We start from the raw sequence: 72,089 nt of genomic DNA on the forward strand, positions 1-72,089 counted from the left end.
GACACACATTGGCTATTACTGGAGGTTTATCATATTCTATGCGAATATTTCTAGGCCATTATATAAGCTTTTGATTGTTTTGAATGGACCAAAGAATGTCAATAGGCATATGATGAATTAAAGAGGGAATTAGCTAGTGCACCCATCTCCAATTGGGACCTCATGTTTCATGTGCATATCGACGCATTAAACTTTGTGATTGGGTGTGTTTTAGCCCAGCTAGGGGAGCATAAATTGGATTACCCAATTTGCTTTCCAAGTCAATAGCTCAATGATGCTGAGATGAATTATACCATGACTAAAGGGGAAGGAATAGCCATGGTGTATGTAGTGAAAAGGTATAGACATTACTTGTTGTGGTTAATAAGTTCATCTTCTTTGTGGATCATCAAGCTTTGTTGTATCTGGTCAACAAGCCTTGCATGACGGGCCGAATTACATGCTAGTTGTTACTACAAAAGGATCACAAAATGTACTAGCAAACCACATGTCGGCCTAACAGTGAAGCTGCCACTAGTGTTGATAATAAACTATTGGACGCTACTCTATTGAAAGTATATATGGTACCCGAATATCTTGCCTATCCACAGGACAAGCCATTAAACAAGGATAGGATGGGATCACTTATTAAGCTAGCCACACCTTATCAGTTAATCGTTTTGGCCAATAATTTAAGTTAGGCAAAGATCACTTGTTGAGACGTCTTAGGGAGGATGAATTTCTAACCATCTTGGAAGAGGTCCACATTGGAATCGTTCGGGAGGATGAATATTTTTTGTGAGAGGCATGATTATATAGGCATGAGAATCATGGCCATGATTCTCCCAAGATCACAGTATTAAGATAATAGTGTGTTGGCCAGTAGGGGATTTGATGTGGCATTGGTGGAGACATGGGGTAACTAATTGTGGCCCTCCATGATGATGATAGGAAGAAGTTAGTTGACATGATTCTACAGAAATATAGTCGTGATTCTATATTAAAGAGGGTATTGAGCTTGTTAGACCTCCGGGGCCGGTTGTGTTAAGTCATGGGGTGTTCATGGCTAGATGCTTCACGAAGGTAGGCCCAAGAATATATGAATAAAGTTTCTTGAAGTAGAGGGAGCCTACTGGTGTAATGTTTGTAGCTCCTCGCACGGTGAAACATATTAGCTCTTTCTCCATGCGGCATTGAATTAGCCAGTCCATTGAGTCTGTAGGTTCTAGTGGGAGCTTTCCCATGGAATTATGTTCTTCTTTGTTGACTAGAACAACTTTGCCCTTGAGGCAGGGAATCGGGCAATCCATTGGCATCTTTTGCAACATCGAGTTCGAAAGGTTTTTGTAACTTTTTGTGAGGTTCAAGTGTGGTTTTCCAGCTACATTTTTAGCATTTACTAACTTTCGTCTCCATTCCCATCGAGACTTGTTCTTGCTAATTAATTTAGTGAGGTTAGGTTTTAAATTGGATCTTAACTTGGGAACCCATACCTATTTGGTCAATTGATGTGGTAAAGTGGTATTCTCGGATAATACCCATTTTGGCCTTCCTTCCCCTTTTCATGGCTAGATTGATTTGTGGTGATTGGGGTGACTGGGGTCACTAACGAGGTTTGTGCGCCCAGAAGGCTTTGCCACATGATTTTGCGACTTAAGTAGCCATATTTGCATGCTTCCTTCATAATACCATTGTGCTTTCAATAGCCATAAACTACGCTAGAAGAGATCATCCTTGGAAGGGGATGGATTACCAAACATGACTGTAGCATAGATTCAACCATGAGGACAACCACTATCAAGCTAGCATAATGGATGATGAATCTTCATCTTTTCAAGGAGATCTAAGATAAATCTCTACTAAGATCTAAAAGTTACTGACACTAATACAAGCAGGTCCCATCGAGCCAATAAGTGCCATCATCTACAAACTCTCAAGGCCTCGTCTAATCAGCCTTCACCCTAACAAACCCCTTAAAACCAAAAGCCAAATAAGTTGCTGTGGGTGGTTGCTATGGTACTCCATAGTGGCAATGTGTATCTCCAGTTCCGTGCTATCAAGTGAGCAGTCCTTTACTCCCAATTAACTTCACAATTCATAACAGAGATCCAGCTTCACCCGAGTGCAACATCTCCTCTTCTAATGCATCTGCAAGAATGACAAAAGCCTTACATAGCCAAAGGATTATTTTTGGTGGAAATTCTAACTTTCAAAAAACCCAAAGCTCCTATGGTTCTTGCATGCACACGCTTAACTCTGGTTGATGTGGGTTTCAACTCTCATTTGTTTAGCTTTAACGAGGTCTCATACAAGAGCAACTTGTGACTTGCCCTTAAGTAAATCATTGCGAGGAGATTTGTAGTGGTTTCTCCCATAGAGATTCATACTTTAAGCCACATAGGCTCTATTTCAAGGTCCTTTTTCTCAATTAGGGTTAAAGTTGCCATGTTTATGTGGAGTGTCTGTCCACTTCGTTTAGCTATGGCATGGGTTGCTCTGGCCTTAGCCTCATCTTGTGCTTCTTTTTTAAGCCTTTCGTGTCTCAAAATTTCCTATTTCTTTTTGCATGCATGTTCCAACATATCTTGGGTTATGGGCCCAAAGTATTTCTTAAGTTTTCTACCATTTATATAGCCTTGCATCTCAATGCCATCAATTGTCTCAATGTGACTCGCACCTTGGAGGGTGAGTTTTACAACTTTAAACAGTCCTAACCCTTGGTATTTCAGTTTTTTTTTTTGCTTGGAAGAACCATAGAGATTCCTACTTTAAGCCACATAGGCTCTATTTCAAGGTCCTTTTCCTCAATTAGGGTTAAAGTTGCCACGTTTATGTGGAGTGTCTGTCCACTTTGTTTAGCTATGGCATGGGTTGCTCTGGCCTTAGCCTCATCTTGTGCTTCTTTTTTAAGCCTTTTGTGTCTCAGATTTTCCTATTTCTTTTTGCATGCATGTTCCAACATATCTTGGGTTAAGGGCCCAAAGTATTTCTTAATTTTTCTACCATTTATATAGCCTTGCATCTCAATGCCATCAATTGTCTCAATGTGACTCGCACCTTGGAGGGTGAGTTTTACAACTCTAAACAGCCCTAACCCTTGGTATTTCAATTTTTTTTTCTTGGAAGAACCAACCTCATACATAAGTACTAGGTAACCAACCTCATACATAAGTACTAGGTCGCCTTCCTGTAGCTCTAGATTTTAGGTTGTGGTCAAACCACTGTTACATTAGAGCTTTTCAAAATGATCATGCCATATAGAGAAATTACTCTATTCTGATCGAGCTTTTGTAATTCAAGCAATCTTTCTGCTAGAGAATTCTCCCTTAAGCATTCTTTAATAGCTATCCTTGAGCTGGGCACTAAATATTCCATAGATACCATTGCCTCAATTCCGTAGGCAAGCCCAAAAGGGGGTTTGTCCCATGGTGGCTACCTTATAGGAGGTCATATGGGATGAGATTGTAGATGTTAGCTTATTTTCCCAATCATTTCAAGTAGCTTCCACAGTCTTGGTGAGGATACCACAAAGCACTTTATTTGTACTTTCTAGGGAAGTAGGGTGAAGACTTATGGTGTATCACTATAAATCTTGTCAATAGGTGCTCAATGACCTCGTTGATGAAATGGGAGCCCTTATCATTAACTAGATCTGAGGGACACCCAAATCTAGATATGATGTGCTTGTATAAACATTTAGCAGTTACTTTTTGTCTAGCTTTTGCCTTTGTCCATTTCGTGAAATAGTATGTAGCCACAATTATGTACTGGCTTGCGTTTGTTGCGCGGCTGGGCTTATGGGTCCAATGAAATCTATTTCCCATTTCTCAAAGAGTTGTTGCACAATGATTGGAACTAATGGCATTGTATCATGTCTATGGGAAATGTGGAAGTGTTGACATTCATCACAATGTGTGACGATTTCCATGGCATCACCAAACATTGTTAGCCACCATAGCCCCACTTGGAAGATTTTCATGGCCATTGCTTTGCCTACAAGTTTTCTATTGTGCCATGGTAGGGGTATATGCCTAGATATCATTGAATCAAGTCCCTCTTGGCAATCTCACTTGGTGTGATTCTCTAATAATCACGGCCATGTATGATGTGATCACGCCAACCGTTTGCGTGATGACGTCGACCATTTTCGTGATCATGTCAAAAATCCCAAGACTAGTGAAATTATACCATGTGTCATCACCATAATTCACCCAGTGATCCTCTTGGCTTTAAATAGTCATTTTTTTCATTTTTGGCACACTTTCTTAATCTTTTTGCTTTTGTTTTCTTTGGAGCTCTCCATCACTTTTGTGTTGATCACCTATGTGTTTCTTGTCTGCACATATTCTCTACACTAGCAATACCATACTTAGGTAGGAATCATGGCCCTTGTGCTTTTGCATTTTCTTCTCTTGCTTAATGTTGTTTATAATGTTCATTGGTTCATACACGATAAACCAATAAGTTTTGCTATTTTCATGTGACTTAAATATTTGCCTTCTAGTTGTCACATACTATTTGTCCCTATAAGCTAGACAAAACCCTCATCCTAAAGTCTATTTCCATTTTGCACTCTCCTGCACCAAAACCCGACATGCCCTAGCTCTACCATGATTTTGTAGTCTACAAGATCACAGTATCCATTTCATATAGCTACAAAATCACACCCTCCAAACTATGAACAATTACCCACTCCCCTAACTCATTCAAGTTACCAATACCAAATTTTGAGGGTAAATTCCACCCCTTGGAAATTGTGATTTTGTAATCTGTAGAATTGTGGTATGTATTTGACACATCCCAGATCACAGTGACATGTCAAACAAATCATGCCGTGAATTCCATGTCATCAATCATGATGACATGTCAAACAAATCATGCTGTGAATTCCATGTCATCAATCATGACACATAAAAAAAGTCCACTCTAGCAATCATGCCCAATGAATCACGGTGTGATTGCCATGTCAGCAAACAATGACTTAATGCCATGTCAAAAATCAGGGATAAAAAATCATGCCATGATTATTGATCATGTCATGATTGCCATGTTATATCTGCATAATCATGTTATTGGATACTTGCATAATCACATAGAGTAGTGCTTCCAACCAGTGGTTCAATCTTCCTAATCACACATTATCCAATGTTTGGCACCTCTCTTCCATTTAAAAAAAATGGAGATTGCCTACCAGGTAGCATCTACGATCATGCAAGTAAAACCCATCGACCTCGGTACAACCGCATAGATGTGCACAAGGTTTACTGCATAGATATGTACAAGGTTTACTCGTATAGATATGTACAAGGTTTACTGCATAGATATGTACAACTGCATAGATATGTGCACAAGGTTTACTGCATAGATATGTACAAGGTTTACTCGTAGATCATTACAATCACATAGATATGCACAAGGTTTATCGCCTGTCTAGTCGAGGCAAAGGTGGTGGTGGGGCCGACACATGGAAACCAAAATTATGGACAACAATAGTCCAATGCTTTGGAGCAACAACAACAATCATATACATGTGGAAAAGGCCAGTCTAGAGGTAGGGGGGCCAGAGGGGTCAAGGTGGTTAGCAAAGAAATCAGAGTATAAATATCATAGTGTGTTATTATTATGGCAAACTAGGACACATGGCAAAAGACTACTTTAAAAAGTAAAATAACATTAAAAGTGGAAAGTTGTAGTAAGGCAACTATGCATCATCTAGTAAACAGGGTGGTGATGACAGAAGTGAGCAGTTATTTGTGATGTAGCACATGCTCAGTGCCACAACAGGAGATGTGTTGGGATCTAAAGATATATGGTATGTTGATTCTGGTAACTCTACCCACATGACCAATCATGGTGTGTGGTTTAAAGACATGCAAAAAATGGAAAAACCAAGTTATGATATTGCGCATCCCATTGCACATGTTGGTAAAGTTCCATTGCCTATACAAGCTAAAAAAATGAAGTACCTCTGGTAGATGTACTTTGTGTTCCAAATATTATAAAGAACCTAGTTTCTATTGGACAGATGGTTAAGCAGGGTCTGTAAATAATAAGTGAGGTTTAATCCTCAAGGATGTTTTGTGGAAGACTTTAATAATCAGTATCGCTTGGTTGCAAAAAAGGGTAATAGAAATGGTAGGATGTTTACTTTGGATGTGAAAATTCATAAGGTAAAGGCAAACATGTCTACACATAGAACAAGTGTCATTTGTAGATATTGACATATGGCACAAGTGCATTTGTCATGTGATTATATAACCAACTAAAGTCTATGCAGGCTCAAAATATTGTGTAGGTTTGCCAAAGTTTAAGGTTGATGATATGCATAAAAAAGTATGTGAAGCATGCCAGCTTGGTAAGCAGGCTAAAGATGCTTTCCCACATGAAAAGCATGTCAATGCAAGTTCATTAGATATTATACATTCAGATGATGTATGGGACTGACTACGACTACAACAATTGCAGGTTGCAGGTGTTATGTTACATTCATTGATGATCACACCAGGAAAGTGTGGGTTTATTTCATGAAGGAGAAAAGTGAGGTGTTTTCTCCCTTTCAGAGATTTGAAGCCTTGGTTTAAGAAGAAAAAAGGCATACAAATAAAATGCTTGAGATCAGATGGTGGGGGAGAATATATCTCCAATGAGTTCAGTGATTTCTTCAGAAAAAAGTAGGAAATCAAGAGATAGATTACATGTAGGTACACTCCACAACGGAATGGTGTTGTAGAAAGAAAAGATAGGCAGATGCCTTGATGTTTGAAAAGAATATTCCATAGTATTTTTGGGCAGAAGCAGTAGCAACTTCTATATACATTAGGAACAGAATCCCTTGCAATTGTTTATGGGGTAAGACACCTAAACAGAAGTTTACAAAGCATGAAACCGGATGTGTCTCACTTAAAAGTGTTTGGGTGTATTGCATATGTGCATGTTCCTGATGAAGTGAGAACAAAGTTGGATTCAAAGATAGAGAAATACATCTTCATTAATTATGCTTAAGAGCAAAAAGGTTATATATATTTATATCTCTACCACACTTGTGAGATGCAAGTAAGTAGAGATGTTGTCTTTTGATGAGATGAGTAGCTGGTATGCACCAACAATAAAGGTAATCAAAGATGCAAATGTAAGAAGTATTGATGTTGCACCACATATAGAGCAGGAATCCATAGGTGCTTTTAGTGGACTTGGAGAGCCCTTTAGTAGTGGATCCAGTGTTAGTCATGGTCGGGCGATAGGTTGAGGATAGATGTAGGTAAACATGTTTCATGTAAAGGGAAGAAAAAAGTAGATCAACCTTTTGTGCATGATCTATCAATAGGTCACTCATATGTGGATGGTGACTCTAGTGGTGGCTGTGAGTGATTAGAGCCTTGATGAGGAGCTTGGCATTCCATCTATTATTACTCCTAGTGTAAGGAAAACAAGGGCTATTTTGAAAATACCTGACAGTGATCCAGGTGTACGTAGGTCTACAAGGGTTAGTTGCCCTATTGAAAAGTTGAGATATGATGATGGATATACAGTCCATCATTATGCTTACATGGTTAAAGAGATATGATGATGGATATACAGTCCATCATTATGCTTACATGGTTAAAGAAATATAGGAATTAGATCCCACTTATTTTAAGCAGGCACTTGAATATAAAAAATGGAAAGATGCCATGAATGAGGAGATGGTAGCATTGGTGGATGCAAATGCAACATGGGAGTTAGTGTTATCTAAGGAAAAGAAGCCAATTGGATATGCATGGGTGTATATGGTCAAGCATAATGCAAATGATCCAATGACAAGGTATAAGGCAAGATGGCTTTGCGTAGATCTATGACATTGACTATGAGGAGACATTCAGCCCCGGTTGCAAGAATGGCAAACTGTGAGAGTTGTCATTACTATGGCTACAACAAAGGGTTGGTCTTTAGATTAGATAGATGTAAAGAATTCCTTTTTACAGGGTGATTTACAAGAAGAAATATACATGATGCAGCCAACATGTTATGAGAGTGATGCATACCCAGATTCTATGTGCAAGTTACACAAAGCCCTTGAAGCAGGCATCCAGAGCATGGACAAACAAGATCGAGGAGTATCTTTCTACCATTGGATTTCAAATATCCAATATAGATTTTTCACTTTAGGTGAAAATGACAGATAGAGGGATTATGTGATTAGTCATTTATGTGGATGAGTTGATTATCACTAGTGATAGTGATGCTAACATACATGATGTCAGGAGGCTGTTGAAGCAAAAGTTTGAGATGAAGGATTTGGGTGAGTTGTGATGTTTCTTGGGCATAGAGGTGGTGAGATCACCTCATGGAATTTTATTAGTATTATAGAGATAGTATGGCTTGGACATGTTGTCTAAGTACGGTATGACAAGCTGTAAGACTATTCTAGTGCCATTGGAGCAGAACACACAAAGCTTTCCATAGATACAAGTAAGCTTTTGGAGGACCCCATTACGTACAGGCGCATAGGGTGTAGCTTGATCTACATGACCATTAATAGGCTAGAATTGAGCTATGCTCCATGTAGACTCAAGAGGCATGCCTGATAGCACTTCATTAACAATTGTAGCCACAAGGAGAACCTACATAGGGTGTAGCTTGATCTATATGACCATTAATAGGCTAGAATTGAGCTATGCTCCATGTAGACTCAAGAGGCATGCCTGATAGCACTTCACTAACAATTGCGGCCACAAGGAGAACCTATTGTGTCTAAAGAAGATGATACACTTTCTCTCTATTTTTTGATTCTCTAACACTCTCTCTCTACCAATATGACATTAAATTAAGTGAGGAACTCACTCAGGGGGACCTTGCACTAATTTTCTAGAATACTACACACTATGCGAACCCACCAGTATTATTATGGGGCTATCTTTTCACAGGCCCTCAAAATTCAAGAGGCACAATCTATGTATATATATTCCCTCCACCCTATAGTTCTAGATTTTAGTTCTTGGTGCAGGGTGCTTATTTCTTCTACTAACCTTAGCAAGGGGGAGGAACCAATTGACCTCATGCTACCATCTCTTCCTAACTTTTGTGTAGCTCCCCTTCCTAAACTACAAGAAATCTTATCATGGATGCTAGCACATGGATGGGTAGAGGCTTAGGACACCCACCAGCACCTCCTCTTATATAATAATAAAATTTATCATCCCTGTGGTATTCTTCACCTTTTTTATACAATCTGTGCACATTTGTAAGCTTTATTAAATAAGGTTTATATATGACTTTGCTCAAATTCACATACACTACCCCACATTCCCTAAGGAAGAGGATCTCCATGTCTTACATCATTTATTCATTACGAAGAAGCTAGTGCTATCATCCAATGATGGGCATGGGATAAGAGGACAACACCTATCTAGTGTTTAGTTATATAACTTCTTATTTATCTACTATTTATATATATAAAAATATAGAGGACCCCCATCCACCACTAACTCTCGGGGGGTCCACTATATGGAAGCCCCTCCTACGACGTGCGTTCAAGCGGTATTTAAAAATCCCCTTATCTGTGAATTTTGAGCTAATAAAACTACCCCTTTTTCTTTATAAACTTACGGTTTTTTTTCCAAAGTACAATTAAAATACCCCACTTGTAATTGTATTTCTGTAAATTTACCCAATATTTTGGATTAAAAAAACCCCACCTAATGATCGCACGTGGTAGACTTACATATTTTGAGGTGCACCCCCGAGCACTAATTGAGATAGATTTTCCTAACACCTCCTTTGATTTTCCTAACACCTCCTTTGATTTTCCACTAACCCTCTCATCCTTGAGGAGCCACTAGGGGACAACTAGCCGAAGGCCAAAGCCGATCCTTTACCACACGATCAAGATGTAGTGGGTCCTATTATGGATCCCATCTTGGATCTCCTAGCCTCGGAATACAAGCAAAAAATTATGTTTAGGAATCCAGTTTTGAAGCCTCGGCTGATGCAATAGGCCATCGATAACACCATTCGACCAAGCATCTACACATTCTTGAGTCTATTGACCAATAGGCCCTACCTGGACTATTGACCCAATAGGCCCTACCTGGACTACACATTCTTGAGTCTATTGACCAATAGGCCCTACCTGGACTATTGAGCCACGCATCTACACATTCTTGAGTCTTCTCCTTTTTCTCACCGCCGCCGTACACCTTTGGTGAAAATGATGGAGAAACTACTTTAGTAGGAGCAAGAGCCGCTGCCAAAAGAGCCTTTTGCAGAGTCAAGATCTGCACCTTAAGTGACTCCATCTCGTCATGGCATTTGGCAATAGTTGCTTCTAGATGCTCTCTCACTTCCATAAATTCACTCTCTCAAACAGCCTCCACGTCTTCAACAACTTGGAATTTAAGAACTTCCCTTCCTGAGACGGCAAGATCAGACATCTCGTCGACATTATCAATGATCGAGAAATCATTGTAAGCCATGATAATAAGGCTCTATGAAAATCACGAATCACTCAAGCCAACTTCACTTGACCACCCTTGACCAAAATGATCTAGCGAATTAATTCACTGGAATTGACTGCACATAAGAAAAAAATGCTTTAATTTGGCTAAACAATGGTAAAAACATCATGAAAACACCGTCTAGAATTAATCCAAACGGAAATAGTTACTAATACAAGGCACACCCACATTATTTATATGCGAATAACCCGCATCTATCTAATTTTAGCAGGTGAAAACGTACTTCTACACTAAATAATCCTTGAAAATATTAAATTCTCAAGAAAAAAGAATTAGCATGATTTTTTCCTATTTTTAAGGACCTTAAAATTTACTAATTTTGAACTCCACCAAATCCTATCTTATGGCACTCCAAATCTAAATTATCCAAAAAACTTTAGCAATAAAATTTACCAAAATACAATTGGTATACAAAAAATACCAATTTCTAGGATTTCTAAAATAATTTTTAGAAATTTTCCTAAGTCAGGTAATTATGAAAAAATTACCCTGAGAATCCCACCAATCATGAAATTTTTTAATTCTGCGCGACAATCCTCAAATCCAATTAAGATCTCTAATTTTAATGGAATTTCTAACTTTCTAGGCAAAAATAGATTTTCACAGGAAATACAACAGTCATCACGGGCGCCCAAACAAACACCCCACATGCCAGAGAACAAACCCAAATATTACAGAAGTTGGAGAAATCCTTTGTCTAATTTTTTAGGAATTTTCAAGATTTTTTCAGAAATTTAATTGTACCCCGAACACACGAGAATACGAACGGACACAAATTTCGGAACCTGAACAGTCATCTCGGAATGCAGACAGCCAACGGTTTCAGAAAACGAAAAGACATGTAACTCCTAGAATGTGAATGGTAAAAAAAACTAGACCCGAAAGGCTAAAGGATTCAAGATTTTAAAAAAATTTAAAAATCATAAAAATGAAGATTTTCTTTAAAGCTTTGAATTAAAGCTTTATAAAGTTTTTTTTAAAATAAAAACTTTTGAATTAACGTGGGGGGGGGGGGGGGGGGGGGGCGCGGACCGCCGTTTGGATGGAAAAAAAAAATCCCCCCGCCCCCGTTGTGCACGATTCTATCAAGGAGAGGGGGAAAGCACAGGAAACTTTCGATACTTTGAAAAAAAAAGTTCGAGATGCTTATGTCTTAACCTTGCTGGATCCTAGCAGGCCTTACATCGTTGAGACTGATGCTAGTGATTTTGTGGTAGGCATAGCTTTTTTCCAGGAGATGGGAAGCCTGTGGCCTTCGAGAGTAAGAAACTCAACGATGCACAAACTAGGTTCCCAGTTCAGGAGAAAGAGTTGTATGTGATCATTTATGCTTTAAAGGCATGGAGACAGTATCTCTACAGGTCTCAATTTATGGTCTTGACAGATCACCAGTCTTTGTAGTACATTTGTGATCAACCGGACTTGAAAGGTAGAAAGGCCACATGGGCTAAGTTGATGGTGGAGGACTTTGATTTCATGATGATTAAATAAAAGAAAGGTAGCTTGAATTGCATTGGTGATGCGTTGAGTCGAATTGGTGAAGTTAATAAACTTAGCTTCACAAAAATTACTTCTAACTTGTACGATTCACTCATAGAAAAATGCAGTACAAATATTTTCTTTGGGAAGTATTAGAATTTGGCAGAATCAAGGTCAAACTCTAAGGTAGATCGAAACCTGGTGAATCAAGGAAAACCCAACCAATTTTTTATTCAAAATGGTCTCTTATTCCGAAATGATAAGGTTTGCATGCTAGATGTGCCAAAAATTAGACTCAGGATCCTCTTTGCCACCATGATGCACTATCGGCCGGTGGGGTAGGACATCTTGGCATACAACGAACCTTAGCTTTGGTTAGAAGGACATTTTATTGGCCAAAAATGAAAGATTTTATTTAGAGTTATGTGGTCCGATGTCATCAATATCAGATAAACAAAGCTGAACGTCTTAAATCTGCTGGATTATTACATCCTTTGGATATTCCATCTCAAAAGTGGGAAAGTATTTCCATGGATTTCATTATGGGACTTCGTGGATAGATTGACAAAGATGGCTACATTTTTACCCACAAAGATAACAGTCAAAGCATCAGAATTGACTTACCAATTTGTCGAGTAGTTCTTTAGACGATATGGTCTATCTTTTGATATTGTGAGCGATTGGGACTTGGAACCTACTTTGAGTATGAGTTCCTCTGATCATCCATAATCTGATGTGGGTAAACAGAGTGTGTGAATCAGATTTTAGAGGATATGCTTCGTGCGTATATCTCTGGAAAACCATCGAGTTGGGAAAAGTATCTTCCAATGATGGAATTTGCCTATAATAGTTCTAAGCATACGACTATTGGTTATAGTCCATTCATGCTTATGTATGGGTATCAACCCAGGGCACCTGTTTGATGTTGGTCTTGAGCTTAATGCATCAAGGGATTTCTTGCGTGATATTGTGACACAAAGTTAGGGTTTTGACTTCGATCACTTCTTAGAATCAAAACACACTTGTATGAAACCTCACAGCCTCCTCATCTCCCTTTCTCTCCCTAGGTTAAGATAAAGATAAACACATCAAAGGTGAGATCATAATTCATGGAAGGAAATATGAAAGGCTCAGGAGAGAAGCAAGAATTTCTGCCAGTCTCCTCATCTCCCTTTCTCTCCCTAGGTTAAGATAAAGATAAACACATCAAAGGTGAGATCATAATTCATGGAAGGAAATATGAAAGGCTCAGGAGAGAAGCAAGAATTTCTGCCAGTCTTGCAACTCCAAACAAGAGGGCAATTCTTTGTTGGTGGAAGAAAATCTTCCGACTCAGGATTATGTGAACGGAAACATACGGAGAATGTTGGTAAGGTTCATCTATTCAAATTGGCCGATTTGGACGGAACATCTTAAAGTAAAAGAATATAGCAATCACTTACAGGAGGATAAGATACATGGGATTTGCTTTTTGATAAGAGATTAAGAGGAATTAATCATTATTAAGAAGAAATAAGCCAAAAGTCATAAAAATAGAGATACACAGAGAATTGCAGTTTAAAATCTATATAGACTATACAAAAGAGGATTATATAAGTACGTAGAGCTTGAAGAGAGCTTCACGCCTATATAAAAACTTTTGAAAACGGGCAACCGAGCGAAAAGTTATGAGCATTTTACTACAAGACTATAAAACTACCAAAATTCACCTAAAAGTTAGCAACTTTGGGAGAAATTCTGATCATCAATGAAGTAAAGGATTAAGAAATTAGCTAATGAGTGGAACGAGCATATAAAGAGATTCCTAGCCATATGATCAATTTTAGAAACCAATACCCGAGTGATGAGTAATCGGTTGAAATTTGGGTATTAGACCACAAAAACTGCACTTCCCTCTCTTTGCATGAAACCTCAATTTTCACATAGTCCCTTGCCTTTCATCTCCTTCATGATTCAAGCTAGAGGGTAAGGGTTAACATTGCTCAACGGACAATTATAAAGATTTACCTAAGGTCCCCAAAGTCTTTCCACATGCTCATTATCGCTAAAACCATTGGTACCTCCAAAGGAGGGCGGCAATAAGGCAAGGGCTACCTTGAGAAGTCACAGGCCCACCAAGATAATAACTCCTTATCCCACTTATCTTGAATCATCAAAGAGGTTCGAAATTGGGTTAAGCATGAGGAGCTAATGCTAAATGAGACATTCACATGTAAAGAGAGTGTTTGAAGATAAGAGAATGGCAACAATGACACAAAATGCTCAATTGAGGAGGCTTCATTCAGTCATTTGAAAGGGAGAGGAGGGCTCCTTTTATAGGTGGAGAATCACCCTCTCTTCCATTGTTACAAATTACAACATAAAAATCTTCAACCCTTCAGTGATATAAGGGTAGATGTCACCATCAATTGTCCTCTTAGGCTAAGTCTTCTATTGATTATAAAATTGAAGACTTTTTGACTTTGAAAGTGTGATGAGATAATAGCCAAGTCTAAGTGGCATGTAGGCAGAGATTCCACTTATACATGGCGGAATTCTCCTCTTTCATGCAGGCATTCTAGAAGAATCTTTCCCAATTATGTACCTACACACACTCCTCCACATGCCTTCCACACTCCCCACCTTGTAGCCTTATGGTGAATACTATATTAATAATACAATTAAAATCCATGTGAGCATGAAGGCCCACTTTTATTTTCCACATCACTAGCCTATCTACCATACTAAAGTATTTATCAAGCATACTTGTGGCATTTACAATGTGTGCACCCTAAATCAAGTAATACCATTATATTTAAAGATAGAATGCTATTATCAGGGTAGTCGCCAAGCCGCCATATCACCACGCCGTTATTCCATTGTGGGCACTGCAATCTTCTTGGACAAGCTTCCACCTTATTATCATTGAGAAACCATCAAAATATGTACAAAATTGAAAATGAAATATATCAATTTTTCATGTCACATCTTTTCCCCCCCCAGATCCTTCATGCTTGTCTTGGGGGTCTGCTAGCCATGGTGCTCGAGGGTAAAATATATTTAGCGGGCGGGTACTCATTGGCATGTTCAGGGACCTCCTGGACAACTGCATCCTCTAGAAGATAGGTGTTATTTTTAAACTTTTGCTTTATCCTGAAGGGGCCTTCCCAACGTTGAAGAAACTTGTTATCTAGCCGTTTCTCCACACATATATTTGAAGATAGAATGCTATTATCAGGGTAGCTGCCAAGCCACCGCATCACCATGCCGCTATTCGATTGTGGGCGCCGCAATCTTCTTGGACAAGCTTCCACCTTCTTACCATTGAGAAACCATCAAAATATGTACAAAATTGAAAATGAAAGATATCAATTTTTCATGTCATAATATGCAGGAAATACTGACCCAAGATCAAGATTCTATCAGAAGTGATAGGGGACGCTCACCTCAATCTTTTGAGCCAGGAGCATTGGTTTATTTGAAAGTTCCTTTAGATTCTCAAACTTTATCAATAGGAAAGTGTCTTTAGATTCTCAAACTTTATCAATAGGAAAGTGCTCAAAATTATGTCCTAGATATCGTGGTCCATTCCGAGTTATACGTCGGATTGGCACGGTTGCGTATGAGTGAAAACTACCTCCACATGTCTGAGTTCATATAGTCTTTCATGTCAGCAGACTAAAAGAGAAGCGGGTAGGTGAGGATAACACAGTTACTCCTCACAAACTCATTGAGGTCGAGGATTTATCCTATGTTCCACATGAACCTGAAAAGGTACTTGAATTCAGGGAAAGGAAACTTCGTAGTTGTTTAATCCCTAAGGTTAAAATTAAGTGGAAATATAAGGAAATCAAGGATTTGACTTAGGAGTCAGCTGAGAACGTTCAACGCAGGTTTCCTTCTTTTCATTGCAAGAGTCCAATGTTTTGGAAGAGGGGAAGTATGTTATGTGCATATACTAGGAGGCTAACCCACCCTAGGCATGGGAGCATGGGAACATACTCTAGTGGGACAAGGACCTAACCTTGGGGTTGGGGTTAGGGTCAGGTAACCAAGGGTCACACATATAAATGGAGAGTCAAGAGTCACTTGAGAGCTCTCCTATATAATAGGGGCACAGGGCACTCTCAAGGGATGTTCTCTTGTGTAGAGCATAGTATCTACTCTCTTGCCATATCATGCTAGAGCTATGTGCTGCTAGATTGAAGACATAACTTTTGGTGGTATGGGACACCAATGTTTGATATGTGGTTCTTCATTACTTTGATGTGTGCACCCTTGGCCTTGGGGGTGGTCGGGTGGATGAGTATATGCCTGGATTATGTGTGTTTATGCATAGTGATTAGCTAGGGAGATCTATGGGGTTTTAACATTTGTGCCAATTGAGTTTAGCCTTATCTCCATGTTCTCTTGCTTGTCTATGGTGTGTGAGAGAGAGAGAGAGTTGAGAGGAGAGAGCCACATTTTTGTGCACTTGAGTATGAGAGTCAAGAGGAGTGAATGTCATTGTGTGAAGTATGGCATCCTCATGGTGATAGGTTGAGGAGGAGGAAAGAGAGTGGTGCTAGCTACACTAGCAACGCTTGAAGTCTACAGAGATACGAACTTGGACATAAGCAAATTTAACCCATGACAAGTAAAGGTGAGCATTGTCCTTTGTATTAGAACAGGGATGGTGAACAAACTCCTTTTTATAAAAGGGTCTAATGTATGTATACATGTATCCTTCTAGATTTTTTACACCCCCTATTTATAAGTACTACAAAGGAAACCTATAAATGTACCCCTTGTATACACTGTATATGGCATGATTTAAAATATCTCATCAAATAACTCACTTGATATCATGTGTGTGTACATGTGTGCATGTTTGTGTATTAAACAATTTGAGATCCACCTTCCACCCACTACCCATGCACATCAACTACACATTTCATTGTGGCCACCATATTTTTTCACCACTTATACTTCACAAAATGTATGGACACATGAATCTGCACTAGCCTCATTAATGCTAACCCTCCATGTAAATCTTGATGATGGGGAGACCTCAACCCATGACTTAGAGACCCATTGACTTTGTTGGTACCTCCAAATAGCTTCAATGCATGCAATCTCTACTTTGAATCCAATTTAACACAACCCAACCTCACTTTGGAGAATGTATTAACCATGAAGATTCCCACTTCTAAGTATCACGCATTGTGTGAATACTAGGCATAATATATCATGTCACACGCTAAGAAGTTTTGAACTATCATCTACTCAGGCTTATCATTCCTTGGTGGTTTTGATGCATGTTTTGCCAATCAAAGGGCATGGGCTGCTTCTACTAACCACCTAAATTTGAAGGGATTAAGACATTTCCATAGCAGAAGGATTCCTAACATGAAGACTCATATGAAGAACTTCTACTTCACATCTACCTTACATGCCGCCTTGATAATCTGCCTACCTCCAAGGCTACCCAAAGCTTTTCACCAGTATGCCTTGCATCTGGTTGTAAAAGATTGGTCCCAAACATACCACTTAAACTTCCACCCCAACTTTATTGTGTATCCTAGACCATCCACAGCTTTCCATCCTGATAACTTTACCACTGACTTAAAGAGAATGTGGGGGAGAGGGAGAGGGAGAGCTTGAGTATCTTGCAAGAAAATACACACACACACACACACACACAAGAGAGTACAAGACACAAGAGAGAGATGGATGGCTAAATTTTCTTCTATCTTCTTCTCTTCTCTACAACCATATAACTAAAAGATAAGAGTACATGCATAGAGGGAAAGTACTCTCCCCTACAATAACATACAATGGTTGGTCTATAGTGTGAACGTGACTATATGAGATGGTATTATAACTATGCCATAACTCTAGTACTCCAAAGTGGCTATCACACAGCTTGTCATCCACTAGCGGCATATCAACCATAATCTCACCAACCATGCCAGTGGCATAAGTGTGGAAGCTATCACCCAAGTGGGTCATCAATGTCCACCGTAGCACTAGTTGAGCTTGATATCTCAACACTCCCCCCCTCGAGCTCAACTCCACACTCTGCACTCCAAGTAAGTTATGTGTGCCCATTGTCTTAGTGAAGATGTCAGCCACATGATCCTCTGTGTTGACATATACCAAATCTACATCACTTTTGCTAGAACCTTCTCCCTCACAAATTGATAGTGCATCTCAATATGCTTCATTCTAGCATGGTATACTGGGTTATTAGTCAACTGTATACTACTCATATTGTCACAATAAATGACAACTACCCTACCCATGGGCTCACCCATATCACCAAGTAGCTTCTAAAGCCAAGCTACCTCACAAGCTACCATAGTAGCACCCCTGTACTCTGCATCTGTACTTGATAAGGCAACTATGTGTTGCTTCATACTGCTCCAACTCATAGCAGCACTCCCAACTGAGAACATAAAACCACTAGTAGATCTCTTGTCTGCAACACTACGCTAATCATCATCTTTGTACCCATGTAGCTATATCTCTATACCAACCTTATAGAAAAGTCCATAATCAGTCATGGACTTTATGTACGTGAGAATCCGTCTAGCTGCATCCAAGTGAGGCTTCCTAGTAGGGACCTGCATAAACTGACTCACAAGTCCAACAACATAGCTCAAGTCTGGCCTAGTAATGGTCATATAGATCAAACTACCTAGTGGGGTCCTCCAAAAGCTCACTTGTATCTGCGAAAAGTTTTGTGTTCTACTCCCATGGTACTGAAATAGGCTTAGAGCTTGTCATACCATACTTGGACAATAAGTCCAAGCCATACTTCCTCTGTAAGTAATACCAAAATGTCATGAGGTGATCTCACCACCTCTATGCCTAAGAAATACCACAGCCCACCCAAATCTTTCATCTCAAATTTCTGTTTCAAAAGCCTCCTGACATCATGTATGTGAGCATCACTATCACCAATGATAATCAAGTCATCCACATAGATTACTAATAGCATGATCTTTCTTTCTGGTGTCATTTTCACATAAAGTGAAAATTCTTCATTGGATATCTAAAATCTAATGATAACAAGATATTCCTTGATCTTGTTTGAACATGCTTTTGGTGCTTGCTTTAAGCCATACAAGGCTTTGCGTAACCTGCACACAAAATCTGGGTGTGCATCACTCTCATTCCTTGTTCACACTGAACCATCAGCGTTATGCTTGACCTTATACACCCACTTATATCCAATTTCCTTCTTTTCCTTAGGAAAAGATACTAACTCCCATGTTACATTTTCATCCAACAATGCCATCTCCTCATTCATGACATCTTTCTATTTCTTATTTCCCAAGTGCCTCCTCATACAAGTGGGCTCCAACCCCTATATTGCTTTAACTATGTAAGCATAATGATGAGCTATATATCCATCATATCTTAACCTATCCATAGGGTACCTAACCCTTGTAGACCTGCATACACCTAGATCATTGTGCCAGGTGTCCTCAAAATAGCCCTGGTTCTCCTTACACCAAGAGTAACCACATATGGAATGCCAAGTTCCTCATCAAGGCTCTTCTCATAGTCGCTAGAACCATCATCCACATATGAGTGACCTACAGACATATCAGGCACAAAAGGTTGATCTACCTTTTCCTTCCCTTTGCATGATACATGTGTACCTACATCTGTCTCCTCGATCTGCATGACTATGGGCTGACATTGGATCCACTACTAGAGGACTCCCCAATTCCACTAAGCACTTGGATTATTGCTCCACATGTGGTGCAACATCAACACTTCTTACATCTACATCTTCCGTTGCCTGCCTTCACCGCCGCCGCCGCTAGTGCATACCAGCTACTCATCTCGTCAAAGATATCTTTGCTTACTCGCATCTCACGAGTGGTAGGGTTATAGCCTCTCATAGTATATCTTGCCATTTATGTTACCCTTTGCAACCAAGCAGCGACACTGATTTTTGAGTTCTTCCACAAAACATCCTTGAGGCTTAAGCCTCACTTGTAGACCTTGCTCAACCATCTATCCAATGGAAACTAGGTTCTTTGTAATATTTGGAACATGAAGTACATCTACTAAGTACTTCATTTTGCCCTGCATAGACAGTGGCACTTTACCAACATGCGCAATATCATCACCTCTTTTTATAGAACCTGATTTTTCCATTTTTTGCATGTCTCTAAACCACTCACCACAATTGGTCATGTGGTTAGAGGTGTCAAAATCCACATACCATATACATGTTTGACCTAATATTGAGTACTGCCAAGAGCTCATGTTCAAACCATGCCTCTAATAAGATCAATGGATTTTTAATGTCTTCCTCTAATAAGATCTCACTTGACGCAAGGAGATGTTTGACCTAATATTGAGTACTGTCAAGAGCTCATGTTCAAACCATACCTCTAATAAGATCAATGTATTTTCAATGTCTTCTTGCAAGTGTTGATCGATTGCTACAAGATTTCCATTGACATAATGCCATCTCATATAATTAAAGGTTAAAATGAAATTCTGAGAGCCAATCATGTATTTACAGACAATAGACTTTCACTAGATTTTGCAAGTAACCCCATTTAATTCTTTTACGTTCTAGTTTTGGGTTGAGAAATGTGGTGCCATATTGCAACAAGTGTAAAGTAATGGAGAGAGCATGCACATTTAAAAAAGGAAAGAAGAAAGACTAATGGCCTTAGATCAAAGGTTGATTTGTATGGTCATTTATAAAAGGTGAAGTCAATGGTCAAAAAGATAGCACATGGAAAACACAAGGTGGCACATGTAGTGTGAGCATTTATGGACACATGGATGGCACAAGGGTGCACATATCTTGTGCTCCATGAGGGCTATATAATGATGTATTTGGATCAAGCCTAATGTAATGAAGATTACTAAGTTTGTGTCTTGATCATTGTGTCATTAGTTGATCTATATCTTAATATTATATTAGCATTTGCTTAATCTTGTATTATGGCCTTGATTACTTGCTATGAGCCGCCCTAGGCCCCCTAAATTTAAACATTTTGATCTAAGAAATCTAGACATTTCTCTGATTTGTAGATAAACATTGATAGTGCTTTTCTGGCCTTGTCATCCTCATAAAAGAAGTAAACAAAAACATGCAATGGCATAAAGACAATGATTTTCACCTAGCGGCTTGCTACATTTAGTCTCATACATCTATGTAGGTCTTGGTATATCTTTAATCTAAAGTACTCACTTGTTTCTACTATGGGTATTGGCCATTCTAGACCGTCGAATCAAGGCTATGGTAATGGTTTTAAAGATCCATACCCCATAAAACTATGAGGTGCCGTGTAAAATTTATCATAAAAGAAAACTCCACTACTCAACGAAAGACCTAATTGATCTTACTTTGGTAGGTGCTCACCAATATAAAGGCATGAAACGTATTGAAGATTCCCACTATACTATCAATAGACAAACATTCTACTAGGTTTGAAAGATATATATCTGTATAAAGAAATACAAGACAAGCATAAGTATAGAAATGAAGCACAATGCATTAACATAATGTAAAACCCTTTTAAATACATTGACACATATAGTTTGGTCTATGGAGTGGGATGTTAATAGGCCAACATTGCAATTGCAGTTCTAAGTGCATGTAGGCATGTTGTATGAGGACTTCCTTAATGCTCGTTTGTGTGTCAGAGAGCTTGAAATCTTTAACTCTACCTTTGTAAGTGTCGATGAACTCATTCATAGACTTTTTTCTCTTCCTTGTCTGTAACGTAACCCAACTACCAATAGAGATGGTGGTAGGAATCCACCTATGATTATCCATATCAAAGCTGTTGTATACTATAATAGCTCTTGTAGAGGAGCAAGGATGCCTAGCATGTGAGGTTGCCACCATTGAAGCAAATAGAAAGGAAAAGTAGATGCAAGAAGAGAGCTAACCTAAAATGGAAAAAGAAGAATAGATAACCTCCAAATCATGCAAAAATTTTAGAGGGAAGACCATTCATGCTAGAAACCTCAAAGAGAACATTTCAAAATTTCAGAGCTAAAAACTACCTATATTAAATGAGCTAACAAGACTTTAGTTTTCATATATATTAAAGAATTGACATAGTAAGTGTGCTCTAATTATTTTGAGATGCAATTTGTATTTATTTATTAATAATATACTCATAAAATGAAGATATCAAAAACATCTAATTACTAAAAGTTTCATTATGATGGCTCTCTTCCTATTGGTCTAAACCCTCTCTAGAGGAAAAAGGCCCGAAATTGAGACCAATACTCCCCTAATGTCAATGTTATAGTAGAGTGGGGATTCATGAAGGATGAGCTAGTGCACCCACATTAGAGAGTTGCATTGTGGCTCAAAGGAAAGACCCAATGACACATTATTTTACAAGGCTAAGGCAAGATCTTGACTTTAACACCTGCCACCATAGTAGAATATAGTATTGGCTAATAAGGCCTGCATCTAATTGTTTGGTGTTTAAACACCAGGTCTATGTGTCAAGTTTCTTAACCATGGATTCTTCTCATAATGGGAGCCTTACAAAACATGTGCTAACAAAACCAATTACAAAATAGAGTGAGGGTGGACATTAATATCTATAATCCCCCTCAATAAGTGTGAGGCCCAATGACAATTGCCACTCTAGTTGGTTCTTGTCGATAGCCTTGGTGTAGACCATCTACACTTCTTTCAAACATGATAAGTTCACACATAAAGTGATACCAAATCTCATTGTGCTTGGTGGGCAAGCTTGGAATACTAGATTCTTTGCAATGGACATGTAACTATGGTTGTGACAATGTAACATCATTGGTTTCTCTTGCATTACTCTCATATCCTCCAAGATCCACTTGAGCCATAATGTCTCATAAGAGGCTAAGGGGATGCTAATCATGTAGCCTTGTACTTGGCCTTTGTTGGTAGAGAGTGCCACAGCTCCTTTTTGCTAACCCAAGAAATTCATTAGGACAAGTGTGAAGCAATAACCTATCTCACTGAGCATCTCGTGCCCAAATAACAAGCCCAATATGAGTTGTAAAACTAATAGAGAATTTTTCATGTTGTGTAAGGGGCCATAAGATACCATAAGCTAGTATAACCACATGGCCATAGTGCAACACTCGTGCAATGGTTCTCTCATAGCTAGCTAAAGAACTTGCATAAGACACATTAACAAAGCTAATAAGATAGCATGTTGTTACATAAGGAAATGAGACTCACCAAAGATTCCTCATAAGTCTCATAGACAAGCTCTCATCTATTGGTGGATGTACTCGTGAAGAATCCTTCATAGAAAGCTTTGGCCTACTAGCCTCCATAGGTGTCATAATCGAGTCACAATCAAATCGCTTTGCATTTAGTGATGCTAAATGCCATTAGGATATCATCAAAACATACTTTTGTTGAGAGGTGAATATATTCCCTAATTCTTACAAAATTTCAATATCCAAGCAATAATTCATGAGTCCGAGGTTCATCTTCTCAAACTCTTGAGACAAAGCAACTCCTTGATCCAAGAAAAATTCTTCTAATGACTACCTACTATGATAACATCATCCATATACAAGAGAACAACCATGCACATGTTCTTCTTAAGGAAACATTCAAGTTTGCATCTAAAGGGAATCGAATGAGACCATTGCCTTCAAAAAAGTAATCAATCTAGTCACACAAAGCTTTGTAGCCTACTTTAAGCCATTAAGTCCCATGCATAACTTGCATATATACTTTACCTTCTAAATCAAGGACACAATGAGTCCTGGGGGTTTCTCCACATATACTTCCTCCTTGAGGTCTTTGTGGAAGGAAGATTACACGACCATCTAGTGTAAATGCCAATTTTATTGTGCTCCCAATGCGAAAACCATGCAAATATAATGGTCATGCGAGTAGTGGGGAAAAAGGTTTCTTGAAAATCAAAATCTTCCACCTATACAAAACCTTGGCCATAATCCAAGCCTTGTACTTCTCTTGGGTGCCATTGGTTTTATACCCAGCCTTGTAGACTTACTTGTTGGTGCCAAATGACCTCGCATTATAGCAATAGTCATTCTATTAATGTGCATGGTTGTTGCCACCTCTCATGAGGGCCATCTTGCACCTCATGAAAAGAAGTGGGATCTTGTATTGTGAGATTTATTTGATTCTTTCTTTGCTTGTCTAATCTTTTAGATATTCAAACTTAAGGTGTCACCTTGTCAAACTGTTGGCAGTCCTGCTCCCTTTATAAGTTGCAAGTACCACCACATAGGGAATGTCTTATCCTTTCATGGAACTATAATCTTTTCCTCCTTATTTGATTCCACTTTGTGTGGGTTGCCTACTGCTTGTGAAACTAGGATAGGGAAGTTATCCCCATGGATTTTGGTGGTATAGTCGCTTGGATTCCATTTTGTGTGCTTCTAGTTGAGTATGATGAAGGATCTTCCTTCACTTATTGAGACTCCTCTTGAAACTAGACATCTCTTCTCACTTGCACCTTTTTGGCCTCATGAGTGAGCCAATAGGCTTTTGACTCCATATCATAGCCTAAAAAAAAATGCATTTTTAGCTCTTTGGATTCAATTTTCCCACCTCCCAGGGCCATTTGTTCACACCTTGGGCCCTACAATGTAAGGATAGGGTGTCCAAGAGTACAGTAAGCGATGCATTCCATTTTTTGGCTCTAGCAATCTACACCTATGTGTAGCCTATCTCATAGTGTGCTAGACCTAGGAATACCATCAAGAAGCCATGTTTAGACCTAGTGTCTGTTTGTCAAGTTTCCCAACCATGGGCTTCTCCTTATAATGGGGGTCTTACAAAACATAGGCTAAACAAAATGGAGTGGTCCAAAGGCCATCTAATGTCTAAACGAGGCCCGTTCGTCAAGTTTCCCAACCATGGACTTCTCCATATATAATGGGGGTCTTACAACACATAAGCTAACTAAACCCAACCATGGCTTCTCCTTATAATGGGAGTCTTACAAAATAGAAGCTAACTAAACCCATCACAAAATAGAGTGAGGATGCACATTCATATTTAACAACAATAAGCATTGCTATAAGCCTTGTGGTGCAATGTGTTCCTCAGTGCTTATATTAATGCTTCATATTTGATACTTTTTTATTTTTCTTCATTAAAGCTTGGATACAAGCACTGGAAATAAGTGACTTGTGTTGTATTGATGTAAGTAATCCCATTAAAGTATATTCTTCTTGAAGCTTTGGAGGAATTTAGGCAAGGCACAACTAAGCTCCATTGAGTGAACAAAAGTATATTCTTCTATTTAGGCAAACCACAACTAAGCTCCATTGAGTCAACAAAAGATGAGAGAGAGAGAGAGAGAGAGAGAGAGAGAGAGAGAGAGAGAGAGAGAGAGAGAGAGAGTTGTGCACACACACCATTTTTTAAAGAATAAACTAAGTGTACAACAAGAGATTATGGTGAAATTAAAAATAAACTTCTCTAAAATCTCCTAAGTGTTCAGCAAGAATAAACTAAGTGTACAACAAGAGATTGTGGTGAAATTAAAAATAAACTTCTCTAAAATCTCTAAGTGTACAGCAAGAGATTGTGGTGAAATTATAAAGAAACTTCTTTAAAATCTCTTGGCGTAGCGCTGGTATATTGAACATTACTTCCAACACATGTTTCCCTCGTAACATTCCTTCCAACAACTTCTTTGTATCACCCCCCATCCATAGGATGATCCTAAGTGAGCCTTTATGGTGTGCCTTACCAGTATAATTTTGTTAACTTTTATAAGAATCATAAGTATTTAACATTGTCAAACTCCCTTGCTCTCTCACAAAATTTATTGGCAAACTCATATTTAAGGTTCACAACAAAATTCACACCAAAATACCTTCTTGAAAATAATTGTTGCCAAGGTGTTATTTCTCCTAGAGTTATAGTGATAAAGAGATCAAAATATACTAATTAGTGATCAAAAGTAGTAGAATTCTCGATTAATGGGGGCAAGTCACCATTAACTTAAAAATTTGACCTTTGAATCACATGATTTATATGTTCATGTATTAGTGATCAAAAGTAGTAGAATTCTCGATTAATGGGGCAAGTCACCATTAACTTAAAAATTTGACCTTTGATATATGTTCACGTGTTCTGATTGATAAAAATAAGGGTCTTAAGGGACATTCTCATGTGATTTTTCAACTAAGAGAGAGAGAGAGAGAGAGAGAGAGAGAGAGAGAGAGAGAGAGAGAGAGAGAGAGAGAGAGAGAGAGAGAGAGACTTATGATGTGCAATAGTGCTAATGGCCCTTAGTGTGACTTCTTTCTCCCCTCATCATAATGTATGATTCCATCTATGAGGCTCTTCAATGGTGCTAATAGCCCTTAGTGTGAGTTCTTTCTCCCCTCATCATAATGTATGATTCCATCCATGAGGTTCTCCACAAGTGAGCCATGGAGAGCCCATGAAGAAAAACCCCCCTTAATTATTTTGGTTTTTATTTTCTCTCATAAGAAGTTTGTGTTTGCTAGCCTTGGCCTAAGAAATTCTAGAGTTTACAATGCAACAATCTACATTTGCAAAAAGATAAAGAATTGACCATTTTATGATTTGTGAGAAAATGGATGGTAATTTTATAATGTAAATATTTTATCTAGTCATATAATGCCTCTTTTAAAAATTATCATGTACTAATTTATTTTATTTTACGGACAAATCTTTCCATGTGTGTAGCTCTCCTCTCTCTCTCTCTCTCTCTCTCTCTCTCAAGTAGCCTCCTTTTGCACCTACCTACCTTGATGGTAGTGGGTTTCATGGTAGTGGTAGGGTGAGTCTAAAAGCTTTCCTACATGAATTCTTGATAGAGCCATGAACACGAGCATTGCAAATACTTCCACCAAAGCTTACCAATGTTCCACCTATATTTTTAAAGGGGCAACAACTTTTCTTCTCTTTCATTCTTGTTGGATGGCATAAAAATGCAACCACCTTTGCACACATGCATGCATGTGCCCTTCCTTACTACCCCCCTTTGTCCCTCCTAGTCTAGAACTAATGGAAGGCTTGTTCTATGGATGAGAGCATGTGCACCAACCATGTTTTCATTTAAAAACTTACCTCAAAAAATTAAAGATATAGCCCGATCACCATGAAGCCTCACTGATCATGTGGGCGCACGGCCTTGGATATTTCATGTTTTGTGCTAAAATGGGCATGAATTCATGTGATATTTTTGAGGAGGGGTATGGAGGGCAGGTTGGATCATTGGGTAATGACTAGCAGACACACAAGGCTAGGCTCCGTGACAAAAGACAAAGAGAGAGAAAAAGATTGGTGTGTGTGAATGAGTGGGCAAAGAAACCCTCGCTGAAAGAAACCGGACATGGGGCAGAGAGAGAAGAGAGAGAGAGAGAGGGTGGAGGTGTAGGGTATATACGTAACGGTCAATGCTCAAGCATACGGTTGGTATACGGTAGGATAGTCGTAGGATACGGTGGGGGGGTGCGGCTTCATGGGACCGTTCAGCCGAAGGCTTCTTGTCTCTCTCTCTCCCTCTCTCTCTCTCTTTCTTTCCCCTCTCTCTCTCTCTCTCTCTCTCTCATTCGGCCGACTGTGCCAGCAGACACACAAACTAGTGTGGCCGCATGAGTGATACCATTATTATATATATATATATATATATAAGTCCTGCATAGACTGCAAGTACTAGTACTTCCTGTTCTCCAATCTGATCTCATCAGAGATGGGCTCAGTACCACCTCATGAGCCCCCTGCGCCTTCTCCGCCTCACGAAGATCGGTACCTTTTTTGCCACGAGCTGCTCGGAGCAGACGTAGATCATCTTGAAGACACAATATTGTCTCCCCATTCTTGTAATTGCCATCAACAGATTCTATCTAACCGTGATCGCTATGCTCTGTGTAGTTGGAGCTCCTGCCAAATTCACCATTGGAGCTCTCACATTACTAGCATTAGTACTTCAAACTCTAGTGTCCTAGATGAGGGGGTGAAGTACACCTGCATGGTGCAGCTAGATGATCTCCTGCATGAGCAGGCTCACATGAATGGTGGGTGTTGTAATGGTTCTGCTGTGTACCATGAATGCAATGTTCATGGGAAGCTTGGATCTGCAAGTGATGGGAGCCACAGTACGAGGTCTCATGATGATAGGTCCCTCAGATCCACTGATCATTTGCTAATTACCCCTAGCTCATGTATGAGCACGGATTTGAGGACTGTAAGAAGTGACAAAATGGGGGGGGTCGTTAATGCTGCAAGGATAAGCGATGATCCGTCGACTGATCACGCCAACATCGCTTCTGAATGCAGCATGGCGGTGCTGTTGGAGAGGCAGAGATGGTCTCATTGCAGGCCCCTCAGGGGGTACGTAGAAAGCATGCTGGAGGTGCAGTCTGCCTCTGCATGCATTCCTAAAGGAAAGGGCCTGAGGGGACCATATGCATCATGGCCAACTTCAAGGAGAAAGACTGTGCAGTGGATACTACAGGTCCCTCTCTCTCTCTCTCTCTCTCTCTCTCTCTCACACACACACACACACACACACACACACACACATATATATTCTCTAGTGATAAAACTTAAGAAGAGCCTGATTAATTATCTTTACTACTTATTCTTAGACGTTGATTTTACTCTCTCTTTTTTCTTTTGAAACAGGCGGCTAGAGTGATGCATGTGAGAATGTCTACCATCGCTCAAGCAGTGGCGTACCTTGACCGCTACCTCTCTAATCGGATGCAGCAGGTTAGTACGCACCGCTCCAATTAATCATCATGCTTTTTACATGAATTAGCCATGCTAATTTTATTCAGATTAAGCATCATGCTTTTTTTTTAAAAACAATAATTAACCATATTATTATTCAACATTGCATTGCAGGCAAACGATCTGCACAGCAGCGTGATCAGCGTGGATGATTTGCACGTGGCTGGGGTGGCATGCCTCTGGATTGCCCTCAAGATGGATCACAGCAATGCGCCGGAGGTGCCCTTATTAATCCAGGTAACAGCATGCAAGATTTTCACCACACGATCAATAATTTAATATCATTTTACGTGGTTCATGATGCAAAAATCAGAAGATTCAGATGGTGCAGAACCATGCCGGCATTGATCATCAATATGCACGCGATGAGGGCACGGCTGTCATTAAGGCCATGGAAGCCAGCATTCTGCGAGCTTTGGAGTGGCGCATGCTGGGAGTGAGCTTAGCCGATTTTGTTGATTCATTCTTGGCCTCCCTGCGAGCTTATTCATGTGGTAGTGGCAGCCAGGTCATCCCCATGCATCTCCTAAAGCCTCTTCAAAGCAGAGCACATGAGATCGTGCAAGGCGTTCTGCTAGGTGTGTACCATACAACTCTACATCTCTTTTAATATATATCACAAGCCTCTCAAGATGTGTGCATACAACTCTACATCTCTTTTGATCTATTAACAAGTCTCTCAAGGTACATGTATTATGTGTGACACACATAAATACAAACTTTTAAGTAGGAGGGAGGGTACTGAAATTGCATACCATGACTTTCCACTATGGGAATGGGTAGATTATCTACCTCTATTTAGGGAGACTATGGAAGTGGCTAGATTCGAAGTCTCTTTAGGGGTGCAAGTGTTAGCTAGGGAGGCAAGTGTGCTACCACTGAGATAAACCCCACAGCCACATGCATACAACTTTGGAGTTTGGATAAATGTTGTGTGCCAATCCATCACCTTGTCCATGTGGCAACATCTAAACAATGCTCCCTTTGGTGTCGTCTGATGCGTGCACATCACAAAATCCAAAAATGGCACCTAACTATCGTTTTACTTCTGTCATTGTACCGAGCTATTGTTTTACTTCTTTCATTGTACCGAGCTATTGTTTTACTTCTTTCTTACATACATACATACGTGCACTTATATATGTTTGTGTGCATGCCAACTCTACATTCACTTTAATACAGTTTAAGTAGTTTAAGTCTTAAATATGTATACACACATGCATACATATATACATATAGGATTAATTTGAATTTGGATAAATCACAATGTGCTAGCCCATCATTTTGTCCACGTGAAAAGATCTTAAGAATGCCCCCTTTTGTTATGGTTGGATCCGCATCATGCTAACGAAATCCAAAAAAGGCATGTTAACAATGTCCTCCCTGTTAATATGGTCCAATCTGCACCACATTCACAAAAAATATAGTTTTGGCCCATACATACATACGTGTGTGAGAGAGAGAGAGAGAGAGAGAGTACGTATGTAGGTTCGTAGTTTTATAGTCACATACACATATGTTTGCAATCACTCATTTCGCTTCATTACCCAACTCACAACTATCGTCATTATATACACTAAATAATAATATCCTATACTTTCTAGACTGTAAGTTTCTTTAATCTTATTAATATTTAGAACATTATTAGGCCTAAATAAACTCTTTTGTTTTGTTTTCTTCTCCCATTCCCTTTTTCAGATGTCATTTTTGTGGGCTATGAAGCTTCTCTGGTGGGAATGTGTGCAATTCAATATGCTTTGGAGGAGCTTTTGCCCCTACAAGCCGAATCAATTTTGCATTCCATCCACAAGACTCTAGCTCCAATTGACATGGTACAATAATATAATGCCCTCGCTAGCATTTAACCTTTGCAATTCCAAATAATTTATAAGTCAAAACAATCTTTGGAATTTATACGACAGAGTAATGGGAGACATGGGGCATTAAAACTCCATGTTGACATGATACATTAAAATAGCCAAGAATATGACACATTAATAACCAAGTATATGATTATGAATGGGGAAAACTATAGGGTAATCTTTTTTATTTTCTTTGGTTTTAGAAAAAAACTTCCTCTTTAAAAAAATTCACTTTGTTTTTTGGGGGGGCCAGGAAGCGGCGAGGGAGTGCTACAAAACAATGGGAGACCTTGTGGTAGATCCCATTAATAATCACCTTAGCCCCACTGCCTCTCCGGACCGTGTCCTGCCTGCAACGCTGATACTTTAATGATAGATTTAAATCCATCATGACGATCGCTAGCTTGGCGATTATCTAATCTGGTACCGTAATTACAGTAAATTAGGGAGCAAGCCACGTCATCTCTATTAATATTTCTTTCAAAGAAGAGACCTTGTCTTCTCTCATTGGTTTCCTAATATGCTCCATTTTCAAGATATTCAATTTATATTGTTTGTTTTTTTTTTGCATCCACTCTAGTGCACCACCTTCATTAAATTTAATTCCATAAGAATACAGGTGCCAAATTTTCTGTCACATTAATTAATTAGTTGAGGACTATACACCCCGCAAGAGAGAGAGAGAGAGAGAGAGAGAGAGAGAGAGAGAGATGAACGTTGACCCACCACCACATTGAATAAACATAGAATTCATATTAGCCCACCTTATACCACCAAAAACATATACATTATAATATGGGCTTAATAAAGAAATATATTTTCCACTTGATAACTCCATAAACAAAATTGAATATATTAAGTTAATTAACATATAGAGAATGCAAGTGTAATTGCAAATTCAATCTCAAGCATGCAAGTGTAAGTGCAAATTCGATCTCCATCATTGGATCCTCTAGTATTGGTGGGCAGTGCTCACATAACCCAATTCGTAGTGTAATTTTTTCGACTGAAATTTAGAAATTCCAGTTGGAATTTGACGTTGCCTTTAATTTTACGGGTTGAAATTTGTACACTTTAATTATAAATCTCAGCATTTGTACGATTTCTAGTGATTTTCAAGTCTAAATCCTAGTTAAGCCTAAGCATTGCCTTTAATTTTAAGGAATAAAAAAAAAACTTTTTTTGTGCATTGGTATTGGTAAAATTTATCATATTATTGTGCTTTTACTACTACAAAAATGTGCAAATACGAAATTAAAAGTAACTGTGGGCAATGAAAACCATTTATATGTACCTATATATACTAGAGTGTGACTACAAATTCAATCTCTATTTCTAGATCCTCTAAAGCTGGAAGATAAGCGAGCCATTGCATCCTAGTTTGTGATTTTAAAAGAAATTTGAATGGCTAAAACTTGGGGTAGATTGTTAACATGCTTCTTCTCAAAGGTTCTTTTTTACATGCCTCACGGAGAGAGAGAGAGAGAGAGAGAGAGAGAGAGAGAGAGAGAGAGAGAGAGAGAGAGAGAGAGAGAGAGAGAGAGAGATGGCTCAGTGGTGGTATTTGATTGAGAAATTGCAAGGGCTCATTCAAAACACCACTAGCGGCATGTTTAAACGCATCTTTGAATGTTTCAACTTGAAACTTTCTGTAGTTTCTCGCAACTTATTCTTTTCACGCTAATTTAATGTTGTGTTCCCCCCCTTTAATTTACTCCCCTCACCATTGGTATCCAACCACCTAACATCACAAAATGGGCCCACGAAAGTGGTGGGTGGGTAGCCTATCTCCTAATGCTCCATCCGTGATCTACCGAACTCTAAGCTCTCTGTAGGGTTGCAAACAACTTCCTAAGGAACCTAGACCCCATAGCTAGTTGGTAGAGGTTTGAAGGCACATGTGTAACAATGGCTTAGTTTGTGTGGATTATTAGTCAATGGTAGGTGGACGACCTAGTTCTTGATCCACCAACCTCTTTCTGGCTCTAGGTTTTCTTATTTGCTAGAATAAGGAGTCAGACTCTTTTCACTGCAACAAAGAATTTAGGTAGATATGCTTAGCAAAGGAATCATTCCATAACTGCACTTGATAGATCAAATGTTGAATATTATCCTAACATTCATTGATACTTGTTAGATCACATCACTTCATTCTCTAGAATTGGTTTTTGTAGTGTTCCTTCTCATTTAACTGATTCTCTAAATAACTATTTAAGTAGAAGCTTTTCAAGAGAACTATTTAAGCAGAAGCTTTTCAAGAGAAGCCATTATGGTCTGAGTTTCTTTAGGGAGTTGGTACCACCATGTTCTCAAATTTTCTTCAAAGAAAGTGAGTAGGGTGAGCTTTAAATACTTGGTTGGGATCTTTTTGATCAATGATTTTTTGAAGAAGTATGCAACCATTCTATCAAGAACTATTCTAGCTTGTTGCATTGTAAGGCCATCTAAGTTGACTGATTGTAGTTCTTCTTTGTTTAGTAATTTTGATGCTAATGGCTCAACCTTTTCAAAGGGGACTACTTCCATTGTTGCGCATGATGAGTTTGACCTTGGTAAGCCACTTATTATAGTCAAAGACTTTTTGAGAGCCGTCAACTTCTTTCTCCTAAAACTGAATGAAAATGATCTTCCTTCTCCTAAAACTGAATGAAAATGATCTTCCTTCTCCTAACTAAATGTAGATTATCTTCCTTCTCCCATGTCTTCAGTATCTTCTACCCATCCTATTTAGAAGTTTAGATGGTCAGCCGAGACATGACGGCCCTTCTTGTGATATTATTTATATATTTTTCAAGGAACTTTCTACCATATGTATATTCATGAGAGATGCACTCTCTCCATCCAATGATACTGCTTCTGAGAAATTGATGGCACAAGGGGCTTTTTGCAACATAAATTTTATATCATAAGATCTTTTTGCAAGCTTAATTTTTTGGACATCTCCATAACATCCTCTCATTTTTCTTATGTAGCTTTGATGCTATCTTTTTGCATTCGAATGTCATGTTCCCTATATGGCTGTGTTGCTCTACCACCATTTCTATAGTGAGAGAGGGTTTGTGGGTTAGCCAAGATGACTCACAGATTTGTTGATGTTGTTGAGGATATTTTTCTTTTAGGAGCCTGTTGATCCTTGCTAGGCTTTCAACAAGTGAATGCTTCAATATTCAGCGTGGTTTGAATGCATTCTAGACTCAATCTTGCTAATCTTTCATTTGCTTACATGATAGCTTGCTAATTTTGGATTACTCTTTTATTGATTGGATGAGAGAGCCTTGGAGTGTCAATTCAAAATAGAGAGACTAGTATTTACTACTTGGTCAGCTAGTTGGCCTCCATAGGATGCATATATACCTGTAGGTATCCTTGCTTTATGCCTTGTTGGTTAGTGACTACGGTGACATATGGGCTAGGGAATAGATTTCATGTGTCACTTTATTGTCTTCGAGCATGTATACCCATCATTTGATACTGCACTTCTTGCTCTAACCACCATGCATCCACAAGCTGTGTAAAGCTCTATATCACCATCGTTGATGGTTTGGATGTGATCAAAAAGATCAAGCCTCATTGTCCCTAACTTTTGAGCTAGATCTTCAAGCTGTCTCAACTTGTCTTCTCTCAAACTTGGTCTGAGATTTGTAGATACACAAAGAGACTTACTTATTTAAGCTTCATGAGGTTCTTCCATGGTTTACCTGGTTTAATTGGAGCAAGTAGTTATTTAGGTAGTTACTCTATGTCAAAGGTCCATTCTTTTGGGATCTTTAGATCTGACCACCTTGTGGGACCATGGACATTATACTAGATCTTTCATCTAGCTTCATGAACACGGTTATGCTTTGATATGCATCTTGTCAGGTGTTCATGTAACCAATCTTCTTCTTTTCCTTCTCTGCTATATGCTTCAACAAAGGCATGTGAGTATTCACATACCTATTGCACATTTTCCATTACACACACATAATTTATGTGTTCATGAAGTCTTATGTGCTGAGGGTTACCATAATTTCAAGGGATTTTACATAATAAGGATCTCTCATAGAGACAGAAGGTAGTCTGGATGACAGACTATGGAAAATAAAGGTCCTTCAGAGCGAGGATTATCCCAAGTAGCAATTATAGGCTTTTGCATCACTTTGACTCTTGCATCCATAAGGGAAACTAGACGTCTAATAGGCATATCCTTTCTATTTATAGTGGTATAATATCCATACATATGATACCTAGGTCCACATAGTTGTATCCTAGTTCGAGGGCATTACTAAGATGATCTTCTCTATTTAATAGATAGAAGTAATGAACTTTTAAAAACCAAACCCCATGTCACCAATTGATTTAGAAATAGAGAATTCAATAAAAGATTTGAGTTTTACTTTCTATCTAGATTATATAAGGCTTTGGGGTGAATCTTAAGAATGGTCCACTTTATCAAAGACAGAAAGTGAAGAAGAGTTTACCTTGTTACTTGAGTCAATTCTAGAGAACTTTTAGAAATAGAGAATTCAATAAAAGATTTGAGTTTTACTTTCTAAAAGACCTTTTAGAAATAGAGAATTCAATAAAAGATTTGAGTTTTACTTTCTATCTAGATTATATTTGGGGTGAATCTTAAGAATGGTCCACTTAAGATGTGCACAGTTATCCAAGACAAAAAGTGAAGAAGAGTTTACCTTGTTACTTGAGTCAATTCTAAAACTCTTAGAGATAGATGATGTCGTTGCTTTTGATTAGGGTAAGAGAGGAGTTTGCTAGGCTTGATTGTTATGTGCCGATTTGCGTGCTAATCTGCTTGCAGTACCTCAAGGTCCAAATGCCTCAATGCCTTAATGTCTGACCCAAACCCCTGGTTATGCTTAGCAACTTATAACGGCTTAGCAATGGAATAGGCTTCAAGCTATGTAGCACCATAGACTGCAAAAGAGACAGATACTCTTATACTAGCTAAATACAAAAGCTAAATACAAAGGAGCAGATGATGGAAATCACAATCGAAGAGACTGTATTAAGTTTGAATAAAGAGAGTTAAGAAAGATCTAAGGAAGCCCATGAAATTGTTGAGGCCTATTTTTAATGTGAACTGGAAGGACAAACAAGCTAGAATTTTCAAAACAATTTCTTTATGGATGGGGGGGGGTAGTTTCATTTTACACTATAAAATCTTCCTACAACATATTTGCAAATTTCCTCTTTGCCATTTTTGTTTATGTGAGGATACCACCCCAACATTTGTTGAAGGCCTCATAATAGATAATAACATGTCCATCTGTGGAAAGACTCATTTTTGGAAGGAAGATGTATTTTTAGAAGGGAGAGGAATTTTTCTTTTATTTTCTTAACTTCTTATGTTTGTTTACTGGTCCATTTGATTTTTCCAGTCAAGAACTTCTAAAGAGGTTGTTGATCCTTAGAGAGGTTGAGAGGGTAGTTCCAAGAAACAAAGCTAACCCTCATAGACCTACGTATGCCTGGATCACTATCAAGTTTCCTCAAAACAACCCTGGTTCTCCTTGCTCTAGGAGTAACCACTGAATACCAAGCTTCTCATCAAGGCTCTTTTCAGAGCCACTAGAGTCACCATCCACATATGAGTGACCTGCTGATAAATTAGGCACAAAAGGTTGATCTACCTTTTCCTCCCCTTTACATTATACATGTGTACCTTCATCTATTCTCAACCTAGCTGACCATGGACTAACACTGGATCCACTATTAGTAGAGGACTCTCCAAGTTCACTAATAAGCACACTGAGTGACCTGCTGATAAATTAGGCACAAAAGGTTGATCTACCTTTTCCTCCCCTTTACATTATACATGTGTACCTTCATCTATTCTCAACCTAGCTGACCATGGACTAACACTGGATCCACTATTAGTAGAGGACTCTCCAAGTTCACTAATAAGCACCTCTGATTGCTATTGTCTACATATGGGGTGGCATCCTTACTTCTTACATTTGCATCTTATGTTGCCTTCACTGGTGCATACTAGTTACTCATCTCATCAAAGACAACATCTCTCCTTACTTGCATCTCATGAGTAGTAAGGTTATAGCATCATAACCTTTCTACTCTAAAGCATAACCAATGAAGATGCATTTCTCTACCTTTGTATCCAACTTTATTCTCATCTCTTTAAGAACATGCACGTATGAAATACACCAAAAACACTTTTAAGTGAGACACATATGATTATATATATATAAACTTTTGTTCAGGTGTTATACCATGAAGAGCTTATTCATAATGTACTTAGCAGTTGTTTTTGCTATGACCTAAAAATAATGTAGCATATTCTTTTCAAATATCAAGGCACATGCCACTTCTGCAATGTGCCTATTTTTCCTTTCTGTAACACCATTTTGTTGCAGGGTGTACCTACATGTAAAGTGTCTCTTTGCTTTCTCAAGAAATCACTAAACTCATTGGAAAAATACTCTCCCTGACCATTTAATCTTAGACTTATCTGCATACCTTTTTCCTTCTCAACCAAGGCTTTAAATCTCTAAAAGTGATAAAACACCTCACTTTTATCCTTCATAAAATAAACCCACACTTTTCTCGTGTAATCATCAATGAATGTAACATAAAATAAACCCACACTTTTCTCGTGTAATCATCAATGAATGTAACATAAAATAAACCCACACTTTTCTCGTGTGATCATCAATGAATGTAACATAATACCTACAACCTGTAATCGTTATAATCTTAGTCGGTTCCCATACATCTAGATGTATAGCATCCACCAATTGCACTAACACGCTTTTCATGTGGGAAAGTATGTTTGGCTTGCTTATACCAACCTAGCATGCTTCACTACTTTATACATACCATCAACCTTAAACTTTGGTAAAATTGCAACAATATTTTGAGCCTACATAGACTTCAGTCCAGTGTATATTCACATGACCAATGCGCTTGTGCCATATGTCAATATTTGTAATGTCCCATGCACAAACATGGCTCCCTTCATCTCGGGCATGCACAAACATGGCTCCCATGCACAAACATGGCTCCCTTCATCTCGGGCATGTTCACATCCAAAGTAAACGTACTGCCATTTCTATTACCCTTTACAGCCAAGCGGCACTGACTTTTGAAGTCTTCCACAAGACATCCTTTAGGATTAAACCTCACTTATAGACCCTACTCAACCATCTGTCCAACAAAAACCAAGTCAACACATGAAATACATTTGCCATTTACTTCACTTTTCCATCTTGCATAGATAATGGCACTTTACCAACATGCGCAATGGGATGTATAGCATCATCACTTGTTTCTACATAAACTAGTTTTTTCATTTTTTGCATGTGTCTAAATCACTCACAACATGACTGGTCATGTGGTTAAAAATCACTCACCATGATTGGTCATGGTGGTGAGTTAAAAATCACTCACCATGACTGGTCATGTGTTTAAAAATCACTCACCATGACTGGTCATATGGTTAAAGGTACCAGAATCTATATATCAGATATCTATAGATCTTGACACATCTCCTGTTTGTAGGATTGAGCATATGCTACATCTTAATAGCTTCTCACTTATGTCATCACCACCTTGTTCACTTGATGATGCATAGTTGCAGTTGTAACTTTTCACTTTTAATATGATGCTACTTTTATAGTAGTCCTTTGCCATGTGCCCTAGTTTGCTAAAGTAATAACACTCTATGCACTCTGATTTCTTTGCCAACCACCTTGGCCCCTCTGGCTCCTCTGGCCTCTAGAGTGGCCTCTTCCACCTGTTTGTACATTTGAATCATGTTGTTATTGTTGCCCATGATTTCTATTTCCAAAACGGTTTGCACTCGACTCTAGATGATTATTTCTCTCTATCTCTACCTATATTTGAGTAGAAGGCTTGCTTTTTTTAATTTCTAGAGGATTAACCTCTCCCAATATTCATCTCCTCACCTATGAGAAGAGCAATTCTTGAAAATAAGAAAAGTCCTCTCGAACTCCAATGGAGGTCTGAAATTGGAAGTATTCTTTGCCAAGACCATTCAAGGTCACGGACACCATATCATCATCATCTACTAGTGATCTAATAGAAGCAAGGGCATCTATAAGCCCTTTAACCTTCACTGAGTAATCATTTATACTCAGCTATCCTCTGATCATAGCTCTTGCTTTAGTAGCTGCCACTTTTGAGCTTGGGTGTTTGTGTTGTACATCTTTATCAAGGTGTCCCAAGCCTCCTTGGCATTTATACATCCTTTATATGTACAATCATAGAATTTGTCACACTGATAGACAACCAATACATCACCTTTCTGGCCTTTTCATGCCATGCTTTATATGCATGCACTTGCGGAGGGGTCGAATTTTCCTAGCAATCTCTGGCTCCTTCTTATCACCTGTGATAAATTCCTAATATCCTTTTCCCATAAGGGAATTGGTTATCCTAAACTTTCATGCTTGGAAGTTATTCTTGTCTAGCTTCCCACTCACAATTTATGATAAATTGTTAGACATCTTCATTTGTAGCAACTTACCAAACAGTGCTTGCAAAAAAGCTTCTACACTTGCAGCAAATATGTAACCTTCTTAAGTAGTACTATAAACATGTTCTATTGTATGTGAACCAGTCACATACACATACATCTGCCAACCACTATAACACTTAGATTCTTTACACAGACTACTATGTTGCAACCAATTTTCTGTTGTAGCTTTGCATCGAAGAAGAAATTGGGCATATGCAGTCAAAATCAAAACTTCACAAAGAGTGCTTATATAAAACTTATAGAGCTAAAATGGGGCCTGAAATGCGCCCGAATTACGTCGAAACATGAAAATTTATAGTAAGGTATTCTTCACATAATATGGTCTTCTTTCTTTACCAAGAAGATGCCTCAATCTGAGACAATGACTTTCCTATCTACTTGTAGCTCTCACAAAGCTACCGAAGGTGTTGCTCCAAAATCCAAGAGAGAAAGAGATGGAAATACCCTTACCTATGTGCTGCTTCCTTGCTTACCTTATTCTTGCCTCTTGCTTGCCTCCTTAGCCTCACACAAACCAAAACTCTGATAAAGAGAATGTAGGGGAGAGGGAGAGCTTGAGTTCCTTACAAGAAAACACACAGACGCACATATAGACACGACACAAGAGAGAGATGGATGGCTGAATTTTCTTCTATCTTCTTCTCTTCTTTGCAACCATTAACATAAAGAGATAAGATTACATACTATAAGGGAAAGTACTCTCTTACTATAAGGGAAAGTACTCTCTTACTATAACATACAATGGTTATTCCATAGTAAGAACTTGACTAAATGAGCTGGCGCTATAACTATATCATAATTCTAGTACTCCAAAGTGGCTGTCACATAGCTTGTCATCTACTAGCATATCATATCACTATAATCTCGCCAACCATGCTAGTGGCGTAAGTATAGAAGCTATCACCCAAGCGGATCATCAATGTCCACAGCACTAGTTGAGCTCAATATCTCAACAAAGCCCACCATACTTTGGATGGGCACATGACCACAAAGATTAGCCTAGAACATAAGCTCAGCCTCATCAACACGAGTGCTAGGCATAATCTAATATCCCATGCAACTTGGTGTGCACTACAACAACCGTCACCCACAAATGTGTGAGTTGAAGTAGACACATTCAAAACCTCATATGCATATAGGATCCCTCATCACTGCTATGTTTTACATTGGGAATAATCCCTTGGAAAGGAAGTTTTATCTTATGCATGCAAGTACCATGCACGAAGAAGAGCTCCTTGGATGAGGATGGATGGGAAACAATCAATGCCAAATAGATTTAGACTCGTGTGAACTGGTACCTTGCAACTAACCATAGGATATGTAACTATCCTAATGATAGATGAGGAGCCCATTTCTTGTCAAACTTCAAGACCAAAGATCCATTCTCCCATCAAACAAGTGCTCACATCAATCAGACATCCAAAGGTATCCCACAACCTAGTCAAGTTGCTTAAAAAGAGACCTATTCTATACTTAAAAAGACGCCTATTCTATACTTTGACTGTAGGGGTAAGTGACTAAGGTCCAATTAAAACCTCACCTAAGCAACCTCAATCTTCATCGTCGAATACCCCCCGACACAAGTGGACTCTCCAAAAACTAACCCAGCTAAAACCAATACTACTAACATATTTAACCTTAAAAAACCCTCTCCCACCCTCTTCTCTCTCTCCTACCATCTCTTTCTCTCCCTCTTCTCTCTCTCCTACCATCTCTGTCCCTAACAACACTAATGTTTCCATGATAATGGCGAATGGTGTACCAAACTAATGCTCCGACCCCAAAAGTTTACTATGAAGATAGAGGAAAATCTAGGTACCCAAGAAGAAGGTCCAACATACACCAGCGAAAGCCACACCACCAATTGGACCACGAAGCATAACATTGAACCCCAACCTTGGGCACAAAACATGGTTTGTCAAACTGGGAGTTGTTGGAGCCCAAGGCTACTATGCCAGATAAAAATAACTCTGTCTACCCAAAGCAGCACAATCCACACACCGACCCATCAAACAAGATGACCCCCCACATAAATGTGCTACCCAAAGATTCAAAAGATGCAGGGGAGAAGAGAGTTTGAGCTCTTGCAAGCACACACACACTCACAAAACCCTAATAGAGAGCACACAAGGTGAGAGGCTGAAAATCTTCTTCTTCTTCGCTCAACACTCAACACTCCATATACAAAGATAAGAGTACACATGAAAAGGTACTCAATCTTCTTCTTCTTCACTCAACACTCAACACTCCATATACAAAGATAAGAGTACACTCAACACTCCATATACAAAGATAAGAGTACACACATGAAAAGGTACTCAACCAAATACATACTAGGGTTGTCTATAGTGTGAACCCAACTAAATGAGCTCGCGCTATAACTATGCCAGTCTCTAGAATGGCTGTCACACACAGCCTGTCATCCCACTGGCCTCATATCACCCATGATCTCACCAACCATGCCAGTGGTGTAAGTGTGGGGCCTATTCCCCAGGCGGGGGTCATCAGTGTCCACCGCCTCACTAGATGAGCTCGATATCTCAACACTCCCCCCCTCGAGCTCAACTCCATCTCATGTACACCAAGCGAAGCCCTGAATCTGTGGAGCTTCTCTTCTGTACCCAATGCTTTGGTGAAAATGTTCGCTACCTGATCCTGTGTGCTGACATAAACAAGGTCAACGTCTCCTGCCAAGACCTTCTCTCTGACAAAATGGTAGTGGACCTCTATATGCTTCGTGCGAGCATGAAAAACTAGGTTCCTGGGGTCAACTGTATACTGCTAATGTTGTCACAGAAAATGACAACTTGTCTATCCACTGATAAACCCAAATCTGAGGTAGCTTTCTCAACCAAGCTACCTCACATGCTGCCATAGCAGCACCTCTGTACTTGGCCCTGTACTGGATAGAGCAACCGTAGGCTGCTTCTTGCTGCTCCAAGTCACAGCAGCACTCCCCAAAGAAAACATGAAGCCACTAGTAGATCTTCTATCTGAGATACTACTAGGCCAATCAGCATCTGTGTACCCATGTACATATATTTCTGTCCCAGTTTCATAAAATAGTCCACAATGCAAAGTAGACCTATCCGAGGAACCTGCATAAACTGACTCACCAACCCAACAGCATAGCTCAAAGTTGGCCTGGTGATCGTCATGTAGATCAAGCTTCCTACTATGCGGCTATACATAGCAGGATCCTCCAAAATCTCTCCTGAATTTGCACTCAACTAGTAGATCTTCTATCTGAGATACTACTAGGCCAATCAGCATCTGTGTACCCATGTACATATATTTCTGTCCCAGTTTCATAAAATAGTCCACAATGCAAAGTAGACCTATCCGAGGAACCTGCATACACTGACTCACCAACCCAACAGCATAGCTCAAAGTTGGCCTGGTGATCATCATGTAGATCAAGCTTCCTACTATGCGCCTATACATAGCACGATCCTCCAAAATCTCTCCTGAATCTGCACTCAACTTGCCATTCTGATCCAATGGCACTGAGATAGGCTTACAACCTGTCATACCATACCTGGACAACATGTCCAAGCGATACTGTCTCTGCAGCAGTAATCCAATACAATGTGGTGACCTAATCACCTCAATGCCCAAGAAATATTTGAGTTTCCCCAAATCCTTCATCTCAAACTTCTGTCTAAGCAAGATCTTTACATCAAAGATCTCTGCATCATGGTCCCCCATAATGATCAAGTCATCTACATAGATGACAACAAGCACAACCCCTCTATCACCGTGTCTCACATATAGCGAGAAATCTGCATTGGCTACATGAAAGCCAATATTGACAAGATATTCAAAAATCTTGTCAGACCATGCTCTTGGTGCTTGTTTTAAGCCATACAATGCTTTCTTCAACCTACAAACATGCTCGGGGTGACTTACATCCTTATAACCAGGTGGCTGCAACATATATACCTCTTCCTACAAATCCCCATGCAAGAATGCATTCTTTACATCCATCTAATGTAAATACCATTGCTTTGACATAGCCACTGCTATCACAACTCTCACTGTTGTCATCTTGGCAACTGGGCTGAAAGTTTCCTCATAATCAATGCCATATGTCTGTGCATATCCTTTGGCTACCAATCTAGCCTTGTACCTGCTTATGCTTCCATCACTGTTATGTTTTACTTTGTACACCCACTTGCACATCCAATGGCTTTCTTGCCTTCAGGCAATTGCACTAAATCCCATGTCTCATTTCCATATAGTGCATCCATCTCCTCATCCATAGCTTTCTCCCAACACACATTTCCAATAGCCTCATAAATGCATGTGGGCTCTACAACCTGCACAACCTTTGCCATGTATGCATAGTGATGTGCCACATAACCATCATAGGTAAACCTCTGCACAGGATTCTTCACTCTCCCAGATCTTCGTAGCTTTGCATTCATGGCTTCCATAGCCTTCTTTACACCAGGTGTTCTCATAGCTGGTATCCCAAGTTCCTCATCAAGGCTCATCTCTGAGCCACTAGACTCTCCATCAACATGAGAATGCCTTGCATAAATGTTAGGCATACTAAGGGGCTCAACCACTTTCTCTTTGCCTTTATGTGATATACTAATCACATTTGTAGGACTGGTATTATGACGCAGCCTGCCACTCCATGGTCTATCAACAGAACCACTAGATGAGGACTCTCCTGGTCCACTCAAAGAGACAGTGATTGCTGACTTGCATTCTGTGCAACCACACTTCCACTCACATCACCCCCAATAGCTTCTTTTGCCACAGCATACAAGCAGCTGCTCATCTCATCAAAAACAACATCCCTGCTTACCCTCAACTCACGTGTAGCAGGGTTATAACATCTGTATCCCTTTTGCTCAAGGCAGTATCCAATAAACACACATTTTTCAGCTTTTGGATCCATCTTAGTTCTCAACTCATCCGGCACATGCACATATGCAATGCATCCAAAAACTTTAGATGAGACAAATCAGGTTTTTTGCCAGTAAACCTCTCCTCTAGAATTATATCATGTATGGCTGCAGTTGGAGTCCTGTTCATGATGTAAACTGCTATAGAGACAGCCTCAGCCTAATAGCTATGTGGCATATTCGTCTCTTCCATCAATGCTCGCGCAATCTCAGCAATGTGCCTGTTTTTCCGCTCAGCAACTCCATTTTGCTGCAGAGTGTATCTGCAGCAAAATATCTCCGAATACCATTCTTCTTCAAAAATTCAGAGAACTCATTGGAGAAGTACTCTCCCCCTCCATCTGACCTTAGGAACTTTACATATTTCCCTGTTTGCTTTTCAACCATAACTCTGAAATTCTGAAAGTGAGTGAACACCTCACCATAACTCTGAAATTCTGAAATTCTGAAAGTGAGTGAACACCTCACCCTTCTCCTTCATGAAGTATACCCACACTTTCCTTGTGTGGTCATCAATAAATGTCACATAATACCTGCAGCCTCCCATAGACATGGTCTTCGTAGGACCCCATACATCTGAATGCACAACATCTAGTGCATTTCTGCTCACATTTCTATTACGTGGAAATACATGCTTTGTTTGCTTTCCAAATTGGCATGCTTCACATATTCTCTGCATACCTTCAACTTTAAATTTTGGGAGCCCTGTCACAATTCCTTTAGTCTACATAGACTTCATTTTCTGCACATTCACATGTCCAATTCTTTTATGCCAAATGTCTATGTCTGCAACAATTCCTGAATCATTTGCAAACATTGCAGCACTCACTTCAGGCATGTTTACATTCAATGTAAACATTCTGCCCACTCTGTTGCCTTTTGCAACCAACCTGCACTTGTCTTTAAAGACTTCAACATAACAACCATCAGGATTAAATCGAACTTGCAAACCCTACTCAATATTTTGGCCAACTGAAACCAGATTCTTTGTTATGTTCGGAACATGAAGTACATCTGCAAGGTGCTTCACTTTGCCATCCTGCATCATAGACAATGGCACATCTCCAACATGGGCAATTGGATGAGCAGTGCTCGAAATCGCCTGCTTTTTGAAAAACGGAGATCCTGACCCGCCCGAAACGCATTTTTGGCCCAAAAAATATATTCCAATAGGACACTATAGTTGCCCTATAGCTTTACTCCCGTGCAGAAAGCTCCTCAATCAAAGATCGTTTGCCAGTGCCTTCTGTAGAGCTCCCGACAAGGCTGTAGTCGCCAACACAAATAGGGAAGAGTAGTTGAAGCTCTTACCCTCGTACCGCTTCCTGTGCTTCTCTTGCTTACAGCTCATCCCTTAGCATGAACCAGGCTCTGATACCATGAAAAGATGCAGGGGAGAAGATAGCTTGAGCTCTTGCAAGCACACACACACTCACAAAACCCTAATAGAGAACATACAAGGTGAGAGGCTGAAAATCTTCTTCTTCTTCACTCAACACTCAACACTCAACACTCAACACTCAACACTCCAACACTCAACACTCCATATACAAAGATAAGAGTACACACATATGAAAAGGTACTCAACCAAATACATACTAGGGTTCTCTATAGTGTGAACCCAACTAAATGAGCCGGCGCTATAACTATGCCATTCTCTAGAATGACTGTCACACAGCCTGTCATCCCACTGGCCGCATATCACCCATGATCTCACCAACCATACCAGTGGTGTAAGTGTGGGGCCTATCCCCCAGGCGGGTCATCAAAGTGTCCACCGCCTCACTAGATGAGCTCGATATCTCAACAAAGATGATGGGTTCCTTACATGTTTCTTGTACCACAAGGGTGTATTACAAAGATAAAATAAGTATTTGGGTCCCTAAGGTAACATCATCGGTTCCCCCAACCTCTTCAAATACAACAACAAGAACCAAGGAGAGACGATAATGGCACTTCAAGGTCACCAATAAGACTAAAACCCTCGGTGCAACCCTAGCAAAGCATAGGGAAAAATTTGACCAAATCATCAAGCCTCATGACCCTCTCATTGAAAAGGTAAAGGAAAAAATATACCAATTCATCAAGCCCCATAACCCTCTCATCACTCCATGACCATTTCCAAACATACTTAATACATGACCCAGTTCTCTACCACTACAATCAGCCTCCCTCTCAAGTCTCACTAAAGTGGGCCAAAAATAGGTACCTCACCCTTCCCAGATGAAGAGGGGTACCAATCAAAAACACTCTTTAAAAATATTGAATAAAAAAAAGAGAGAGTCAAAGAAAGCAGTTGAGAAGGGGAAAAGAAGAAGCCAAAAACAAAAGAAAGTAGAGAGAGTTGTGAAGGACAGTGTGCCAATAGGGCCAATACTATTTATATAAAATGGTTAAAAATCTAATCACTTACTTGTTAGGTACATCTTAGGATGGGGCGGCCAAGGTGGGTAAGAAACTAGTCCATGGTATGGCTTATCACCTTCATTTCTAGTGATCAAAATACTACTAACTAAGGCACTCCAACAAAAAAACACCATGTACATGATGTGCACACATGTTTACATCTATGTATGCACATTTCTCATTTCTATGCATGCATGTTTCCAGTTTTTGTGCATGCATGTCCCTATGCACACATGATGTGCACACACATTTACATCTATGTATGCACATTTCTCATTTCTATGCATGCATGTTTCCAGTTTTTGTGCATGCATGTTCCTATGCACACATGTTTCCAGTTTTTGTACATGAATGTTCACATCTGTGTATGTATATTTTCACCTTTCTCGCATCACGTTCGGAATTTTAAATGCACATATGCCATTTTGTGCATGCATGTTCCAAACAATGGTCTGCAAATGTACGTACCCACTACGTACATATGTTCCCAAATAAAATGTTATAAAAATAGAGAACCCCCTCTCATTTTCCACTATTACCTCTCCACCTACATAAAATCTTGCCAATTTTATCTAGAATCCTCCTTGCCTTAAGCTCTCTACATCATGGCAACTATTGTTGGGGCCTCTGAGACCTTTTCAGATACTGTGCTCCTTACTTCCACCAAGAAGAGAAAGAACCAAGCTCTTAGAATACCAAGTAGTTGCCCACTGACTTCTCCCCACTAGGAGTGGATCTGCTCCATGAAGTCAGCAGGGTCACATGATCCATAACTGCATCTAGTCTGACAAGAAGGTGGAGCACAAGCTCACCTGCCACACCCAGGAGTGCTACCCGATCTTGCCAAGCGTGATAGAGCACCCACACAGACTTGGACTCAATGGACTGGTAGCTCTTCCCACTTGAGGGCTTGACATAAGTAGCTATTTTTTATTTATCTCATCTTATGATACCCAGCTTAGCATCATTGGACTCAATGGAGTGATAGAGCACCCACACAGACTTGGACTGGTAGCATCATTGGACTCAATGGAGTGATAGAGCACCCACACAGACTTGGACTCAATGGACTGGTAGCTCTTCCCACTTGAGGGCTTGACATAAGTAGCTATTTTTTATTTATCTCATCTTATGATACCCACCTTAGCATCATTGGCACGGTCCATGGTGATGCCATAGGTGCCAACTTAACCATGTCCCTACGTAGGGTCAATGTGCTCCCTGAGGCTTTGCACCTTCCCCGTGCTAGAGAGCCTTACTAGAAGCTGAGTGGACCCCAAGGCATGGTTAGAGATATTATCTCAGGTAGCCCAATCAACAAGGATGAAGTTAAATGGGAGGGGACATACCCTACTGACATCCGCACCATAATGGACCAATCTCCAATCGATGAGGATAGGTTCAATAGATGTAACCTCTCCCTCCTCACCCTTCCCCTCAAGCAAGGTCTACCAGTGAACTAGGCTGACCATTTCCACCATAACCTCCATAGCAATAGATGTAACCTCTCCCTCCTCACCTGCCTTAAGGAAGGTCTGCCAGTGAACTTGGCTAACCATTTCCACCATAATCTCCATAGCAAATGCGTGAGCTTGACAGGCAAGTTCTAGGCTACCCATGATGCACACCAAATTTCTCTACTACGCCGTAGGATGGAAAGAGCTCCCTGAACCTTTTAGCTACTAAAGCACCACCACCCCATGCAAACTACCTCGACACCTAGCCCCTCCCCAGCCAGTTGACTCTCCTAACCCCAAGAAGAACATACTAGATTAAGAGGCCACTGCCAACAAAACCTTTGCTAGTTTTTTGGAAACCAACCTGATGGATACCCCACATGGCTGGCAGCCCACCGCAAGCCCAAGTGCTACCCAAGACCATGACGAGTCATCAATTCAATGGCCCCTCCCACACATCAATTCCTCTTGTTAAGAACATAACCGCCGAGGAGGTGTAGGAGGTCAGTCTATTTTGAAAGCAACCACTTTTAAAGTTCTTATGAGGCACATAACATTACTAAAACCACTTGTTGGATACAAGAAGGCCACCTCTCTTGCACACCCAAAGCTTCTTGCAAGCCCTCTTCCACTCTCAGGGACACCTTTTAAACTTCCTAGTAGGTCGCCTTTTCCTCACTACTCCAGAACCTTGCTAAGAACATGACCACCTAGGTGGCGTGATAAAAGAACATATGCGATGTAACAAGCTCTCCTCCTGGTGCATGCCAACATCGCCCCACTAGATTCTCAAAAGAATGCTACCATTACCCTCAATGATAGGCTATAGGTCTAGGCTCTTGAGACTAACTCCAAGATTTCCCATCTCCAGAGCACAAACCCAGGAGGAGCTCACTCGAGCTATCTTAGCACTCTAAAGGGCTGAGACAATAACAGCTCGTGGAAGAGGTCCACAACCAGATGTCCGAACACTATAAGGAATTTCAAAGGGCCATCAATCCAAGGATGTGACCATTGCAACAATTATTAGAGCTCAAAGCTACACCTTAACAAGGGCAAGTCATCACCTCTGCCACCCTGATGGATGTGGCTACCGACCTACCAAACCTCACCATCCCTCTAGTCTCCGCGAGCTGTAGCAATGCACCCTCCAACTCTACCTCCTCCAACATAACATTTTCATCAAGGAGTTCCCCACCACCACTTTTTTCACCTCCTCTCCAAAATCCCTTATGGCTCCCACACGACCCCTTGCATGCTCTTCTTCTAAAACACCATCTCCCTTACCAAGCCCTACACCATCTTTCAATTCCCTCACCATGTCCTTAGCCTTAGCCTCTAATCCTCGTGTAGAGTCAACTTCTCTAACTACCTAGATAAGGGTGACTTCCGTTAAGATTCATGATATCTCCTACACATAGCTATGGATGTTAGGGTTTATCTAATGACCCATTAATAACACATGATTAAGTTAATCTAGGGTGGATGGTGCCTAAGTACACTCATGATGATGAGCATGTACAATAGACTCAAGCATAATTAGGTTACAAGATTAAGACTTGTACTCATAAAGAGGCTTGAGATGTGTGCAAGTGCTATGTTTTCATTGCTTGAAATGGCCCCGTTTGGACTTGTACATCAATGTGGGATAATTCCCTTTGCTCATGTGGCTTCATGCTAGACTTTTCTCCTCCCTTGTGCTCCATGGATTTACATTTCTCAACCCCTTGGTGTAAGATCCCTGATCCCACTACGCAACGAATTTGGGGGTGCTAGCAGCGGAAGTAGCACTTCTTGCATGGGGCAGGGTCCCACACTTGGGGCCTCGCCCCACGGATATCCAGACAAGAGACTAATCCATCGGTTCTTCCAAAACCAAACTCGAAAAAACCTCCCTTGCCCGGAAAGCACGAGTGATTCCTCCACGATAAGTTTTCTCTAACGTAGTCAAAAGCCTAAACTAACTGAACTGATCTGATCGAACCCGTAAGTCCCATAATCAGATCAGGGAAAAGATTGTACTTGGATCATAGAGATCAACACTTTTTTCCTCATTGAGAGGCACAACCGTTGATTCTTTTCCATAGAACATTTTTTATCTAGGATTTACCTCATTTATCATACTATACAGAAATTGAGTCTCGATTTATGGATCCATCAGTCCAGCCGCAACCCCATCTAGTCCCATGGGTTAGCCAACCGCCCAACCATTGTAGTGATGGGATCCAATTAGGAATTTGGTTAGGTTTTGTCCAGGGAAAAGAGTTCCTAGGCCTCCTAGCCGGATATTCATGCAAACATAAAACTAGCCACACCACTTACACACCCAATATGAACTTCTTTTTCACAGATTCAACAATCTTTAAAACAATAATTTAATGAAACCATAGTGTTACTGATCATAATCCTCTAATTATCCAGTTGAATCCTAATTTCCAATTCCTTCCTTCATGGGTGTACCTATGGCATCATTGGCAACCAGAACACTCACCACCTGTTCACTCAGGGGCCTTTTCAATAGTTCCTAGCTCATAGTACCCGACAATATAATAACATAAACATATCCAGATGGAATCTTCGTTGAAGATCAGCAAGATCAACCAACAGATCCATATAAAAGAGCCATGGACGCATCTGTTGAGGACCAATAAGGTCATTTAACCAGATCCATGCCCAAATTCAGAAAACAACTTACTCCTTGTTCCAATATCTTCTCCGACATACTCGTGGGTATCTTCGGTGGCCTTGAGCCCGAGCACCGTATGGTCAGCACCCTCTAGGATCCTTCGCAGGTCACCTAGCGCTTCACTCATAGGCCGCTTCCTTGGTCCCTCATCATCCATTGTACCGGAAGCTCACCATTTCATCAAATCGAGGTTGGTCAAGACCTCGGCCGACCTTGCTATGCAAGACATCCCCCGATGACTCTCCGTCTCAGCAGTTGCAACTTTAACACATAGGTCTCCATGACCTCATTCACAAGACAGTCAAAATGCTTTCCGAGCATTCTTGACATAAAACAGTCATTTAAAAACAGATTTCACAAACAATTACAGTTCCAACAATATTTTTATCTTTTCTCATTACTCCGCATCCTTTCACATTAGACCCCATCTTTTTTTCATCTTACCACAATTTTATTTTCATCATCGATCCCTATCACATCACATCATTCCTACATCAAATCACATCTAATCGCATAATCCACACATCAATCCACATCATCCATACATCCATCCACATCAATCCACACGTCAATCCACATCATTCAACATCCATGCACATCAATCCACATCATTCAACATCCATGCACATCAATCCACATTATCCACACATTAATCCACCTCATCCATACATTAATCCACCTCATCCATACATCCATCCACATCATCCACATCATCCACATCAATCCACATCATTCACTCGTCATACACACACCAATCCACATCATCCACATCAGTCCACATTATCCACACATCCATCCATATCTTCCATACATCAATCCACACATCAATCCATATCTTCCATACATCAATCCACACATCAATCCACATCATTCAAACATCCATGCACATCAATCCACCTCATTTCATAAGCATTCCCATTTTCATCTAATCACATCTTTTTCTATCTCATCACTTATTTCCTCATTTTTTCCTCATCAGATCTCACTTACTTGCATCTACCCATATATCTCATCACTTCACATACATTAACATCTATCCAGTTTACATCGCATCTTATCACATTCATTTCACATCACATCTCATTCATTCACATCCTGATTCACATGCTAACACATTCATTCATGTCCCTTATCATTCATTCACATTTCAATTCACATCACATCACATCCATTCACATCCTTTATCATTTATTCACATCTTGATTCACATCACATCACATCCATTCACATCCCTTATCATTCATTCACATCCTGATTCACATCACATCACATCCATTCACATCCTATATCATTCATTCACATCCGGATTCATATGCTATCACATCCATTCACATCCCTTATCATTCATTCACATCCTATATCATTCATTCACATCCCGATTCATATGCTATCACATCCATTTACATCCCTTATCATTCATTCACATCCTATATCATTCATTCACATCCCGATTCATATGCTATCACATCCATTCACATCCCTTATCATTCATTCACATCCTATATCATTCATTCACATTTCGATTCATATGCTATCACATTCATTCACATCATATATCATTCATTCACATCCCTTATCATTCATATCTATCCAATTTACTTCACATCTCATCGCTTCAAATCTCGTTCATATCCATCACATTTACATCCACATATATTCTCCCACATACATCCACATCCATACTTATCACATACACATCCACATCTATCCTTTCACACATACATCCACATCCATACTTATCAGATATACATCCACATCTATCTTTTCACATGCATCCACATCCATATTTATCACATACACATCCACATCTATCCTTTCATATACACTCATCCACATCCATTCTTTAACATACATCCACTTCTATTCTTCACATACATCCACATCCATACTTATCACATACACATCCACATCTGTCCTTTCACATACATCCACATCCATACTTATCACATACACATCCACATCTATCCTTTCACATACACCCACATCCATACTTTAACATACATCCACTTCTATTCTTCACATACATCCACATCCATTCTTATCACATACACATCCACATCTATCCTTTCACATACACCCACATCCATACTTTAACATACATCCACTTCTATTCTTCACATACATCCACATCCATTCATCCATTCATTCCCATCTATCTGATTCGCATCCCATCTCATCTTATCTATTTACCTCTCATTCTCATCACATCTATTCTCTATTCATTCTCATCTATCTGATTCACATCCCATCTCATCACATCCATTCTTAAAATGCAAGAGAATCCTTATTTTTTTATATAAAGATTCTTTACACATCTATTTATGCATAATTTCAATTTTAAGGAGAATAACACTTTCAAAATAAAAATAAATCTTTTATGCATCTTTCTATGCATAAATTCAATTTTAATGAGAATAACTCTTTTGAAATAAAAATAAATTTCTTTATGCATCATTCTATGCATAAAATCAAAATTGATGAGAATAATTCTTTTGGAATAAAAAGTGGTCGAGAAGGCCACCAAAGTGAAACTGGATTGATGAGAGCTTTCATCTTATATTTGTCATTCCTCTAGTCAATGTACATATATATACCTTGCATGCCCTGTGTCTTATCATAAAGAAACTAATATTTATGTACATTGGCTTTTCTTAGAAGATTAAGGCGATTGAAGAGCGACAAGAAGCTATTGCATGCAAGATATATTCCGTTCTTACTTGGATGAATTTGTGCTTGTTTTCTTTGATGACATCTTAATCTACTCCAAATCAATGGAAGAGCATGAAGAGCATGTGCATAGAGTTCTGCAATTGTTGCGCAAACACAAACTCTATGCCAAGAAGAGCAAATGTACCTTCTTTACTCATCACATTGAGTATCTTGGATTCATCATCTCCAAAGATGGCATTTCAGAAGACCCCGCCAAGGTCAAGGATATTCTAGAGTGGCCACCCCTACTAAATCAGTTCGTGGGTTTTTGGGAATCATGGGATGGTATAGGATTTTTATCAAAGATTATGCCTTGGTCGCTGCACCTTTGACGGATCTTCTTAAGAAGGATTGCAAAATAGTGTGGCCTGCCAATCCATCAAAACAGTTTTGATCAGCTCAAGGTCATTATTACTTCTGTCGCAGTCCGAAAACTTCCTGATTTTGCCAAGGAATTTGAAGTGGCTATACTGATGCTAGTAGTCTAGCACTTGGTGGTGTCTTAGGCCAAGAAGGAAGACCAGTCGCTTATACTTCCTGCAACAAGCTGAAGCAATATGAAGCAAATTATGCCACCCCCCATGATTTGGAGCTCTTAGCAGTTGTTCATTGCCTCAAATTATGGAGACATTATCTCTTGGGGGGCAAATTCCAGCTTGTAACTGACCACAAAAGTCTAAAGTGGATCTTCACCTAGCCTAACCTCAACATGTGGCAAAGGAGATAGATTGAAATTCTACAAGAATATGACTTCGACATCAAATTCTGCCCTGGGAAAGATAATGTGGTAGCAGATGCACTTAGCCGCAAATCTTTCTTGAGTGCAATTTCAATGCCAAATAATCCCATACTGGTCAAGGTGGAAGAAGTCTCATCATCATTAGAGAAAGTGTTGTCAGGCATTGGACTACATGGGGGAAGCATTCATATTTTGCAAGGCACAAAGAGGTCAACAAACGAGAAGGATGTTCAATTGAAACCATCCATTAGCAGTGTAAAAGCAAGAATATTTCTTTCAAAACCTCTACAATCCCAGAAAAAGAAAAAGACCAAGACAAGAAAGCTATACAAATCCAACTACATTAGCAAAATCAAGTATGATTAATGGAAGAAGCTCCATAATGCTATGAAAGACCAAGAGGGTGAATCAAGACATGCCAAAGCAGAGGTTTAACGCTCAATCCATGTTCTATTTAGGATGTTTGAGAAATCTACCAGGCCAAATCAAGATATAAAGAACTTTCAAGACAATCTGCAAATATTTAAATGAGTCTTGAAAGGATGCTTGGACTGAATCCAACATAACACACGACATGGTAAGCTTCATGCTTTTTTTAAAAAGAAGTAGCTTGTGTAATGCATAACCTTATTTTTTGTGTTGATTTGCAGCATATTATCTACAATCATATGCCATTCTTTATTAAAAAATATGGGGACCCAAGTATATGGAACGCTCAAGGAATGGAGAAATCACGTTACATGGCTTGCAATGCATATGTCAGACATACATAACGTGGTGAAGGAAGAAGAAAATAAAACAACATGCATGAAGTATTCCAGTGGTTCTACGGCAAAACACTACACTAGCTTCATCGAAAAGAACCTTTGAAGTCCTCAACATTGCTTCAAACACTTAAAGAAATAGAGGAGAGGAAATAGAAAATAGCTGAAGCCTTTAAAAATCCAATAGCTATTGAAGCACAGAACATGTGGAGAGAGAAAAGGATTTATGTAAATCACCACTGGATTAATAGAATGTAATGATACAAAACTACATTAATTCAATTCTAGTTATCTTTGTATACAATATTGATTAAGTATCATGATCATTAACACTGAAAAATCAATAAACCCTTATCCTTTTCGGAGTTGCCTCATCTTCTACATGATCTTCAATTGGAGCAGGTAATTCTTTTTGACACCTGAGGAACTCCATTTTTCCAAAATATTTAAGCAATAGGCTATTCTTAATTTCCACATGATAGTGCATATGTTGTGTAGGTCAAATGGCAAGGTCCTCCGAAGACGTAAATGCTAGGCCCTTGACTGAAGACTCCCAAAGTCGTTTGCTTCTCTAGTAGCATTATCTTGTATTCCATCTGATAGGATAGCCCCCAAGATATCTTGACAAAGTCTTGATTGCAAACAATGGAAAACTTGCATTGTCTAAAAACTTCTAGTGATATATATAAATTGTGGTAATTTGAAGGATTTTATGTATTCTCCAAGGGCCGCGTCCTTTCCCAATCCTCCAAATGAGTGTTTCTTTTACTCGATGAATGAAATCATCTTCATCGACGACGAGCTGCAAACAAGCAACACGTTTCATTTTAATAAGGAAACGAAACGCTTACATAGAAGCTATCAAAAAGTGTGGATGATCCATTCATTCATACATGCCTTTGGAAACAAGTAATTTATTTATCCAATGATTAGTTGAGGACTCCCCTTGCTCAACATTCATCCGTCCCCTTGAGGACTCCCCTAGATCAACATTCTTTCCCATATCAGAAATGTTGATATTTTTTTGAATATTCTGGAATACCTCCTCAGATAGGATCCTAGCTTGTTCATAAAATGAAGCATCTCTAAACATAGTTTGCAAGGATTCCACAGTAGTAAAGAGTTATGTATCCTTAACATTGGAATTGAGAAGAAGGTACTTATCTACCCCCTTTGTGTCTACAAAATTATCATGCTCCTCGATATTTTTTGCAATGATTGTTGTTTGCGAGGCAGTAGTCCTCCCTAAGGTTAAAGAATATTGCATGTAGATACAATATAAAAAAATAATGGAGATCTTTGATTGGGAAACATGGAAAAGCAAAGTTAGGAAAGCTATTATTATGTTCGGGCACTGTTATGTCCTCTTGAGGCCGAATCAAAGTCTCCTCAACGAAGATGCTTAACATCAAGAGACTAAGCTGAATTCCTCTCCTTAGCAAAGTCAAGAATCTTTACTCCTTGATGAAAGTCTTCTTCCTCCTCCTCAAGTTTGGATGCATTCACTTGGACATCTTGTTGTTCTTCGTGGTCATCATCTGAAGGATCAGATTTAGATAACAGATTAGATCATGATTATACCTCACAAAGTGGCATGTGTGGCTGCTATGAATATGGCACTCCTTCTCAATCCTCACCTTTTGAAGGATTATATTAAGCTTTTTCTTGAAACTATTATTAGAAGACATCTTCATGTCGTTAGCATGCATGAACTTGTCGTCAGTTCCAATGATAATTCTGTCCCTGGAAATTCTGCCTCATTCTCTGAAATCTTAATGCAGGCAGCCATGAGGAAGTCCCCTAGAGAAAAATCACAGTTAAACATCTTTGATATTTCCTCGAAGCAATCGTGTAGCTTCAATTTATGTAGAAAATTGTACAACAGTACTGCTGTTGGTGTCTATGACAGAGATGCGCGGAATCCATCTAGAAAGACACCAACAGTACTGTTGTTGGTGTCTATGTGACAGAGATGCGCGGAATCCATCTAGAAAGAGTTAATATGTAATAATATAAGATGGTTATTCATGCAAGAATCACCAAAACACGATAAGTTTTTGAAGGTCATATTTGGGTACCCTATTCACGTTGTGGTGATTTTGACAAGTTCAAAATAAAATAATGTCATATCAAATTAACGACATCTCTAAAAGCATTTTCTTTTTTTATTATCAAGAATCGATAATAGTGTATTCAAGGTTTCTTAATGGTTCAAATAACATTTATACCATTCATTTCATACAAATCACCACCACAATGCAATAGGGAAGTGTTCATCCATGAAGAAACGGCATGTTTGTGTTGTGATGATTCTATCTTAATACACATAAATAACTCAAGAAATGGCCTAAAATAATGTGTTCAAAGTGTCTTAATGGTGCAAATCAAACAAATTACTAGAACGCGATATCTTAATACACATAACTAACTCAAGAAATGACCTTAAATAAAATACAATGGGAAATCAAAACAGCACGGATTGGCATCAACAAACCTATAAGGGTATAGATAACTTTGAAAATTACTAGAGTTTCTTGGAAGAACATAGAAAACAACGTGGACAACCAACCGAAGAACAAATGGCTTCGAATGTATCCAAAAACTTAGAGAACAAATGGCTCACAACATAGCCAAAAACTCACAACAAATGCACGTATCGTTTTTATATGCATGAGCACTGAATGCACCATTGCCACGTCTGTCACACGTGTGGAAACTTATCCATGTCATCATTCGTCGTATCATCATTCAGCTGCTTAGGACACGTGATAAAACATGTACACTTATTGTCGATGTGACATGTGTCTTAATGAATGCACCATTGACAGTCTCTTCACACATGTGGAAACTTATTTTGCATGTAAGCCGTACACAATTTTTTAAAATGCAAAATCACCCCAATGCGATAGGGATGTCTTTGTGCACGTTGAAATGGCCTATTCATGTTGCAGTGATTTTATCTTAGTTCAGAAAAATAGTTCATTCAAAATATCTACCATAATACCACTGCCACATGTCTGTCACATATGCACATGTCATCATTCAATTGCCTCTTTAATGTGAAAATTTATTGCAGATATGACTCAACACTACTATCTATCATGTAGTCATACACCTATATTCTTGTCCAGGTTTGTTTATTTATTTCCCATGTTTGGCAATGTGTACACTTTTTCTTCACTTGCTCATTTCACTCCCCTCTTTTGCGCCTTTTCTTTGTCATGATGACTCTCGCTATCAAAGCTTCCAAGAGTTTTATCTGAAGGATAAATTCTCTAATGGTTTCATTTGGTTTGCGCTCAATTGAATAGAGTTCTTTCGCTGCACTCCACCGATCACCTTGTCTTGAAAAGCCATGGATGAAGGCTGACTTCAAGGTTCTGAAGTTTGTCTTGGTCGTCGATAGCATCAATGTGATGAACCGTCGCGACTAGCGTTTCCCTCGAAGCATAGGTTCAACGCATGTACCTTGGTGGGACAGTTTGGATTTCCAAAGGCTTCACATCTTTGTTCAAACATTTGAATTAATTGAACAGGATTAGTTGTTCTGTCGTATTTTCCCATAATTTGAAGATCTGTACGGTCGTATTTTTGTATGAGTAACTGAGGATGTATGTGAGTGCTCTTGATGGTAGGGACTCATTGAGTCCTTGGGCTACCCCCCTTCCTAGACTAGTCAGTATGTCCAAGGTGTGGACATCCAGGGGTTAGAAAAGGTTCATACCTATAGGATTTATGGAAATGTTAGGTAAAGGACCAAAGCCTGATGGGATTGAAGTGACAGGGGGTGCAAAACCCGATGACACTCTTGTTGTTGGCATGGAAAATGGTATTGGGAGTTGCAATTGGGGCATAGATCTCAATGGCTTGAAGATGTTAGGCATTGGGTTTAGTGAGAGTGTCGGCCCACGTAGTCCCTCTATCGTTGTCATGTCTGTTTACTTAATTTCTCCTTAATGAGCAAGCACACGTGTTTTTTTTAAGCTTTGTATATTTTCTCACAGCCCTCAGCCCACAAGAAGCTTGGCATACTCTTCATTGGATCAAATGAGTTTCTGTTTGCCCTAATTAGCTTAGACGCTACACGCACATGAATGACCTTATGGATAATTTTCCAGAAAAAGTGCATGCTAGTAATTTCCCAGATGGAAGAGGTCCTAAAACCTATTTTCCATCACTGTCTCAAGATGGAATTTTTTTGGAGAATTTCCCCCCTCTTTCGCAGTACATTTTTGAGGGTGTTCCAAAAGGAATTTGGAAAAACTTTATATGAGAGAGTTGTAGTATTTTTGGAGTACTACAAATTATCTCTTTGATTCATTCGTGATTTTGTTGTTTAGATCCTCAAAAAATAGCCTGAATATGATTCGAAGTCGTTTTTGTGCTATTTTTTATGATTTTATGCTTGGACTGTTTTTTGCCTCGATTTTTGGGTCGAATTTTAGGTTGTTGGTCAAAGACCAAAACGATCGATTTTGACTTCGGACGGCCAAGACCAAATTTGAAGAACTTTATGTTGGCTTTCCGATGATCACTAGAATGCCTTCATCATCGGATTCATGGTTTAGGAGACACGAGCCTCTAAACATGGTTTTTTTTGGTGCTGACGGACCCCTTTCGTGTCGTGAACCAGCAGGGTGAAGTTCACGACGTGAAGATTAAATTTATTTATTTTTTTGGATTGTTTCACACCGTGAGATAGTGTTTCATGCCATGAAATGCTTAGGATTTCATGCCATGAGCCGAACTTCACGGAAAAATTAAATTTATTACTTTATTTTTTTTGGGACTATTTCACGTCATGAGATACTTAGTGTTTTATGCCATAAAATGCTTAGGGTTTCATGTCGTAAACTCTTTATGAAAAAATTAAATTTAAGTTTTTTTTTGTGTGCGGGGACTATTTCACGCAATAAAACACTTAAGGGTTTATGTCGTGAACCGCTTAGGACATGAACCGATTTTTGATTTTTTTTTGGGCGCGGACCTCTAGGGCATGAACCCTTAGGGCGGGAGAGTGTAGAAAATGATTCACGTGTGAACCATATTTTGAGTTTTTTTTTGAGTCTAGTGGAAAATTTAAATTTCCTTGTTTGGGGGGGATATTTTTTGAATTTTAAATTAAGGAGATATGAGCATTTTCCCAAAAAGGTAAGTGGGAATAAAAAAAGTCAACCTTTTTATGACACCCCCTTATGCCCTTCATAAATGACTCCTAAAATGGACAATTTGACAACTCATGGGCATTCATTAGCCTTAATGAGTTATGTAAGAAAGTGATTAAGAATTAATCAAAAATTAATCCTTTCACTAATCTTTTCCTCTTTTATACTAATCAAGGACTCAAATTAACTGCTAATCTCTAATTAATTCACACGATTGAGCACATAATTGGATAGAGCCAGGGAATGCTAAGCTATGTGCATCAACAAATGTGTAAATTAATCTAAAATAGGAGATTAATTAGACTCTTAATTTTGGTCTCTTCTTTTAAGGTAAAATTAAACAAAAGAGAGTCAAATTCTTCTAATTGATGAAGAAATTTATGTAATTGGGTGTTTTGAAGCATGTAGATGCTCTCAAAACACTCAAAAACACTAATTTCAACTACTTACATGATCAATTTAGACCCCAATTAACACATTTTCTAAATGTTTTGCCTCTTGAATAGATTAATCAAAACCAGTCCATTAAGAGAAAGTAGTCGAATTCAAGGGTTTTTTGATGGTTTTGAGATTTTTTTTGAAAGATTAAGCTACTCCTAATTCTTGCTTAACACTCTAATGCAAATAATTTCAACAAAAAACAGATAAATTAAGCTAAAATTAATGATTTTAGTTTTATGTTTAACACTAAAGACAACTAATATTCACTGAAAATTACATTCTAATGCATTATTTGATAATACACTCTATGTGCAAACCCTAAGAACATTAAAAACAACATTATCCAACAACAAAAATAACAAATTAAGAAAAAAGGCATTCTTTATAAACCAAAAAGGAGAGCTATTTCTCACAAAATCACACAAATCTCCATCAAATCCATATATTTTTCATGGGAAACCTTTATTCAAGATAATGGACAATGGATAATGTGTAGATTAGAGGAAAAATGATGGAAAAAGCCAAGGGATGGCTTCCTGTGTGTGGTGGCAACGGCACCAAAAATGTTATGCCTCACCCTAACCCCCCTTGAAACATATCCAACAAGAGATTACATGGTGAATTGCAATTGTTATGAGGATCTTTCCAATGGCCCAGCTCGTAGCCCTTGAGGTCTCCAAACTCTACAACTCCTTGAGAAGAAATTCCACCGCACCTCCTGCGAACGTTGTTACATAGCCGCGTTGTACTACGGGTACTCGTCCCTCCTCTCACCTCACATCACTCACACACACTCACTAGCATGCATTAGAGAGAGAGATTAGCAAGAAGCAAGACTCAATTGCACAATGGGAGAGTATGTTGTATTATGAGAAAAATTCACTTATATACATGGCTATAAGTGTTCACACTCACTTAAATTGTGGCCATCTATGCATTTTAGGATCATAAGAGGCCTAATGATATTACAATGACGACTCTCATAATATATCCATGAAGTACATCACTTGGGACTTCATCCTACATGCTACCACATGCTCTTGAAGCGGGAATCGCCATAAGTATTCCGTCACACCATTACGGGTGCTTGTCCAAGTTGTAGCTTTAGACATTATTGCTTCATATCTTGAATGTATGACCCTTTGGTGTATCTGCCTTGACTCCTTGATGTAAGATAACGGTGGTAGTTCTTGTTAACCCTAGGAATGGGTTAACAAAGTTCGTAGATATTCATGCAGGAATCCTACATTTCTTAAGGTCTTTAACCATATCCAATGTATTGTTTTATTCTCTTGGGGTTGGGATGAGCATCTCCATTGATCATGTCCACTTGGCCATAAAAACTCCTATCAGTGGTGGTGAACCACTATAATTTCTTGCGACATTTTGGCTTGGGGACACCAGAACGGTTCAAAAATAATTTTTGTGCTTATTGGGGGGCTCTTTTGTCGTAAGTTCTGGATCACTCCACTTTGCTTCTTCATGGTTCATTCCAGGAATTTTAATTTGGTCCTCATTAGGGGGTATTAAATCCAATGTAATGCCATGATGTGCAACAACCTGCTGTGAAAAGCCAGTTGAACATGCACTTCGGTCAGTCATTCAAGAACATGCCAATCCTTGACTAATAATGTAATATAAAAATCTCAAGATTTCAACAAACATGACAAAGTAAGTATGTACATTAAAATAGAGAGTATTATATTCTAGGCATAAAAATAGAATAAACATCTACAAGTAGAGGAAATGAATCTATAGAAATCCTTTCATCTATGCACTCAACTATCATATGCAATGTAAAGCTTGAATAGCTACATTTAGCCTATCTTTGAGACTTATACGCGGGGAAGGTTGCTTCTTCTTGACTTTATAAGTCCTTATTGTTGTTGTTTGCTGAAACAAAAAAACAAAAATAAACATTTAGTTAGAGAGAAAGAGAGCATATTAAAGTGAAGTAGACATGCACAATATGTGTGAGGGAGAAACCTACACACACACACGCACCCACACACAATTAAACACCACCAACATGTGCCTTATTAAGAGACTAAGATGATGTAAAAGGGGAGGAGAAGGGTGAGTGTGAAGGGACTTAAGGTCCACTAGCTCACCTATTTAAAGGTGAAGCTAGGAGGCATTTTGTATGGAGCAAGAAGCCTAGTTGTATTTGAGCAACTTAATAAGCAAGATATTTTCTTGTATTTTGTGAGTCCCTCTCCTCCACATACTTGATCTAGCATGAACACCACGTTTTCTCTCAACATGGTATCTTGAGCTAGCTAGGTTGTGTGGTGGAAGTTCTCCATTTTTTGAACCTTTTCTTCTCAATCTCCATAGCCTCTCTGCACCAGCTCAGTGGAGGACATGGGGAGGGCTGTAGAAAGTGTTTCAGCATCTACTTTCTTCTGGAGAAATCATCCTCAGCTCAAGGCGCTTCAGCCCAGCTATTCATAGTGGCGATACGCGCGTGGTACAGCTCGGCATTGCGTTTCTTGCAGACAAGAGATGATGTCCAAAGGTCTTTGGCCATTCATCTCTAGTACTAAGGTTATTGATCGAACTAAGGCTGAAGATATTGAAGATGATGAGAGGGCACAAGCCATCATCATGCTTCATCTCTAATACTAAGGTTATTGATCGAACTAAGGCTGAAGATATTGAAGATGATGAGAGGGCACAAGCCATCATCATGCTTCATCTTGATGAGGCTCTCATTCACCATGTGGACCAGCTTCCGACTGCAAAGGAGAAATGGGATGAGCTTGATAAGCTCTATGGAGCTCATGGTAAAAATTCCAAGATCTCACTCAAAATTGAATTTTTCAGCTTGGAACTCAAAGAGGGAGACGGCATTGGAGCCTTCATCTCTCACTTGAAGGGCCTTATGGCTCAACTTGCATTAGTGAATGCGAGAATGGATGAAGATGATGCAGTGGCTATTTTGCTAAAAGCAGTCAAGGTGTACCCCACCTTAGTCACCACCCTGAAGAATATACCTAATTCCACCCTAAAGAATATACCTAATTCCACCCTTGAAGGAGTCATTCAATCTTGTCTTGATGAAGAAAAGAGTCCAAAGGGAGGAGCTGAATCTTCAAATGCAACAACTTCATCGAATATTGAACAAGCTTTGTCACATCAAGTGATCAAAGTAAGATGTGTCCATTGCAAAAAGGTGGGTCATTTGGCAAATAATTGTTGGATCAAATATCCCAACAAAATGAAATGTAACAAGTGTAAACAAACGGGACATATCACTTCTAAAATGTCCTAACAAAGAGTTAGAGGCTAACTTTGTATCAGCCTCTAACTCCAGTGAGAAATTGTTTTAAATCTCAATGTAACCATGGAGAGACGGAAAACCTCTCTCACTTGTAGTAAGAGTAGCACGATCCACGTGTAGCTCAATCCAATGGGATTTGCATCCCTGTCGGAGCTAGGGATTCGACCCGTACCGGTGCACAAGAGCTTATCCACAAATGGAGAGAATGCTCATGGCTACCATCACTTGACACTAGACTAAGCATACACACAAGCTCAACTTGTCCTCATTCCTACACACCCCTTCATTCACAAATACAAGCAAGAGGAATACAATCACTATGCACTCAAGCAAAGAGAAAGACCTCACTCCACTCCTATCTTTCTACAAGCATGCACACATTCAAGTATCAAGCTTCCATGAAAGCTTCAAATCAATCCATGTACTCAAAAATGAAATACTAAAAGCATGCATAAGAGTAAAATGATTAGAGAAGAGGATGAGAAAGACTCATGACATTGCTAATGATTCAATGAAGAGATTTACCTCATACAATGATGTAGATGGGGTGAGAGAAGAGTCTTCACCTCTATGGAGAAGAGAGAGAGTAGGTCTCTCAAAGGAGCTCTTGCATGAACTAAGCCCAAAAGTGTGTCTAAGCTCTCAAATGAGCCACCTTTTATACAAAAATTCTAGGACTCCCATAAGTCCCCATGTGGGATTATTATCAAACCCTCTCCCACATTCATCTACAAAGTGGAACTCTTTACAAGAGCCCTAAGTATCTTTTTTTGTTGCATCCTCAGCATCCTTGTATTGATCTTCATTTGCATGCAACACTCCCCCCTTCCTATTTTGTGCACGTCCTCGAGCGCGGTAGTAGCAAGAGCTGCAACAAAAAACAATTGATACATTGAAGTATTTTATTGAAAAAGAAAAAGAAAAGAAAAGAAAAGAAAAATCAGCAATGATAATTTTCACACGTGAGCATACAAGTGCAGGGCTGATTATAGTTTTAATTAGTACTAAAATAGGTGAGTAAAAACTAGTCAAAGTGAGACTTAGGTAGTAGATAATGCTATGCAAATGCAAGTGTCTTTGTACACCTCCGGTTATGACCGCAGTCTCAATGTCCTATCAGTATGTAAGTTACTCCTAAGTGGCAACCCTACTCCTAAGTATGAGCAAAGGTGATTGGAGCTCTCTCTTGTTGTTTTTTTTTTTTTGATATGTGTGTAGAAGGTGATAAAGATTAAGGTTCTATCCCCATGAGACCCAAGCAATGGCCAAGAGACCTCCGCCAAGAGAATCTAAAGACCGCTAAGTATCTCAAGGGCGACAGACCCTTTTTCTTTCTTTTATGACCTAAGGAGTACCCCTTGAAGATGAGGGCATCGGTTTTGAGGGCCCATAGTGTACCCCCGAGTCCTACCAACATCTATCAAGGCGATAGATTCCTCAAAGGTCCTCTATTGAAGCTTCTAGACATCAATGTTCACCCCATGGAAACCAAGGCATCGGCCCCAAGGTGCTGAGACATCCCCAGGTCCTACCAAGCACTTCGCATGGCGGTAGACACTTCATGTCGCAATTCACTTTGTATATATATTTTTGTAGGGTATATTTTCATAAATTTTTATTACTCGTAGCACCTAGCTCATATCTAAGAGATAACTACCACTAGGGATAACTAATATACCTTGAAGACATAAGTACTTGGCATACTCCCTTGGTATATATCCTACACTGTCTTTAGATAGAAATATCTTTTACTAAGTCTTCTAAGACTCTAGAATTCACTCACCATATTTTAACTACAAATCAAAAACTCAAGCCAGCCAATATTGTGTACATGCAAACCATATATTCGAAAGATAAGAGCACTTAAAGAAATAAAGATTAAGATTTGCATACACCTGTTGTAGTGTCCTGTTGATGTTGTTCGTTTGCCTTGAATAATTGCTGATTTTGTGCAGATTGTTTCTCCTTGATCCCTGTAGGCGTATCATATCTCCCCCCTTCCTAGTTTGTGTGCACGATAGGTGGACTGTAGGGACGTATCTGATGCTCTTCTTAAGCTGAGATCTCTGCACAAAGTTTTATTAACAAACAAAGAAAAAACAAAAGAATAAAATTTGTTAGTGGTGCCAATCACCAAATATAGCCGAGGGGAAAAAACCCAATGGGAGAAAAGTGCCCTGGCTTGTCGTTCTTATTATGGAGTCACTGAGTTACTCTTGCGCTGATGGTGTGGATCATCGAAAAAAGAACATAATTCTTTAAAGGCATAAGGAACCACACTATTCAAACATTGATCTACCAAAGAGCTTCATTTGTAGTGTTAATGCCTTATCTTTGGTTTTAGGTATGTCCTTCTTGGGTGGGAACTTTATCAATTGTCGAGGAATTTGAGCAAGATAAGAGGTTTTAGGCTTTGAAATGCTAGAATCTATGCTCAAATGAGACTCCTTTGGACTTGTCTTAGGTACACCAGTTGATGGTTGAATTATGTAACAAGGAGAAATCGGGACAACCGGTGTTTCAATACATGTTTTAGGAAGATCAACACCAGTAGATTTGTAGGTGCTATTACAACCACCTATCTTATCTTGAAGAGTTTGTGTTGATTTCTTTTGTACCCACTGATATGGAAAATCAAGGGTGGCTCTTGGAACCTTTCTGAAACACTCTTTTACCTTTAGCAATCCATGGCATTTTGGAAGCCAAATTGATGTTGCACCCTCATAATAGCCTTGTGCTTTAAGAACCTGTTTGGGGACCCATCGAGTAAAAATTCGAGGTTTAGGCTTGGAAATGATGTGCTTCTTAAGAGGCTTAGCAACTGGACTAGATGGTGCAAGTTTGTACGCATATTTGGGTAGCCACATTGATAATTCCTTCTTGCTCGGCCTTCTTTGAGCAGCAACTAGAGTAGTTGGAACATGCCAGCCATGGCCCTCATTTGAGTACTCATCAATTATCCATATCATTTGTTTTGGAGCTTGTGTCTCTTTCTTATCAGCATCATTAACAAATTTGAGTGTTAAATTCTCAACTGAGACTTCCTCGACATGCATAGCTGTTGTTTTGGATGTATCCCTATAGTACAAATGATCTAGAAGAGCACGTGGTTGTACCATTCGTATAGGTATAATGTCATATCCATCTGAGTCACAGAATTGAATTGGCTTCGGTAAAGCACATGTCGATAATGTTGCAAGGACATGACTCCATTCTAATGGATCAATTAAATGCTCAGGGAAGGGTTGTGGAATGTATGCCTCGTCTGATACACTTCGATTACCCTTAAGTCTCTCAGTGTTGAAATCCCTACAGGAGGCTCCACACATCCATAGATCTTCTCGCCCATCTGACAATGTAATTTTTGAGCCCTCAGATGAAGCACAATCAAACTCATCTATTGGAGACCTTGTTACATCACGATATGAGTGATTCCTTAGGTTGACCCTTGTGATGACAAAATCATGTCGGAGGTACAAGTAATTGTATCCCCAATCTTGAATCATTTGAAATTGTCGCATGAATGGTCTACCCAATATCACTTCATAGTTTGGATGCTTTCCAAAATCCACCACTGCAAAGGTATGCTCATATTCAATCCCACATGTGGTGACCAATATGTTCTCAAGCAGCCCAAGGGGATGTTCTAAGCTTCCATCTGCTAGCTGCAAGCGCATCCTGGTACTCCTAATAGCTCGTTTGCCCCATTTTTCCCAAATGGACCTTGTCACAATGCCTACTCCTGCACCACTATCAAGTATTGCAGTTGAAGATACTTTTTGCACTTCTAATGGGAGGGTAGCATTTCCCTGATCGTCTTCACAAAATTTTCCAACTTTGTTGATAGGAACTGGCATTACATGCTTTGTCTCAGGGTGTATAGTACACTCATGGTGACCCTTTTGTAGCAATACCTGCTCCGACAAACATGTGGCAATATCATTCCACAAGTCAGGTCGACTTTTTATCAAATCAAGCAAAGGTAAGGTACAAGCCACTGGTGCTGACAAAATAGCCTGCACCATACTCATATCCTTCTCCTTTGTCAACCTTTTATGCATGGAGGGTATCCTCAAGGTTTGAGAACAGTTCTCATATTCTCCCAGATAGGATGGTAAGGTTTTCATTGTATGCTTACTTCTAGGAGAAACAATTGTTTGAACTTCCTCCTGGATGCTTGGGTGTCTAAATTTGTTTTCCGAGTCTCTGGTAAAATCCACCTCAGAGAAGCGAACTAACAGAAGACATGTTCTCATTAATTTTCTCATGAACTGCAGCCCATATCTCATTTGCCATGTCCTCATTAGCATCAATAACTTCATCATTGCATGGGAAGACAAGGCTAGGTGGTGGCAGAATTTCTTCTTTCAATGGAGTGTCAATTGGTGCCGATCCTTCGCTTTGAGCTTGTGAAATGAGCTCACTTTTCATTTCCCTACTTGATGACACTTCCGGTATAGTTTCTAATGTTGGCTTAAGAGAGGTTGGGCCCCGAGGAATAGGTGGTGGTGGTCCCTCAAGTATTGACTGAGCTTCCCTAATGATTTGCTGATGTACAGCTAGATTGATCTTCTCCTCACGAGGGTTTGGGTATTCTTGAAGCTTTTTGGGTAGCTCAGATAAAGCTGCAATGCGACTTCTATGAGCATCAATGATGGCCTCTAGAGTCTCATTCACTTTATCCACAAAAACAGAACCCCCAGAACTATCCTCAGTCGTACTAGCCTTATCTTGTTTAACACTAGGCTCAGGTTGAGGTTCCTCACGCACTTCTTGGGATGTAAAAGTTTTATCCCGTATGTTTTGATTAGAGGTTTCCTGAGAACTAGTGGATGTACTTTTAGTTTGTTTGTTTCGGTTCTTCTTCCTCCTAGTGGTCTTTTTTCTACTGGACTGTAGGGTTTTGTCCACTAGATTTGTCTTTGCGCCCCTAGTTCGAGGTGTCTCATCAGTCTGTATTTCAGCGTTTCGTGTCTGTGATCGAGTCATGACTCTAAGTGGCACGACATCCTCATTCTCAGATGAAGGTGGTGATGGAATTGCCCCTACAAGGTTAAGTGAAACCTTTGGTTGAGAGGTGCCTTCCTCATGTGGTTTCAACAGACAATCCTTTGGGAAGTGTTCGACACAACACCCTAGACAATATCTCTCTATTGGTGGAAACTGTTGTACTGTTGTATTTGACCGAGATGCTTGCCTTGAGCGATGTGGACAATCACGAGCCCAATGGGGTTCTCCGCACTCATAACAGGGGCCCATTGGTTTGGTCTCTACTTTCCTTGGCTGCCATTGACCTGAGGGGCCTGGAGTCCTAGGTTGGTAGCCGCCTAGCAACATTAAAGAGTTTTGTTCCCCTGGTTGAGTCTCCAGTGCTGGGCTTGGGTATGCGGGACTTTCAAAGATATTATCCTTGGATGAATATGATACATATTCTTCCTCCACATAGCCTGGGTTTACCAATTCTCTACACATATTTGAATTGTCATAGTCGACAACCCTCACAGGAGCAGTCCCTGGAGCAGGAGGTTGAGCACCAAGAACAGGTCGTGCTTGTTCTTGTGTCATCGGAGGCTTACGTTCAAAACTAGTATACTGTTGATACATTTGTGGAGCCACTCCACCCCTCGGCTGCTCACGTTCCTGTCTCATTCTCGCAATGCGAGTACATTCCTGTGTGGTATGAGTAAAGTTCCAAGCACAAGCTTGGCACCACTTTTTCGTGGGTTGGTTTGTGACTAGAGGAGAAAAGGTATTACAGTCCTCTGTTTTATGGTCACCGCCACATGCTCCACAAAGATGAGGGCCTGTAGGAAGTACACTCCTCATTCTCTGCTGCTGTTGTTGTGGCTGCATGGGTGGACGATAGGTCTGTCCCAATCTCCTTAGTACTAGGTTAGCTATCTGGTCGGGATTTACTAGCGCGCTAGACCCTGAACTTTGATCATCACCCCATTGATTTCTAGGTTTCACCTCAGGGCCAGAACCATCTTGGAACTTGAAGTTATCGGTGAAATCCATAGCATCATGGCAACACTCATTGAAACTTGTATGCTTCTTTGCATAGAGATGTGTATGCAGTGTCGAATTTTTAAGGCCTTTTAAGAAGAGAGAAATTAATCGACTTTGGGCGGGCTTCTCATCTTCTGGGCAACGATTAATGTACTGCTTCATTCTATTTACACAGTCTCTAACACTCTCATTCTCACCCTGCTTGAAAGAGTAGATGTGTGCTACCGTGTCATGTTGAATTCCCATCAAGGAAAAAGCTGCAATGAATCTCTCTTCCAAAACTCGTAAAGAAGTTTTGTCTGAAGCTTCTAATGCCTGAAACCAAGCAAGGGCTTTTCCTTCAAGAGTGAGTCCAAACCCTTCTATTTAAGTATGCTTATCAGCAACTTGCTCAGCTCGAACTGCTTGCCTAAAAGCTGCTACATGATCGTATGGATCTCCCGACCCTTCATATTTCTTTACCAGTTTCTGAAGAGTTGATGGTCTTACTTGTCGTGAATACTCATCATAGGGCCTACGGCCTCTCACTCTCAGTGGAAATTGTTCCTCTCTTTGGAAAGATGGTCCACATGTTTCCAAAATTGGTGTGGGTACCCTATTACCAGCCTCACCAAACCCCTCTAAAGATCTTGTCACCCTCATTTCAGGAGGTGCACTTATAGGAGGCCGAGTTGGCTCTCTTCTCATCCGATTGTCATAGTGGGAAAGATGTTGTTGTGGTGGTGTGACCTGTGGTCGCACATTTGGTGTAGGACGATATCTTGGTGCTAGAGTTGGGCTACTAGCAGTGGTCCACTTAGATGTTGAAGGTCCCTCTCTAGCGAACTCTCGTAGGGGAGGAGCAACAGTTTCTCCAAGAAAGGCTGTCTCTCCTGGTTTGGCTGTAATTGTTGATAACACTTCCATAAATAATGGTTGTCCTTTCCACGTGAGTTCCCGAATCTCCTTCCAATCTAAGGTTCGGTATTCATTGGCCCATTTATCAACTATTCTGTTCATGTGTCCTCCAAGCTTCTCAACTACCACCACATGAGCTAGAGGAAGATCTAGCTGTGGCAATTTAGTCGTGGCATAATATCCCTCTAACGAGTCCTTATAGACCTCTTGAAGTGGGTCATCCTGTAAGACCTTTGTCACAGGAATTTGTCGTACAAACTCCCATTGGCATTCAGCCCCCTGATCCATTTTACACTTGCCTTTCCTATCCTTGTCCAAATTTAGATCTACAAGAAGTAAATCATCTATGGTGGATGGCTTTGAGGATTGGGCATTGGATGGTCCAGGCATGTCCGGCTCGATAAGCCAGTCATCTCTAGACTCTTTTGCTCTGGAAAGTTGTGAATAGTCTAACAACTCAGTTTTAGAGAGCTCCCCTAATTTGTCTACCTTTTCCGGAAGGTAGGTGACTTCATAGCGAACACCATCTCCACCCATATACATGTTACCCTGGTCATTGACTAGAGGTGCTCTATCAAGTTCTGAGAATATGTCGGCTATCTTAACAAGATACCGTTGTTGTGGGTCCCTAAAGATCTCAGCTCCTTGAGCATTTGTGTAGACATATTGGAGTCGCACATTGAATGTTAACCCCATGGTGTCGGCCTCAAATGGATTAAAGGATCGTGTGGGTGTCCTATTTTGGGCTACGGGATAACTAGTTGATGGCCCTAGATTGTCCATGGACAATGAACTAGTTGTTCTAGAGGAAAGGGTATCGGATTGGGATTCAGAAAGGGTTTCAGCAATATCTGCCAAATTGCCTACCGATTGGGTCCCACTTTCTTGCGTAGGTACTCTAGAAGGTGCCCTAGACTCTACAAGACGTCCCGACTGCAAGTGCATAAGGTCAAAATTTGTTTTGGTTTTTTTTTTTTAATGTGTTTGGTTTTGTTTTAGTTTTGGTTTTTTGTGTTTTGTTTTTTTGATAAAAATATATATATATATGTATATATATATATATATTTTTCCCTACCTAACCACTAGAGACAATTAAAAAAGAAAATGTATGGTGTACTTATCTAACCTATTTTTTTATTATTTTTATTGTTTTTTTTAAAAATGATTTTATGATTTTTTTTGATTTTTACTCTTTTTTTTTAATTTACACAAAATTATGAATCACCCTAAAAAAATACTAACTATGCACAAAGTTACAAAAATGAAAAAATGCAGGTTACACTAATTATGCAAAAAATTAAAAAAAATAAAGAACTACAGAATATGCAAAAAAATAATAAACTCCTAAAAAATCAAAAAAAAAATTTCTTTGGTTTGTTTTTTTTTTCTTTTTGTTGGTTTTTTGTTTGTTTGTTTGTTTGTTTGTTTTTTTTTTTGATAAAATGAATAAATTTCGTGCCAAATATAAAATTATAAATCTACTAATTATGCATGCAATAAAAATAAAAAATGCAGGCTACCTTAAATTATGTAAAATTTTAAATGATGAACAATGATTTCAAAATAGAAATTGTTTTTTTT

The 72,089-nt window shown here is 39.4% G+C and overlaps 1 protein-coding gene across 1 annotated transcript; it reads left to right on the forward strand.

Annotated features, from left to right (window-relative positions):
• The first annotated feature begins 27,611 nt into the window (after nucleotides 1-27,611).
• On the forward strand, nucleotides 27,612-31,042 carry LOC147603208 (cyclin-D3-1-like). Its single transcript, XM_086796912.1, has 6 exons — nucleotides 27,612-28,381; nucleotides 28,552-28,638; nucleotides 28,774-28,896; nucleotides 28,991-29,237; nucleotides 30,358-30,491; nucleotides 30,775-31,042. Exons 1-6 carry the CDS (start codon nucleotides 27,617-27,619, stop codon nucleotides 30,889-30,891), a joined length of 1,473 nt encoding a protein of 490 aa, XP_086653038.1. The 5' UTR covers nucleotides 27,612-27,616; the 3' UTR covers nucleotides 30,892-31,042.
• Nucleotides 31,043-72,089: the final 41,047 nt, after the last annotated feature.

The sequence above is a fragment of the Cibotium barometz genome, chromosome 64, assembly GCF_041138505.1.
Source record: "Cibotium barometz isolate CiBa-2024 chromosome 64, ASM4113850v1, whole genome shotgun sequence".
Taxonomy (NCBI): Eukaryota; Viridiplantae; Streptophyta; class Polypodiopsida; order Cyatheales; family Cibotiaceae; genus Cibotium; species Cibotium barometz.

Excerpts from the sequence above, each read along its gene's own strand:
- LOC147603208 (XM_086796912.1), top strand. The coding sequence starts at position 27,617 with ATGGGCTCAGTACCACCTCATGAGCCCCCTGCGCCTTCTCCGCCTCAC. Across the intron at positions 28,639-28,773 it reads TCTCTAATCGGATGCAGCAG|GCAAACGATCTGCACAGCAG; the intron begins GTTAGTACGCAC and ends ATTGCATTGCAG. Across the intron at positions 28,897-28,990 it reads AGGTGCCCTTATTAATCCAG|AACCATGCCGGCATTGATCA; the intron begins GTAACAGCATGC and ends CAGATGGTGCAG.